Here is a 57,633-nt window from a genome sequence, read left to right as displayed (position 1 = left end):
TCTTTAATTTCTGATTTATCTGTTTCTTCATATTTAAAGTAGGTTTTATAGAAAAATATAATTGAATCATTCTTTTTATCAAATATGACAATCTTTGCTTTTTAATTGGAGGGTTTAATCTAACCAAAGGTTATGTAATCTCCCTAGGAAAGATCTACATCTAATAACTTATAAATGCAGGAGTATAAAGACTGGGCCCCTTTGACTCAATTCAAGACAACTCTGAGGGGACATGTCAGCTGCAAGGATCCCCATGAGATAGGATGAAGTCTCTATTGTGACTGAGTCACAGCTGAATGCTTTCTCTGCTACTTCTTCCTCCCTACTTCCTTCACTTCCTCTCAGATGTTGTTCCTGAGAGCATTTTCCAATAATCTTCCTTCATACAAACCTCTTGGGAATCTGACCAAACACAGGCAATTTTAAAATGATTAAGCACACACCAGCCCTTTTCCAGAAATTCTGCTTCTAAGTGTTTTTCTCAAAATAACAGAAGCCATAGGTCTACAGAAATATTTGTATAAGATGCTTATAGCAGGGTAATAACAGCCAAACATGAAAGCCATTGTCTGCTAACAGGTAAATGTCTTAAAAATTGTGATATATCCATACAATGGAATGCAACAATAAGAATGAATAAAATATTGATTCATGCAACACGATGAATGAATCTCAAAAACATTACGTTGAGGGAAAGAATCCTTACACAACAGACTGCATACTATATGATTCTAATTATATGCAAAATTAATTCATAATGATGGCAAACAGAATAGTGTGTGCCTTGGATGAAGAAAGATTGAATATAAAATGAAATGGGGAGTTTTCTGAGGTCATGGAAAAGTTCTACATCTTAATTTTGGTGAATACGTAAGTATTCACATTTGTCAAAACTCATATAACCATGGACTCAAAATCTATGTAAGTAACTATTGAAAATTAAACCTGACTAAAAAGTTTAAAACTCAAGTGACACTAAACAATATTGTTAATAAATGTATTGAAAGGTAGTACAACAAAAGGAAAAAAAATAAGATGATTATTACAAAACCCCCCTTTACTATGGAGGAAGTTGGCCATAATTTACATAAACAATTGCTCATAATGTTCTATATCTAGACTTGTGTGATGAATATATGGGTGTTGACTTCATAATCACTGCTAAACTGTATGTGTTTGCAGGTTTTGTTTGTGTGTTATATTTCGAAATTACAAAAATATTTTAAAAATATATTTAACAAAGGATTAGTTATAAACTAACAAGAAGATGACAAATAACCTGCTAGAAAAAAAATGAGCAAAATAAATAAACATGAGTTTAACCGAAAAGGAAGCACAAACGTACCACAGACATTTTTATCTTATTTATATTTTGTATAGAGATTGGGTCTCGCTATGTTTCCCAGATGGGGCCTCGAACTCCTGGGCTCAAGCAATTCTGTCTCAGCCTACCAAAGTGCTGGGATTACAGGCATAAGCTATCATGTTAGGCACTTTTAAACAGCTGTATTGAGATATAATTTACGTCTCATATAGGCCATCTATTTAAACTGTATGAGTCAATGGTTTTAGTCATGCATTTAATTACCTCTTACTATTAGTCGTCCATCACTGTACTCATTCTTCCTCTCCTCCTCCTCCTTCTTCTCTCTCTCTCTCTCTCTCTCTCTCTCTCTCTCTCTCTCTCTCTCACACACACACACACACACACACACACACACACCCCAGAATATAGAATCCTTGAGGGCAGGGACTTTATCTTCTTCACTTGCTGTATCCTAATATCTAGAATAGTGCCTCAGAATTTTAGGTCCTTAATGAACATTTGTTAGTTGACTGGAATGAAAGCAGTGGAGATGGAGAAAACTGAATCAATGTGAGGAATACGTAGGACCTGGAAATGGATAGGGTGTGGGGACAAATGGAGAGGAATGTGTCATAATCACTTCCAGATTTCTGGTTTGGGGCATTCAACAGTTGTTGATATCAATAACAGAGCCATAGAATGTGGGAGGAAGAACACACTGGGCGATATAAATGACTGGAAGTACAATGGCACCTTGTAGTGAAAAGAACATGCATACACAACGCAGAAAAAGTGAATCGTAGTCCTGAATTTTCTGTGTAACTCTGATCAGACTACTGCCCACTTCTGGACCTGTTTTTCTTTTGTGAGTTGATTGATTTGGACTGAAAAGCATTCTGGGTTTTTGCATGCAGATCTTGGTAAATATTTTAGGACATGTAGAATGTGCCCACAGAGGTATGTTTCTTTGAGTTCATATCCCTCAATTGGCGTCCAGCTAGTATTACAAATCTGTTCATGGCATCAAATCTTCACCCAGAGATCTCTGAGATTTCTAGAGAGTGATACACCTGAGACCTGAGCTCACAAACAAGTCACTCATCTATACTTAGCCTGAAATGCAAAGTATCCTTTGTCATTCCTGCTCCCACTGTTCCTTTCTGGGCCCAGGGAAGTCAGGTGAGTGGCAGGTCACTGCCACTGCCAGAAGTTCTCTGCACAGCAGTGATGAGTTCACCAAGGATGTTTTTCTTTGGAAGCTCCTGAAACTACAGGCCCAATCAATCAGAAGCCAGACTTTCAGATGCCAAAGGATTGCTCGGGAGCCTCATGTGACAGCATGATGACATATCGACTATAAAACGAGTGTGTTAAATATATTTGAATACATAAAACACAGAATTTTTAAAAACACAGTAAAATAAGAGAACCTTCTAGGAACTCCCCACTTGCCTTGGAATAAAGTCCAAACCCCTTTCCATGTCCCATAGGGTCCTGCATGCTGGGGCCTCCTGTCCAGTCTGAGCTCCCACCTCTCTCCCTGCTTAGCTAAAATCTGAGGCCCAGGGTTCCCTCACCCCCTCAAGCTAAACTCCTTTTTGCTGTGCTGGCGTCCCTGTGGATACTGCCTCTCTGCCATGAGTTTCTGTGGCCTTTGAGGCTCACCCTGTCCAGAGGCTCAAGCTTACCAAGTTCCCATGCCCTATGATGATTCTGTGGTGAGACTGTGGTGCTATTCCCTCTCTGGCTCTGCTTCCCCAGGTGGTTGGCTAAGAATCCACTATGTTTGCATGGGTCTCAGGCCAGCCTACAGGACGTGAGGAGCTGGAAAGACAGAAGGCTGGAAAGGCTGAGAGCTGAGAGCTATTGAAAGATCCCCCAGGGCCCTCAGTCCAGCATCTTGTAGCAGACATCTTTCTGCAATAGCCCAGAAAGCAGTGTGGGAGTAGGGGTCATTTGTCCCAAATACTAGCTCATTCATCCTCAGGTTGCAGAGCCAACCTGTTGCTTCCCTGACAGCCCACTGCTAGGATTCATGAGCAGCTTCTTTCTTGACAAGGCATTTTTCAAGCCACAAGGCTTCTGCTCCTTTCCTCACCTTTTTGCTTTTAATTGTGGTAAAATACACATTACATAAAAGGTACCATCTTAATGATTTTTAAGTGTACAGTTGAGTGGTGCATTAAGCACATTCACAGTGTTGTGCAACCATCACCACCATCCATCCACAAACTTGTCAAACAAAAACTCGGTCCCCATTAAACACTAACTCCCCATTCTCCCTGTCCCTACCCCCCGGCACCAACCATTCAACTGTCTGTCTCTATGGATGTGACCATTATAGGGACCTCATACCAGTGGAATCCTACACTAATTGTCCTTTTGTGACTGGCTTATTTCACTGAGCGTAATGCTCTCAAAGGTCATCAATGCTGTAGACTGTGTCAGAATGTCATTCCTTTTTAAGATAATAATAGTCCATTGTATGGATGGACCACATTTGGCTTATCCATTCATCCATCGATGGACATTTGTGTTGATCCACCTCTTGGCTACTATGAATAATGCTACTGTGAACATAGGTACACGAATATCTCTTCAATCTGCTTTCAGTTCTTTTTTATATATACCCAGAAATGAGATTGCTAGATCATATGGTAATTCTATGTTTAATATTTTAAGGAACATCCACTCTGTCTTCCACCATTTTACATTCCCACTATGGTGTGCAAGGGTGCACAAGGGTTCCAATTTCTCCACATCTTCATCAACATTTATTTTCTGTTTTATTGATACTAGACATCCCACTGGGTGTGAGGTGGTATCTCACAATAGTTTTGATTTGCATTTCCCTAACTGGTGATGTTGAACATCTTTTCATATGCTTATTGGTCATTCGTATATCTTCTTTGGAGAATCATCTGTTTATGTCTTTTGCCCCTTTTGTTTTTAAATCTTGTTTGTTTTCTGTTGTTGTTTGGTTGTAAATGTTCTTTATATATTCTTGATAATAACCCCTTATCAGATGTGTGAATTGCGAATATTTTCTCCTGTTCCATTGATTACCTTTTAACATTGTTGATTGTTCCTTTGATGTGCAGAAGTTTTTAATTTCGTTGTAGGCCAGTGTGATGGGTCATGCCTGTAATACCAGCACTTTGGGAGTCCGAGGCAAGGGAAACACTTCAGCCCAGGAGTTCAAGACCAGCCTGGGCAACATAGGGAGACCCTGTTTCTATTTTTAAAATAATTTTTAAAAAATTTTAGTCAGGTGTGTTGGCACACGCCGGTAGTCCCAGCTACCCAGGAGGCTGAGGCAGGAGTACCACTTGAGCCTAGGAGTTCGAGGCTGCAGTAAGCCATGATTGCACCACTGCACTCCAGCCTATGCAACAGAGTGAGACCCCGTTTCAAAAAAAATTCATGTCATCCCATTTGTTTGTTCTTTTGTTGCCTGTATTTTTGTCATTGTATCCAAGAAAGCATTACCACATCCAAAGTCATGAAGCTTCTCCCCTCTGTTTTCTTCAGATTACAGTTTCGGCACTCGTGTTGAGGTCGTTCATCCATTTGAGTTAATTTTGTATATGGTGTAAAGTGAGGGTCCAATTTCATTATTTTGCATGTGGATAACATGTTGTGCCAATTCGTTGAAATGCTCCTCAGGTCTTAAAGGAAGAGAGGACAAGGAGCATGGTGACTGAGGGTGGCAAGACTTCCCTTTCTCTTGCTGAGCCACTCACTCAATTGAGGACCCTGTGCATGAATTTATTTATTCATTCATGCACTGGGCAATGTCCAAACCCAGAGTTCATAACCTCCATAAAATTTAGGTAGTTTGTACAATTAGATCGTGGAAGAATACTTTTATTTATTTTCACTAACCTCTAGTTGAAATTACCTTCATGGATAATGAATGCCGGCAACCAACCACAGGAAGATTAACAGTACTTATAACTGTCACAGAGTAAAATCCTTGATATTTTCCTATTACATTACCTGTGGCAGGAGCTCTCCAAATATGCTTTACACTTGTTGCTACTTCCAAATTATAGCAGTTATTAGATCTTCCCTCAATTTTATTATTTAACACATTCGTGAAGATGCACATATATTTGAGGGCATCACAATCGTGATTTTAAAAAATATTTTGATAACTGTGTTTCCATAAAATTGCTTTCTTTGTATTTCCACTAATTTTATTTCATGCATTCAAAAACGTTATTCTGAGAAGGAACACACAGATTTTCCCAGACAACCAAGGACACAGCAGCCGATGACACAGACAGACCTTGGTCACTGGCTTTGGCAAGATCCCAGCCACTGAGGGTGGGAGGGCACACAGATATATAGATACAACACAGTCTGGGGATTTCGGTTCCTCAGGGCAGCAGGTACTGTGGGACCCCAACAGAGAACACAATTCCAAACTGACTAGCCAACCTCTCTTGGAGATTTTTGTGTGAGTAAGGACTGTCCACTCATCAGCCTGGAGGAGTGGTCTTGTCCCTGGCGACCTGTTTACCTCTCTTTGTGCAGGTAATGAGATTCAGGGAAACCAGCTCTGCCACCCTGGCAACAGAAGATCAGCTCCCTTCCCCCATCTTCTGCTGACACCAGCTATTTTCAGCTGTAAGAGCAGAGATGCTTGGTGTGCTCTCGGTAGCTATGGAAATCCCAGGGTTTCCCTAGCAACAGCTCCAGATGGGTCTTGTTGCTAGGGAATGCTAGGATTTCCCAGGCTGCCAGATGAGCAAGACAGCTCTAGTCCCAGAGCAGAGGTGCTAGCACAGATGTGGGTCTGAGCCCCAGGGGCTGGATGATCCCCTTTGACTCTGATCCTTTGGGGCACCCAGCCACGTAGCCAATGGATGCTGCACACTGGATGAGCAGATCCTGAGAGGGGATGAAGAGGCGGTGCTCTGGGTAAACAAACTGATTAGAAAAGTCCAAATAAGCCCAACAGATGTCAGGAAGAGGAAGACAGTAGACTTTGGGAAGCTAGCAACCTTCAAGTCCAGCACTTGGCTGTTTCTAAAGCACTTTTCACAGGATTATCACACTATAAACACCTTCTTAGTTTCAAGAGGTCCAAGATTAGAACCAAGGCCAGTCTCAGGAGTGTGCAGCCTAAGCAGTCACACAGGGTCCCACACTGAGAAGGGCTCTGCATGCTTCAATTGAGCTCCACTACCACTGACTTGAAATGCTTAATAAGTTTTAAACAAGGGGCCTGAATTTTTATTTTGCACTAAGCTCCGCAAATAATATAGCCCGTCCTAGCTAAAACCTTTATTTTACAAGAGAGAAACCTGACCCATAGGGAGCAGATGCATTTAGTCTAAGTTCACGTGACTGAAAGTACATCTCAGGGGACACCAGCAATGGGGCTGAAACAGGCCTTCAGTGCGGGAAGGCATTCCTGGGGTTCCCATGGCAGAAAGGTAATGGTAACCACAACCACAGCCCCCTCACTTGTTCTAAGGATCCAACTCAAAACTGAAGAAAACAAGGCTTTGGGGAGCTCTCAGGCTCGTAGGGAAGCAGACAGCAGTAAGAAAATACAATTAGAATAGGAGCTGAGGAGGTGACAGCGGGACAACACCTGTCAGAGACTATCTGTTGCCCCCCAAAATTCGTATGTTGAAGTCCTAACCCCTAGTACCTAAGAATGTGACGGTGTTTAGACGTGGGGCCTTTAAATAGGTAATTAAGATAGAACGAGGTTGTTAAGGTGGTTCCTAATTCTATATGACTGGTGTCCATATAAGAAAAGGAGATTCAGGCACAGACTCATGCAGAGGGAGGACCACGTGAGGCACAAAGAGAAGTGGGCCATCTACAAGTCAAGGACAGAGGCCTCATAATGAACCAATCCTGCCCATGCCTTGGTCTCAAACTTCCAGCCTCCAGAACTGAGAGACAATGCATTTCTATGGTTTAAGCCTCCCAGTCTGTGATGCTTTGTCATGGCAGCTGGAGCAGACTAGTATAATATCTTTCATTCCTTCCAGTCCTGTGAAAAAAAAGCCTATGACTATTTCACAAAGGAGGGGCCCAAGACTTTAAGGGAATAACTATCTTGCTCAGGGTCACGAACTAGTAGGCAGTCATGCCAGGACTTGAACGTAGCTTGATCTGCCCCAAAGCCAGTGTTTTCCACTCCTCCAGCCTAGTAGGAATTGCACCCAGCTCACCCAATTCAGAACATCTGAATCCCTTTCCTAGGCACACCAATCCCTCTGCTTCCCTGTGGGCTCAGGGAGTTCCTGGCACAGGTCTCCCAACCCCAGACTCATCACTAGTACATTTTGCTTTGGGTTCCAGTTTCTCAAAGCTTCCCTGTGGTTTTCACTCCTGCCGTAGGCTAAAAGGACTGCCATGGCTGGATCCTTTGATGGAAGGACTCTGGAGCCATATCAACCTTTACCCTAACCCTAAAGGCCAAATGAGAGTGACAAGCCTTTAAAAGTGTCGCACACTGAAGTACCAGGTACATGGGGCTCATGAACACTTCAGCACTAAGGGAACATCCTTCCTTTAGTATTAAAGTGGCAACATCAGGAAATCCCAGCTTCTTTTGCCTTTATGTGGAGGAGCAATTCATCTCTCTCTGTGACTCTGTCATTTCAACCCAGAGGTAGCCAGGTACCTTCCTAAGCAAACAGTTGTCTACCCAGAGACAGCCATGTGACTCGTCTGGAAAGCAAAACCAACTGCAGATAGTTAAGGAGATTTTTTTTCTTTCTTCTTTTTTAAAAACAATTTTAGATTAATGGTTCTTTATTGGGGTATAACATACATACAATAAACTACCCAGACATTAAGTGCCCAACTTAATGAAAAATTTAACAAGTGTACACTCCCATGGACCCATCATCCTGGTTGATATAGTAGCTGTATTTTTTAAATAGAAACCCCACTTTCTTTATACAGGCATGGTGGCATGTGACTGTAGTTTGGGCTACTCAAAAGGCTGAGGTGGGAGGATCTCTTGAGCCCAGGAGTTTGTAGTTGCAGCAACGTAAGGTCAGACCACTGCACTCCAGGCTGGGTGACAGAGCAAGACTCCCATCTTTATTTACAAAAAGATAAAGAAAATCCCATCTCTCTGCTGTGAGGCTTCTGTGCCATGAGGAAGAGAACAAGGGCTGGGAAGTCACAGAGAGAAGTAGAGATCCAGCAAGGACAGACAGTTAAGCTAGCTCTTGTAGAGTAGGGAGTCTGCTGAGAGGAGACAGGAAATAAAGGGACATTGTAGGCATAAGGATATGTAGAGGCTTAGGGATATCCACCACCTTAGGAGAAAGAGTTCAGAGTAAATACAGCAGAAGTTGGCTCACGGGGTGTCATCTGGGGTCAGGAACAAGACATGATTATATAAAAACGAAACCAAGCTTGTTGTCTGACTTAGAAGCTATTTCTGTGACCAGAGCAGTCAGTGCCTGTCTAATGTTCATGTCAGGTTTTATGGCTTGTGGTCAAAGGCTGTCGCACAGTACATGGAGCAAAGAGCAGGAACTGCATGATTTTTCAGAACAACGTCCAGAATAAATACGAATCTCTGCCTTAAATGGGACATTGCAGAGCAAGTTATATAAGGAATTATCTAGCTAATAGATCACAGCACTAATTGATCAAAGTGCTTAACATCAGCTTAGTACCAATGTTTAAAGCAGTCAGTATCAAAGAGATACTTAAAGTTGTAAAATCTAAATGCGTGTTTCCCCCTCATTGTCCCCACATGGCATTTTCTCCCTCTTTAAATGCTTGTCTTACTCTATTGCATAGAATTCATCTTTGTAAGCTGTTTTAAATATTTTCTGGAAAAAATATACAATATACACAGATTATCACATACATAGGTGCATGCCTGTCTGTCTCAGAAACAGTCTATCATTTCACGTCAATTTTTAATACCACCTCTGCCAGAAACCAGATTGCCATATACACTTGAGTCTGTTTCAAGACTATTTCTTCTCTTCCAATAGTCCATTTACTCATTCCTGGTGGTACATGACACTCTCGACTTACTGCATTTTCTTCCATTTAAACAATCAGACATCTCAAGTCTTTCCCATTAAAAAAAGAAAATTCTCCCACTGTCACTTGCACTTGGCCACTAGCTCCATGCTCACTCTCTTTCCAACCTTTTACAGTCATATTTTTCAAAAAGGCTGTACATGTGGCCTTCTGTTTCCTCAGCCACTTTTCAATCCTAAGCCACTGCAATCTTATTTTTGCTCCCACCATGCCACACAAGCTGTTCTTGCTAAGATCACCAATGAATGAACTCTATGTTGCTAAATCCAGAGGGCAAACTTCAGCCTTCACTAGCTTGACACAGGTGGCCACTTCTCCCTTTGCTTCTGTGCCCTTCCATCCGTCCTCTTGGGTTTCCTGCAGTCACTTTCCTTACTTTCCATCTTGCTTCTTTGCCTCTCCTCCTCTTCCCACTTCTTAAACATGGAAGCTTCTAGGATTTTAAGGCTGGGTTACATTCTGTTAACAGGCTCACCACACAGTTTACCTAGGAGCACTCCACCTCATCTATGGCTTCCAACATTACCTGCAACATGGACCATGCTACATGTTCACCAAGCACCATTTCCTTTTCCTCCTTTACATGCAGCTAGACCACATTTCCTGGAATCTCTTTTGATTACATGTAATTAGCTTCTGACCAATTGGATGTGAGGAGAAGAGATGTTTGACACTTGCAGATCTGGCCACTCAAGCGTCACATGTGGTCTTCCGTGTTCTCTCTTTTCATTCATCTGCCAGCCAGGTGAAAAAAAAAAAAAATGCTAGTAGAGATCTCTGAGTGCCTTGGGGCCCCTGGAACTCATAGCCTGAATAAAACGGAGCCCAACCTCCACCCAACCCACCTCCACTGACTTTGAACACGAGTGAAAAATAATCCTTTATTGAGTCAGCTCACTGAGACACAAAAATTGTTTGATGCGGCAATTAACCTGGCCCTGGCCCAACTAATACACTATTTCTATGCTAATGACAACCAAATATTTGCATTCTGGGCTTATTACTCTAATTATGCATCAAGTGATTGACAATGCAGCCCAAACTGATGGGATAGTCTTTTTAATAGATTACTAGGAAGTCACAAAGATTCATGAATGCATTCATTCATTCAACAAATGTTTATCGAGTACCTACAGGCACCAGACACTGTGCTAGAAACTAAAGTTGCAATAATGAGCAAAGATAAAACCAGTCCACTCACTCACAAAGTCTACTGTGAGCCAGATGACAGCTGATCCTCATGTCTCATTACATTCCAGCTGCGAGAAACTTCCATAGCATTTGCTCCTTGACGCAAGCCCACTACCCGTAAAACTGAGGCTTCCCCTCTCTAGGTCCTGGAATCCACGGTTCTCCCCTCTGTGAAAGGGTGCAAGTGGATGTAGTAGTATAACATCCCTTTCTCTTAAGAATTTTGTCAGTTTTTTTTAATTGTAGTAAAAGGTATGTAACATAATCTTTATCATTTTAACCATTTGTTGGTATATAATTTAGTAGCATTAAATATATTTACCATGTTGTGTAACTTTTACCACTATCTATACTCAAAAATTATCATTATCAACAAAAACTCTATACTCATTAAATAGTAACTCCTCTTTCCCCTTTACGCCAGCCTCTGGTAACCTCTGTTCTACTTTCTGTCTCTAGAATTTGCCTATTCTAGGTACCTCATCTAAGTGGAATCATGTAATGTTTGTCCTCTGTGTCTGCTTTTTATCATGAAGCATGGTTTTTAGTAGTACCTCCATGTTATAGCATGTATCAGAGTTTCATCCCTTTTCATGGCAGAATAATATTCCATTGTATGGCTAGACCATATCTTGTTTATCCACTCATCTGTTGACGCACTCGGGTTTCTACTTTTGGCTATACTGAATAATGTTGCTATGAACATTGGTGTACAAATACCTTTTCAAGTCCCTGTTTTCAATTCTTTTGAATCTATATCTTAAAGTGTGATTGCTGGATCATATACTTAACCTTCTGAGGAACTGCCACACTGTTTCCCAAGGTGGCTGCACCGTTTTACATTCCCATCAGCAATGAATCCAGGTTCCAATTATTCCACATACTTGCCAACGCTTGTTATTTTCCTTATTTTTTTACCATAGCCATCCTAGCATGTCCTAGCATGTGTGAAGCTGTATCTAAGAATATGTTTAAAATATAAGTTATACATGAATAAAATTTTGTTCTGACAAATTCAAACCCAGAACAGAATTTAAAAATCTGCTTCACTGCAGCCACGTCTAAACTCCTTCCCCTCCCCAGAGAAAATCAATGGTAAAAGTTTGGTATGCATCTGTCCTGACCTTGTTCTCTGCATTTGTATTCTTTTTTTTTTTTTTTTTTTTTTGCATATATGGATTTTTATTTGTGGCAGAAGTTTTATATATTTATAAATCACTTGAGAAAAGGTAAACTATTCAATAAATGACACTGGAACAAAATATTCTACACATGGGGTAAGAAGGAAAATTTTGCCACCCAACAAAAAATTAAGATGAAATTGCCACTAAACATTAAAAAAAAAAACTATAAAACTTACAGAAGAAAACGCAGGAAAATAACTTCATTATACCTGGGCAAAGACAAATTTCTTTTCTTCTTTTATCTTTCCATAAGTTATTGGGGTACAGGTGGTATTTGGTTACGTAAGTAAGTTCTTTGGTGGAGGTTTGTGAGAACCTAGTGCGCCCATCACCCAAGCAGTATACGCTGTACCATATCTGTAGTCTTGTATCCCTCGGCTCCCTCCCACTCATCCCTCTAAGTCCCCAGAGTCCACTGTATCATATTTTTTTTGCAATTGTATTCTTATGTGTGTGCAAATGTAAGATTATGCATAATGGAAACATAGCCATTCTGTCACTAATGTCAGTTTTCCTTTTTCTTTCCAACCGTTCCACTGTGTGTGTGTGTGTATTTTTTTTTTCTGTTAGAGAAGTTCCACTTATAAAATTTTGCCCTTTAGCTTATACCGCTGGTTATAACGCAGTCTTCGATTTCCAGGAAGAGTATGCTGTGTTGGGTGAAGTCACTAGCAGGAGTACCTTGGTGTCTGCCTCATGTAGAATGTGTTGCCTAGGTCGTCTCAGGTCTAATCTGAGCTGAACTTCTCCTATCACATATACCAACAACTCTTTATGCTTTTCTCTTTCTCCGGCATTACCTTCTTTTGTCTGGAAAAAAAAAAAGAAGGAATGAAAAGATTTTTCTACGCTTAGGAGAAAAGTATTCAACGGGAAGAACGTGCGAATCAGCCAGTGTTTGGTGAGAGATCGCCCCCTGCTGGCTGTGTTCGTCAGGGTTCTCCAGAGCAGCAGCTAATAGGAAAGATAGATACATTTGTAAGGAGTAATATAATACATATAAGTCTATGTCTATATTATATATAAATATATACAGCTTGGTTATAAGGAACTGGCTGACACTGTTACAGAGGCTTGCAAGTTCCGAGGTCTGCAGGGACAGCTGGCAAGCTGGAGACTCAGGAGAGCTGATGAGGTAGTTCCTGTCCAAAGCCCAGCAGGCTGAAGACTCAAGAAAAGCCGATGCTGCAGTTTGAGTCTAACGGCAGGAAAAAGCCAATGTCCCAGTTTGAAGGCCTTCAGGCAGGAGGGATTCTCTCTTACTTGGGGGAGGGTTGGCCTTTTTTTCCTATTCAGGCCTTTAACTGATTGGATGAGGCCCACCCACATAATAGAGGGCAATCTACCCAGTCTCCTAACTCAAATGCTAATCTCATTCCAAAACACCCTCAGAGACACGCTGGGGATGATGTCTGAGCAAATGTCTGGGCACTCCGTGGCCCAGTCCAGTTGACACATAAAATTAACCATCACACTGGCCATATGGGCCTTTTAGGGCACCTGAACCCATCGCAGGAAGCTCTGAGGCATTAAACAATTGTCCTGATGGGCATTATAGGCAGTTAAAATTCTAAGCCAGAAAGATTAAGAAAAAAAAAAGCATGTGAGCCAAACTGGAGAGAAAGAGAATGCAATGGCAATGCTAGTCGAGTTTCCTCCTGCTCAGAACCCCGTGATGGCTCCTCATCCCTGGTAGAACATACCCTTACCTTATGGGGTTTAGGAGGCCCACCTTGCTCCCTGCTTCTTGCTGCCACCACACCTACTTCTTCACTGTCCTTTCCTTGTTTCAAGCCTGGTGCTGTTTCCATCTGCCTGGGTGCTCTTTCCCAGATCCTCACAGGGCTTCATGGCAAGGCCTTCCCTGACCCCCCTGCCCAAAATAACACCCCCTCCATCCCTTTCCACCTCCTTACCTTCCTTTATTTTTTTCGAGCTGGTTTTCGGTCTCCTTCACTAGACTATAAATTCCATGAGGCCAGGGACTTTTTTTTTTTTCTCTGCAGGGCCTGGATTGGAATAGGTGCTAAGTATTTGTTAAGTGAGTGAATAAATGAATAAATGCAAAAGACACAAGGAAGTGACAGATCGAGCTATGGATAAAAAGCACATACAAAACGCTATGGATGCTAAAGAAGAATTAATTTGGGGAACGCTAAAGCTGAAAATGAATTGAGGCTTTCAAAAAATGCTGAAGACAGATAAGTAAAATGCCTTTTAGTCAGTGCAAGGAAGTGAGAGAGCAATTTCTTGGAAGAAAATAAATCCTCATTTGTTGGCATTTTTCCTTCTAGAAGATTGATCTTTAAGCTAAAAAAAAAGTTGGAGGAGCGGGAGGACAGAGTGGGAAATCCAGACAGCTGGTGAGGTTGCTAGATCCCAGAGGCTCCAAGGTGCGATTGATTGCAGGCAATGTCTAGATAGTGACAGAGAAAGCGTCATAGAGATTCCCCAGGCCCCAGAGCAGCAAGGAAGCAGCAGCCTCATGCCCTCAGGTATGGCATAAAAATCATGCTAAAGCTGCCTCACTAACAAAAATCCCAAAGGACCAGTAAGCAGGCTGATCTCAGGAAATGTCTGTGTGGACAGAGGATCTCTAAACTAGCCCCAACCCCCAAACACATACACACACACACACACACACACACACACACACACACACACACACACTACTATGACACAATGCTATGGGTTTGCATATTTTTCTCCATGCCCCTAAAGGTGATGTCCAAATCAAGGGCAGTGTGTCTGAATCTTTTTTGGTTCGTGGACTCTTTAAACAAATCTGATGCAAATTGCCACATGCACATTATTTCAGGGAATTTAAGGAAATTTCAGCAATCCTCCTCCAGGCAATTCATGGACACCTGAAGTCCAAGTGCCCCAGGTTAGAAACCCCTGTTCTAAGAGTATACTCCTCAATTGCAACACTTGGATTAATGATGTAACTCCTTAACCCTAGAGTTGAAGATAGCAGCCAAATTCTGAGTGTATTCATTCAACAAATGTGTATTGAATGACTGCCATGTAGCTTATATAATCCTCACAACTGCCCTTGAAGCAGATTATATTAATACCACTGTCACTCTTAACAGAGGAAACAAATGAGGTACTGAGGCTTTGGGTAACTTGCTAGAGGTCACTCATTTTGCACTAGTCACTAGTAGGGGCAAAGCCAGTGATGGAACCCCAGAAGTTCAGCTTTAGAAACATTTTACTGCTACCTCATGATGCCTCTTGCAAGGCTGGTGTCTATTCTTTCAGATAGCCCCATTCACCCTGAAAACGTTTCTATAAGACTACATATAGTAGGTTAGAAATGAAAATCCCACCACAAACGACATCGGGAGGTTCTGTCACCCTGCCTCTGCATATTCATCGTTCTCATGCTTTGCTGACTCAGTTTTTAATCATCAGCTCACCTTTTGGATCTATTTGTATGAGAGATTGCATAAATATTTTCCCACATCCAACATCTCACAAGGAGATGGCCTCACATGCATGTTCAAATTCATTCTCCAAGTGGAGAAGAAAGCTTTCTGGTAGCGGTGCTGCACACCCCCAGGGGCTCATGGATCTCTCAGCAGAGACCACATCCAGTGTCCATGAAGTCATGAGTTCTTTAGCTTAGATTCCAAATTCAGGTTTTGTTTCATCAACATTACTGTGTGCACTTCTGGTTGAGACACTTAGGGGAACAGAGAAAGTTTTTCAGTAAGAGAGAGGATGTATGAGCTTCCTGTGGCTGCTGTAACAAAGTACCCACAGACTGAAGTGTTAAGCAACAGAACTGCATGGTCTCACAGTTCTGGAGGCTGGAAGTCAAAGATCAAGGCATCAGCAGGGTGGGTTCCTTCTGAGGGCTGTGAAGAAAGGATGTGTTCCAGGCCTCTCTCCTTAGCACATAGATGACTGTCTTCTCCCTGTGTCCTTCACATCATCTTCCCTCTACACGTCTGTGTCTGTGTCCAAATTTCTCCTTTTGTAAGGAAATAAATACTGGAAATATTTATATATTTTGCACTATAATACTGGAAATATTTATATATTCCTAGTATTTATTTATATACTTACAGTATTCATTCATACATGTGTATATTTCCAATTTTTATTTATATATTTATTCAATATAAGGAAATACTGGTTGTATTGGATTAAGGCCTACTGCCGTAAACTCACTCTAACTTGATTCCCTCCATAAAGACCCTACCCCCAAATAAGTTCACCTTCTGGCACACCTAGCAGTTAAGACACCAACATATGAATTTTAGAGGTCACAAGTCAACTCATAACAAGGGATAATGGTCAGGAAGAAAAAGAACCACAGAATGCTAGAAATTTTTAATAAGTTAATAAGCCCTTGCTATAGCATCAACAAACTCAGTAAATGAGTAAGCCTCATAATGGATGGATGGAGCATTGTACCAGGCACAAAGCCCAGCTATGATGACATCAAAGGCACCTGCTGTAAGATATTTCTCACTAATGGTGATGGAGGAGCTCAAAAAAACAGTAGCTCCTGCACGATGCGGAAACTTGACACCATTGAGAAGTGTTCAATGCAGTTAGGGAGTCTCAATGAACCCATGTAGCAGGTAAGATCGCTCACACTCAAAAATGCAAACATATCATGTTGTTCACTTATAACTAGACTTAATAGGGCATCCATTCAAATGAGCTGTAATTCCATGAATGCCCACACGTGGTAGCCTTTTCCAAGGGGTCCAAACCCCACCAGGATTCTACCCACTGTGGCATCCTCTCCATCACACTCCAAGGCTAGATGAGACCACAGCCCTTTTGGGGCACTAGGAAGATCCAGCTTCAACCACTGCTGAACTCAAGGTGATTTAGTGGCAAGGCCTCCGAACCTCTCTGTCCTGACACCCCACCTAGTGGCAAGGAACATATCTGCAAGACTGCTCTCTTCCAGAATTCCAGCTGGGAAGCAGTCCTCTAGTCCAAAACAAGGTTTCTGAAAGGAGGGAGCTCTGAGGAGTTTCACAGGGAGTTCCCAAGTCCGGGAAAAAAGAAAAACAAGCTAATTAATTAACAGCCATCCTCAGTGGCAAAGAGGCATCAGGCTCTACGCTAGCCTTTGTTTGCTGTCTTTGACCTTACCTCACCCTTGTTTTCTACTTGAGCAAATTGAGGCTCGAGGGGTTTGAATCCTTTCCCCCAAGGCCACAGCTGCTGGGTCGAAGAGTCCGGGATTTGAACCAGGGGTGACTGACTCGAAAGGCTATGTCTCTTCCCTGAGCAAAATAATGGCTTGACAGACAGTACTGCAGATTGTCTTAGGAAAATGACAGGACAGGGAAATCAGCTAGGAGGACATTTCAGCAATCCGAATTAGGGTTGAGGTGGTGGCCTCAGAAATGAAAAAGGAAGGGGTGGATGAGTGTGAATACTGTAGGGAAAGTCTGGGTGACATATGAGGCAAAAACAAAAAAGGAAATGAAAATAGCATCAATCCTCTAAACCACTGAAATCAGAAAGATAAAGGCAAAAGGTGGTGGTTAAGGAGAGGCTTGGAGGACCAGAAGACAGGGAGGAAGCAGGGAAAAGCTGGAAATGAGGGTAACTCTAGTTCCAGATACATCAAATGCTGATGGTGATGTTCTTCGCAGTGGGTCCAGAAACCCACATAAGAGTTTGAGGGACAATGAACCAAGCAGGTCATGAGACATGGAATGGAGAAAGGAGCAACGTGCTGTAAGATACTGCTCACTCATGGTGATGGAGGATATCAAAAAACGGCAGCTCCTGCACTGTGCGGGAACTGGACATCTGGACAGCAAGCCACTCCAGTCCAACTAAAGGCTAAGCATATAGTGGGCTGACTACTGGCCATTTCCTACATCGTAGTGACTAAGTTGCAACTGCTGTTAAACTGTTGTTTTGAGTGTATTACTTCCTTCTAGCGTACTGCCAAAATTCTAGTATTCAAAGGTGTGACAAAAACATAAAAAGTTGAGCAGTCCTGGAATACAGTAATCCTTGACAGCAGGGTCCCACTAGAGGAGAGCTGCTCTAAAATCCAGTTTGAGGTTGCCCCAATGACAGCCGGAGATCCTGGCACCTGCCATTGCATTTGGAAAGTCAGCACTCTCAGAAGCCAGACTGAACTTTGAGGAAATTTCCCCCAGTGGATGGTGGGGCGCCACATGGTCCCTGAGAGACCTGGGTCTAACTCCTAGGCTTCCTAAAGAGGTAGTTAACCAAGAAAAACATGGTAAAACCTGTGTTCTTTCTTGTCTTTGCGGTCACCACGGAACTTAAAAAAATCTCAGTCCCAGCAGCTCTTTCATGTCTTACAGAGACAGAAAGTGAACCACGTCCTTTCTTAAATCATTTCATTATATCAAGCTTGAGCATGTTTACCAAGGAATTCCGCTGTTCACAGTAGTTCTAACACTTCGGAGCAAAGAAAAGATGAATGTACTGGACAGTTTTTTCAAGGAAATTTAGCACGACCCTAAGTTATTAAGGAGGCCCACAAGGCCCACCATGAACTGACTCTTCTCCCTCTCCATCCTCCTACCTCGCCTCCCCTCCCGCTCTCTGGTCCATCCTCCAGAAACTGACCTCTGTTCCCTCACCCTCTCCACCACCGCACTAGGTGTCTCTGGTCCAATTCCATGTCAACTGACCTCTGCTCTCTTTCCATTCCCATCCCTTATCCCCCATCCCCCTCCACCTCTCTGGTCCAGCCCTGCATGAACTAATTTGGGTTCAGTCTCCTTCCCAGGACCCAGTCCATCGTGAGATGGCCTCTTTTGCTCCCTATGCCTCTAAGCCCTTGCACCTCTGCTCCATCCTCGCATGAACTAATCTCTGCTTGCTCTACTTTTCAGTTCCCCTCAACTCCTCTGACATCTCTCTGGTCCAGCTCCACATGGAGGATCCTCTGCTCCCTCTTCCCCTCCTTCTTCTCCAACTCTGATTGAACTTTTTAGTTCAGCCTCACATGTAGCCATCTCTGCCCTCTTTAGTCCAAAATTCCACCCCCACCCTCCTGCAGCTCTCCAGTCCAGTCCTGCATGAACTGCTCTCTGCTTTCTCCTGTGCCTTATCCGCCCCCCTCCATCGCACTACTGCTCTCTGCCACAGCTGCGCATGAACAAACCTTTGCCTTCTCTCCAGCCCAATCCCCATATGCGACTGATATTTCTCTGGTCCAGCCCTGCATGAACTGCTCTCTGCTTTCTCTCCTGCCCCTTCCTTACCACCTCCCTACACTGTTCTGTCCCACCCTGCATGAACTGACCTCAGCCTCTTTACTTCTGATCTTCTCCCACTCCCCAATATCCTTCTGGTCCAGCCCCACATGAACTGCCCTCTGTTACCTCTCCATTCCAAACCCACCCCACTGTGCCTACATCTCTCTGATCCACCCACAAGGGCTGACCCCTGCCCATCCCCCCGCATCTCTGTACACGATCAGCATTTGAACTCACTTACCTTGCCTCTTCCTCCCTAACAGCAAAATGGGGAGCAGGGCCCTGTCTTTTCACTCCTTTCCAATACTATATGTCACCTCCGCACCCCTTACAACTTACCCAGTCACTCTCCCTACATCTCCCTGGTCCAGCCCTCCATCATGAACTCAGCTCCATTGCCTTTCCTTCCCCTTCCCCACCATACATCTCTGGCCCAGCCACACATGAACTAAGTTCCATTCCCTCTCCTTTCCCTTGCCCCACACTCCGGCGACCTCTGTAGATACAGCCACACATAAGCTGCCCTCAGTGGCTTTTCCTTTCCCTGACTCTCTACATCTCTCCAGTACAGCTTCATAGGAGCTGGCCTCAAATGCCTCTCCCATGCCAGCCCATTCAGCCTTCTGCATCTCTTGGCACATCCTAAATGAACTGACTTCTGCTCCCTCTAAGTGTCCATCCCCCTCCAGCTCCCTGGACCAGCCCCACATGAACTACCAACATTTCCCCTCACTCCCCAACAACTCCACTGTCCACATGAATAAGCCACTAACCCTACAAACCCACCCACTGCCACTCCCACAAAAACTCATCTGCATGCTCACAGGAACTGATCCCTGCTCCCTCTTACTCCCTTCCCCCCACCCCCACTCCGTGCACCTCTCTGGGATGCCCCATGCCCAGATCTCTTCTACTTCTCTGTCCCTATCCCCTGCAATTGCCCTACATCTCTTGGTTCAGCCCCACATGAACTGACCTCAGTTCCTTCTCCATCCACATCCTACCCCGCCTTCAGGACTCTTTTCTGCCTCCATATGAACTGAGCCCAGCTCCCTCTCCTTCCCCATGTTCCTGATTCCCTTACAACTCTCCACTCCAGTGCCACTGACTCATGCTCCCTCTCTGTCCCCATCCCTTCCACTGAACAACTGCACACCTATCTTAGAATGGCTGCCAGGCACAGATATGGTGAACACACTAAGCTTGTTTTTATACTCAGGGATAACCTATTACTTGCCACTCTCTGTCCTCCCTCAAGAGATTCCTGAGAGATTTCATTGATGAGAATATTAAGCAGGAGGAGATAACAATGTTTCCAGGATAGTCAATTAGCTTAATTTAGCCATTCAACAATGTATACATCTTTCAAAACATCATATTGTACACCATAAATATATACAGTATTGTCAATTTCAAAACTTTTTTAACTTTTTTTCCTTATCCCTGTAACTGTTTTCTTTTTTTAAATTTAATTTAATTTAAGTTCCGGCATACATGTGCAGGATGTGCTGGTTTGCTGCATAGGTAAATGTGTGCCATGGTGGTTTGCTGCACGTATCAACCCATCACCTAGATCTTAAGCCCTACATGCATTAGCTATTTATCCTGGTGCTCACCTTCCCCCCCACTTCTCCCCCCTCCTCGGCCACCACCACCACCACGGGCACTGGTATGTGTTTCCTTCCCTGTATCCATGTATTCTCATTGTTCACCTCCTACTTACGAGAACATGCAGTGTCTGGCTTTGTGTTCCTGGGTTAGTCTGCTGAGGATAATGACTTCCAGTTCCATCCATGTCTCTACAAAGGACATGATCTCATTTAATTAACTTTTTTTAAAAAGAGTGTTTCCAGGGTTACAGTTCACAGTAAAATGGGAGGCAGTCTTTTCACTCCTTTCCAATATTATGTCTTTTATCCAATCATATGCCTATTATAAAATCACAATACAACAAAGGTCAAATCATACTAGGAAATGCTATCAACTGACTTCAGGGAACAGTAATTATAAAAGCTTCATGGACACGTATTTAACAAGAAAGCTTATGTGATAACTGTGACAAAGGAATGGGAGTGAGGCCGAACACCTTCAAGCCAGGTCCTCTCTGTAAGTTTGTATTTCAACTCCAGTGATTCTGAGTTGGCACAACTCTTCTCCCCCACACAGACACACAACTCCGGGCACTTGGACAAGCAGCTGCCTAATCCTAGTGTTGGATTAGCCTGGCTCTCCCCATTTCATTCAAGCACAAATTACTAACAAGACTCTTTTCCAGTCTTGCACTTTGCCAAAACTATTTTTAGAGCATCATTTAGGTTTAGGTGATATAAAAATTCTGCTAGTTTTACAAACCAGCAGGTTCCCAAGGCAAAAAGCAATTCATGCCAGGAGAGTAGCAAAGGATTATTCATTTTCTGTCCATAGGCTGGTAAGGAGTTTTGTATATAACAGGCTGCCTTCAACACAGTAGTTGAGAAGATGAACTCATAGACAAAGCTAAAAAACTCATCCTTAGAGAACACAAGGTCAAACTGAGAAAGGTTTTATTTTTAAGATAAAACAGATAGCATTAACACACATCCAAATGCCAGTGCGAGAGTTCACTGGGTCATATAAAGAGAAAAGTGCACTCAAGTGTCAAATAAAAACTGGAACCACTGAAAAACGACTGCTGCTTGTGGTGGCACAGGTACAACATGTGCTTGTCTAAGAAGTCGTTCTGCGTTTGTGGATATGTGACAATGCGTGACAAGAGTGAAACAATGCAAGGCAAAATGGCAGGTGCTCAAAGCTTTAAGATCCTTTTCTTCGAGCTAATGTGCTCTTGTTTTGCTTTTGAGAATCAGAGTAATTAGCAGGTCATTTTACAAAGAACCGTAATATAAAAGAACACTTCCAAAAGGCTAAAATAGGTTCAAGGTCATTATTAAAGTGATACAGGGAGGTCAGTGAGGGAAACATTTGTGTCCTCAAAAGCCAGATTTCACACAATGGCAGGCACTAAATCTAGTTACATGTGCTTGCAGTAGAAAAGAAGACACTGATCTTAATAAAGGCTGGTCTTTTTCATGATGCGCAGGAACTCTTGCTCACTGACCTCTCCATCTCCATCTCGATCAGCTTCATCAATCATTTCCTATATGATAGTAAATATTCAGGTTAGGTTAATTTGTAAACTAATGCAAAAAAGGTGATTAAGGAATAGACTTTTTTTTAGAGACAGGGTCTCTATGCTGCCCACACTAGTGCCAAATTCCTGGCCTCAAGTGATGCTCCTGCCTCAGCCTTCCAAAGTACTGGGATTACAGGCATGAGCCACTGTACCTGGCAAGCAATAGACTTTCTTTTCTTTTTTTGAGACAGAGTCTCGCTCCGTTGCCAGGTGGCAGGCTGGAGTGCAGTGGCACGATCTCGGCTCACTGCAACCTCCGCCTCCCAGGTTCAAGCAATTCTCCTGCCTCAGCCTCCTGAGTAGCTGGAACTACAGGCGTGCGCCACCATGCCCAGCAAATTTTTGTATTTTTAGTAGAGACGGGGTTTCACCATGTTGGCCAGGATGGTCTCGATCTCTTGACCTCATGATCCGCCCGCCTCGGCCTCCCAAAGTGATGGGATTATAGGCGTGAGCCACCACGCCCGGCCGCAATGGACTTTTAATAATGCTATGTGAAAAAATCATTGTAGTCCACCCAATGCCAGTATGCTACTCCTGATAATAGCCTGGTTCCTGAAAAGTTATTTGAAAACCAAGTCATACTTTGTCAAACATATCACCTGGGAGGGAGCTTGAAGACTACCTTGACTAGAGGGATTCCTGGAACCCAAAATAGTAAGTAAAATTGTGCATATGTGCATTTTTCTAGAAGCAGGGTTCATAGGTTTGTCTGACTATTAAAGGAGAATTCAGCTGTCTGCAAAGGGACAAGAGTCCACTGGCTTTCCTTGCAAGAGACGCTCACACCAGGAAAAATGTAACAGAAAAGTCACAGATGGCTAAAAGTTGGGAATCCGAAGTTCAAGTGTGGCGTGTTACAAACCTGCAGCTCCTCGTCAGTCAAGTTCTCACCCAGCTCCTTGGCCACGCGCTTCAGATTTTTGAATGAAATCTTCCCAGTTTCATCATCATCAAAAAGCTTGAAAGCTTTCAGGATTTCTTCTTTGGTATCTTTCTCAGACTTAACAAGGAGAACATAAAACACATGAGTAAGGAGACACCATGGTTACTTGTGTCCCGTAGCCCTGCCACTGCCCAGTCAGGTCACCCTCTCCTTTTTAACAATAACTCGAGTCTAGACTTGCAGCCAGTGTCAGGAAGCCCATTTTGACCTCAGAGAAACACCAGGCAAGCCAGACACTCCATCCAAGGTGACATTTGCTCCCTATCCCTGTATCTATCCCTATCCCACATCTAATTCTTAACTGGTTTGGTATTCTGCAGGAAGAGGTGTCTGCTTGGAAGTCTTGAGAGAGAAGCACAAGGGCTTGTATTGGGAGCCCAAAGTAACATGACGGGAGGGCAGGCCTCCTGATGCAGCTGCTACCTGGACTGCTGTGTGGTCACATGACTGTTTTAACAGGCAAATGCCATGGGCCTCTGCAGATGACTGGGGCTCTGTACCACACTAATTGTCTTAACTACTTACCATTTTCTGGGTCATCACAGTTAAAAAGTCACCAAAGTTCATTTTTCCTGTCCCTTCCTTATCAATTTCACTTATCATTTTCTTAATTTCTTCTTTCTTGGGTTCAAAGCCCAGGGCCCTCATTGCCACCTATAATGAAAACAATATTGTCTCAATATACACATCTAAACAAGCAGAAGCAAAAATAACAGTGTTGAGAGCATTAAGCCCACATCTGATGTGATCATGTTAATATGATTGAGGAACACTATAACACTGATCTAATTGATATCTGCAATCAATTTGATAATACTCAAGGTAAGTAAAGACAGGAAAACAGAGCACAGTACAACCTCCCCTGTTACTTACTGCAGGGAGAAGAGGGCAAAAGGGGTAGAGAGGTGATAAGGAGATGACAAGGAAGAGGGAGAGGAAAGGCAGAGCAAACGGCAGGAATGCATAGAGCTTGCCTTAAGTTCCTTAACATCTATGCTGCCAGTTCCATCCGCATCGAAAAGATCAAATGCTTCCCGGATCTCCTGCTTCTGCTCTTCTGTAAGCTCAGGCTTAGGACTCATTCTTTTTCGCTGAGCACTTGATGCCATGTTTGCCTTCTTAAAGTTGGAGGCCTTTATATGTTATGCAAATACATAAGAACAATAATATATAATACAGTCCATATTTACATAACATAGTTACCGACACCTATATGTATTTTTAAAGTCATTTATAACCAATTCCAAAGTTTTGCTTAACAAGAAAGATGACAGGGTTTACTGGCAAGAACAATCAAGCTTTCCATGAACTTCTATTCCTCCCTTTTCTTTACTATTGTTTCTAGACGCAGGGAGATCATTTGTTCAGTAAGGATACCTCTTATTGAAAATCATCCCAAAAGAGAGCTAGTCAAGAAACTGACTGTGAATAACTAGAGATAATCAGCTCTTCCCAAATGTGGGGATCCTGGTTTTGGAAACAGCCTTAAAATGCCCCCTTCCAGTACTCCACTTCCCAGTAAGTACTCTGACTTCCCAATTACTTCTAGATTTGGCCAAATATCAGTAAGTTGTTAAGACGTATATTGTGTCAATATATACGTCAAAACTTATATTAGATAAGTTTTATCTAATAATAAAACTTAATCCATCTGGCACCTTCGTGCCTTCTCCAAGAAGCTAAAGCACCCCCTTAATGCCCCTCTATTTATATTGTAGAAAACATTTTCAAAGAAAACAATACACCTTCTCCCAGCTCTGTGGGGAAACTTTGGGAGAATGAGGCGGCCAGGAGGCCAAGGTCTGAGAGAGTCAGGCGTCTGTGAGGGATTCGAGTCTTTTTTGCCCAGGGAGGGTCACCGACGGGACCAGGGAAGGCCAGGAGAGCCCGAGGGGCGGGTGTGGGCCTGTTGTGGGTGAAGGGGAGGCAGCAGCAAAGCGCAGGCCCAGTAGGTTGGTTAGCGTCTGTACCCTACCCTTCCGGGAAAGAGCTCAAAGGAAGGACTGATACGCCAAAGCCGAGAAAGGCGCAGGAGAGGCGGCGTGGGCCACCAGGGGCTTGGGAAGGGCTCAACCTCTGGGCGTGGGGCGCGACGGAGCGGCCAACACTCACCATAGCCAAAGGACTCCGCTGCCGGTTGTTAGGCAACCGCCGTATACACTGACTCGGCGCCGTTCCCACCGCCCCCTGCGCGCAGCCCCGCTCTCCATTGGTCGTCCTCTCACCGTCGCCGCTCTCCATTGGTTCAGGGCCGAAGTGGGTGGAATTAACCTGGCAAAGCCCTGGACCAGCGCGGGGCGGGGCACGCTGGCTACACAGGCCAGTCATTATTGGGCAAGATCACGTCGCGAGCGCCAATTGGCTGAGCCGCCGCTGAGCTGGGCCAATCGTCTTGCTGGAGGAAGCTCGGCTGATTCTCGTCTCACGCGGGAGAGTAGTTAAGAGTGGCGGTCTGGGGCTCGAGTTCAGAGGGTGCAGCCTGCTTGCAAGCTGAGGCCAGCCAGGGGGGCGCTTACGGACGGGTAAGAGTCGTGGTCTTGCCCTTGGAGTTCACATTGTGTCAGCACCTGGGCAGGGCGGGAGAGTGAGGAGCTGCGGGGCGCCCGGGTCGGGTGCTTTCTGGGCTGACCTCAGGCTGAGTTAGGGACCGAGTGCATCAGACCCCCACAGACTGCTGACCTTGCGTGTTGGAGCAGGGGCTGTACTCACAGGGCAGCTGAGACCCAGAGAAGGGAAGGTGTGTGCTGAGCGTCGTTGCAGAGGTTGGACTGCTGAGACCTAGGAACTGAATCCAGCTGAGGCTTGCTCTTTGAGGGTGGCCCTTCGAGAGCACCTCTAGACTGCCCCAGAGGTATAGGCCCCAGATCAGATTCCAAGAGGGGATCACTTTAGGTCTCACGTGGCTAAAAGCAGCCCAGGACGGTAAACTGAGGGCTTTGGGAATGGACTTTGAAAGGAGTGAGGGGGATGTAAGCGAGCATGAGGGGCCAGGAGAGGTCATCACAATATACTCTTTTTGACACCCACTCAAGGCAGATAAGGAGGAGCATTCCAGGCCGAGACGCCCTCATATACAAAGTCACAGGAGTTTGGGAAGTTACTGGTATGCTTGGAGGATTAAAAGGGGGCGTGTGCAAGGGCTGTGGACTGAGATAGACCTGCAGAAGGAGAGCTGGAGGTCCAATTTGCCCTCTTTCGCTATTCCCGTGGCTTTCAGCCTTCACCTGCCTTTCCTCCAGGCATTGGGGCAGTAATCTAGAGAGGCAGAGGGCAGAGAGTAAGTTTCTCAGGCAGAGAAAGGCCCGAGGCTTATTAGAACCTTTTAAATGGAGCCTCTGCCCTTTGCCCTCTTCCTTCTTCAGCAGTGAACGGATTCATAACTTTTGGGTCATCATCAGCCTCCCAAGTAGTCCGAGCCAGAGTTCTCACCATGCTCTGCAAAGCTGGCACGACATGTTCCCTCTTATAACTCTTCTTCTCTCCTCAGGCTCACTCCAACCCCACAGTACTGGCTTTGTCGTTGAACCTCATGTGCCAGCCACACTCCTGCCTCTCATTTTTGTCCCAGTTGTTCCCTCTGTCTGCCTCCTCTTAAGCACCCTATTGAAGTACTGCAGCCTCCAGTACAAACAAGCCACTCACCTTGCTCTACTTTTTTTCCAGTAATACTTACCACCTTCTGACCTACTGTATATTTTGCTTATTTAGTTTGTTCTCTGTTCTCCCTCCACTAGAAAGCAGGCTGTCTGAGGGCAGGCATCTTTGTGGTATTCACTACTGGTACTCCAGGACCTGGAACAGAGAGGGGAGCATATTAGGTGCTCAGTAAATCTTGGTCAGACAACAGATGAGTAGTCCCCCTGTTTCCTGCCTCTCACCCATCTTGTCCCCCCTGCTCTGCCAGGCTGATCATAGTGAACAGCTCTGGTCAGGGCAGCTCCCAGCTCTTAAACCTTCAGAGCCTGTACTGTAAAGGGCTCCTTAGCCTGGCATGTGATCCCTCTGCCCAGTGTTGCCCCTGCTAACCCTTCTAGCTTAAATGTTCCTCCACAGCTTGCTTCCCCATCCGTCAGCCTGCAGATTGGAAGCCTGACAGAGCACAAGAGACAAACACAAGTTCTGCCCAGTTTGTGTGCAGGCTGTGTGACCTTAGACAAGTTGCTTAACCTCTCTGAGCCTGCTTCTTATTTGTCGAGTGTGACCAGTACTGTCTGCCTGATGGGATACTTTCGCATCTCAGTGGGATAAGGTACTTATATGTAAAGTGGCCTGATGTTGAGCGGGTCTTCAGGTAATATTACAGTTGACCCCTGAACAGCATGGATTTCAACCATGTGGGTCTGCCTACAGGCAGATTTTCTCTCATCTCTGCCACCCCTGAGCAGCAAGATGAACTCCTCATCTTCCTTCTCAGCCTACTCAGCATGAAGACCATTCATTCAATGAATAGTAAATATATTTCCTCTTCCTTATAATTTCCTAGTAACATTTTCTCTAGCTTAATTGATTGCTGGAACACAGTATGTAATACATATAACATACGAAATATTTGTTGTTGTTGTTCTTTTTTTTTTTTTTTTTTTTTTTGAGACAGAGTTTCGCTCTTGTTACCCAGGCTGGAGTGCAATGGCGCGATCTCGGCTCACCGCAACCTCCGCCTCCTGGGTTCAGGCAATTCTCCTGCCTCAGCCTCCTGAGTAGCTGGGATTACAGGCACGCGCCACCATGCCCAGCTAATTTTTGTATTTTTAGTAGAGACGGGGTTTCACTATGTTGACCGGGATGGTCTCGATCTCTTGACCTCGTGATCCACCCGCCTTGGCCTCCCAAAGTGCTGGGATTACAGGCTTGAGCCACCGCACCCGGCCACGAAATATTTGTTGATCGACTGTTTACATTATTGGTAAGGCTTGCAGCCAACAGTAAGCTCTATTAGTAAAGTTTTAGGTGAGTTAAAAGTTCTATGTGGATTTTTGACTGTGGGGCTCAGTGCTCCTGACCCCCACATTGTTCAAGGGTCAAATGTAATTCTTGTCTCTTTACTCTTGTCATTCCCCCTACGTGACATGCCTGGAGCCTTAGACTTGTCCAAAATCTCTTCCCCACACTGCGGCCAGGGTGATCTTTCCAACCACAACACTTACTCCTGCTTCCAACTTCCAGGAGTCCCAGCATCTTTCACCCCGGGGAACTCCTTAGCTTGGCACACAGCCCCTGTAGGTTCTCAACTTGGCTCCTGATCTTGCTTCACACTTGCTGTGACACAGCTTGTCACATTTATCAGAACATGCTGTCTCTGTGCCATCACTTTCTCCTTCCCAACCCTGGCCATGGAATGTCTTTCAGGACACCATGCCCTCTGTTTGACTCATTCTTCTGGGGCCTTTTGAAGTCAGCTTAGGAGTCACCTAGTTGTGGCAGGCTCCCCTGAGCCAGCAGCTGGCATTGGTGCTCTGGGCTCAACCTCATCAGAATGGAGACACACTTCCTCAACTGTTTGCTTGCTCTTGTCTCCCACCCTAGATGGGGGACGAGAGGGGAGGTAGGACAGGAACAGCATAAGCTAAGCTCACAGGCATGCTGATGGGTTTCTGATTCATATCTGTCTCTGGTTTGAAACAGACTGTTCTTTCCTTTGGCCCACAGGAATCAGTGGCCAGAACGTTCCCTATCAGGAAGGATGAGCTTGAGCTCACTCGCTTCTCTCTCCTCGCTTCACCTGAGGCGGCACACACTTTCATTATGGATATATCTCTTAGATAAAATGTGGCAAAGCAGGAGGCCTGTAGGAGCAAAAGGAAGGCCTGCCTTTCAGAATTCCAAGATGTGACACGGGAAGGTTGAGGCTGCATCTTTGTCAGCTTCTGCCTGATAGTGGCTGGCATTTAGTGACTTGTGAATGAAGGAATGAATGAATGAGGTGACACCTGGGGGTCCTTTTACAAGTTGCAGCTCCCACTTTAACCCTAGGGGTTTGTTTGAGCCTCAGCGGCTCTGAGGTAGGAGAGAAGGTTGCTGTTTTACAGATAAGTCCTCATGACCAGTGGCACACGGTAGTTCACTCAAACCTATCATCTTTCATTCCAGGCTGTCTTCTGGGCCTCCAGGGGCTCCTGGTGTCCTACAGGGTGCTAAGTGTTAGGACGAGAGCAGAAACACGTGCTGTGGAAGTAACTTGGCTTTCCTGGGGAGAGGGAGGAAGTTTCACAGAGGGGGCAGTTGAGCTAGGCCTTGAAGGAAGAGGAGGCACTCGCCGTGAACAGGAGAGGGGAGGTATTCCGTGCAGAGGAACAGCATAAGCTAAGCTCACAGGCATGCTGATGGGTTTCTGATTCATATCTGTCTCTGGTTTGAAACAGACTGTTCTTTCCTTTGGCCCACAGGAATCAGTGGCCAGAACGTTCCCTATCAGGAAGGATGAGCTTGAGCTCACTCGCTTCTCTCTCCTCGCTTCACCTGAGGCGGCACACACCTTCATTATGGATGTCTCTCAGATAAAATGCAGCAAAGCAGGAGGCCTGTAGGAGCAAAAGGAAGGCCTGCCTTTCAGAATTCCAAGATGTGACACGGGAAAGAAAATACCCAGATTAGGATTAGGGAGGCCAGTGGCTAGGAGGTCACATCTCTTTAGAGGGGTCCATTTGGCCTTGGTGTTGCTGGGGCAAGTCAGCTCAGCTTTGTGCTTCCGTGGCCCTGTGCTGTGGAGCAAGTTGCTGGGATTTTACCAGTACAAGATGGCTGTTTCCTTATTTTTAGCATAAGATTTTCGTCCCAGTGTACATAGTGGGTGCACATGCTATTTTTTAATGGATTAAATACCTAACATTTTAAAGGAAAAGACTTGAGGCTTCTGATGTGCGAACCATAACAATCCACCAGCCCCTAGAACACTGCTCTTTGGAGTCTTGTTTTCAAGAGTTCAGAGCTATTCTTCTGTGTATATGTGTGGTAAAGTAGACATAACGGAAAATGTACCATTTTCACTGTTTTTAGGTGTACAGGGCTTTTTTTTTTTTAAGATGGAGTTTTGCTCTTGTTGCCCAAGCTGGAGTACAATGGCGTGACCTTGGCTCACTGCAATCTCCACCTCCCAGGTTCAAGCGATTCTCCTGCCTCTGCGTCCTGAGTAGCTAGAATTACAGGCACGTGCCACCACGCCCAGCTAATTTTTGTATTTTTAGTAGAGACAGGGTTTCACGATGTTGGCCAGGCTGGTCTTGAACTCCTGACCACAAGTGATCCACCAGCCTCGGCCTCCCAAAGTGCTGGGATTTCAAGTGTGAGCCACCATGCCCAGACTGTTGAACATCTTTTTATGTGCATTTTGGCCGTCTTTAAAATAGATCTTCTTTGGAGAAATGTCTATTCAATCAGAGCCATTCTCAATGTACATTTTAACCCGAGCATACATAACATGGTGAATTTAGGTGAGTAGGCAGGGGATGGGGGTTGCCGGTAGGATCTGACTCATTTGCTAGGCTAGCTGTGGGCACTCCAACACATAGAGACAGCTAAGCTGTCACCAGAATTCTTATCTGACTCATAGTATTTACAAACTTTAAAATAATTGGTATGTAATTTGAGACAAAAGAGATTTTGTTTTGACAAGAGGCTGGTTTGCAAGGAATTGTGTGATTATTGTTTCAGCAGTACAGCTCTGTTGGGGCGAGACATGTTTCTTCTTTCACCTCCTACACCCTCCTCTAGCAAACGAGGAGAGGAATAGGCTCTCAGGCTTCTTGCTTTTGCTAGTCGTACAGGAGGATGTGTGGAATTGGCAGCTCTGGTGTTTGGATTTCCAGACTGCAGAGGATACTTGTATAGTTTGCTCGGTCTGCTGCAAACTGGGTGACTTCGAACAACAGAAATGTGCTTCTCACAGTTCTGGAGGCCAGAAGTCTTAAAATCAAGGTGTTGACAAGGCTGTGCTCCCTCTGAAGGATCCAGGGCAGACTCCTCCTTCGTTTGTCCCAGCTTCTGGTGGCTCCATCTTCACATGGCCTCCTCTTCTGCCTGCCTTTCCCCTCTGTATGTCTCTTAGAAGAACACTTGTCATGGGATTTTAGGCCCACCAGGCCCCCAGGGGCTTCTATTGGCCCATTCTTTTCCTACTTTTCATGCAGAACTTAAGGCTGCAGGAGCAGTGAAACATTCTTTGGTTCTGATTTTTAAGAACTGAATGAAGGGCCTGGTGTTAGTCGTTATGCTGTTCTTTGAATGAGGCCAAAGAGGAAATAATTCTTTCCACCCAAGTTTGCTTGCAAGTCCCAATCTGTCTTATTCTTTATTTGCACCCCTCCCTGCCCATGCTACCACGGTAAACATACTTTACAAGCCAAGTCCTTGGCTGTTTATTTGTTAGCCAGCATCTGGTTGTTGCAACAACCCCAGGAGTTAGCCTTTAAAGCAGGACCTGGGAGTCGTTTCCAGGGCAGATAGAATAGCCCCTGCCTGCCCAAGCTGACACCACATGGCAGCAGGTTAGACAGGGGAGGACTAGAGTGATGAAGAGACTCCAAAGAAGGCCCTAGAGGACTCATGGCCAGGGAGACTCCTGCACAGGAAGCTATGTTACAGTGATAATAAAATGAGCTGCCTTGAATGGCGTGTTGACAGGTATTTGACACAATCCTCATAAAGACCTTATGAAGCCATTTACTTTACAGATGAGGAAAGGCAGGCTCAGTTCTTTTAAATAACCCCCGCCCCCGCCCCAGGGCTGCCTGCTGGTAAAGAATAATAGCTGGGATTTAAACACAGGCAGCAGACTCTTGTTTCATTCATTTATTGCCAGCTGTACCGAGGAGTGGCGCGATTTGTGATTTTCTCAGGCATAGGGGGTGAGCAGAGGCTTACAGGAACAGAACTCCGCAGGGGTGGGCTTGCTTAGCCCCGCTGGCCTAGTCGGCCCATCATGTGGTCCTGTCATTGCCCCAGGCACACACCCCTCAGATCCCCTGCCACCAGAGGTGAATAAGGCCTTGGTGGGGTCAGAGGCCAGATGTGGGCGATCTCCTTGCCCCTGTAGATGCCATCTGCCTTTTCATTGACTCATGTTTCCCTGAGTATCTGGGGAAACTGGATAAGAAGCCAGCAGTGGGCATTCGTGATTGTATCGTTGTGAAATAGCAGTAATTTGCCCCACTGAAGCCCCTGCCCCTTAGATGGGATATGCATGTGCGCGATGGAGAGCAGCATGGGGGCTCTAGTGGGTGTGTCCACACAGCAGTCTCATGATCCCAGGGCGATGTGGGAGTGCCCACTTCATGCTGGGCACTATGCTTCATGCCCAGGTTGCAGCAGTGGGCAAGACTTCGGTGCAAGGTGCCAAAATCCTTTTTCTCTACCTGCTTTGGTCCAGATACACACAGAGTCCCAATGAGTTCAATATCAGCCGCGTATCTTTCGAATGAACAGATGACAGGGCCCCTGCCAATGTGAAGGGGATTATGGGATAAAGGGAGGGACAGGGCAGGTGCAGAGTTACAGATTGACTTTAGTGCATTCTGAAAATGGCCGTGACAAGTCAAGTTTTGAAATACAGTTTCTTGATAATTTTCAGTATGAGTTCAGAAAAATTATCTCCCCAAATGGCCCCTCCAGACAATGAGGGTCCTACATCCATTTCAAAGCCATTTTGGCTTTCTACATGCTCGTAAAATCAGTCCCCACTGGGCATGATCATCATGCCCATTCATTAAAAGTGGCGAGGAGTGTAAAATTTAAGGTATAGGGTTGGATTGGAGCAGTCACAGCAGGTGGAACCCCAGTGCCGCCTGCCTGCCACCTCCTCACTGAAGGATTCTGTGGATCTAGCCTTTCATGAGCAAAGTTAGACTGTTCTTGTGGGTGTTGCCATCTCCAGATGTGAAGGGATCCATTACTAAGTAAATTGTCAACTACAATTGTCAACTAAGAAAACATAGACGCAAGACCAATTCCATCATAGTCAAGTGACTTCTTTGTGTTTGCAGTTCAGTGTTGTGGGTGACGAAGGAGAGGAGCACCATAAGGGCTGTCATTTCTGGTAACATTTTTGGACTTCATTGCTACCATCTCCTTGCTGTGAAGTGTTGGGTCCCCACTGTACTCTGACCACTTGCCAAGGGTTTCTGATGGCCCTAGATTCTCTTGAGTTCCTCTACCCGTCATCATATTGGCTTTAACTTAGCCAAGCAGAAGCGCTCCATCTCCCATTGCACTCCACTCATCCCCCATCCCAGCATCCCATGTCCTGAGCTCCTAGACATGAGCCCTTGAGCCCATTTCATTGATCGGAAAACTGAGCTGCAGCAAAGGGAAGTGACTGGAGCAGATCCATGCAGTTCATGATAGGACCAGACCAGGACTCCCTAGGCATGGGCACTGCCACACCCTAATGAGCACCACGGGAGAAATCGAGGCTGACTGAAGAATGGGAGAACCATGGAAAAAGCTATAGTGCCAAAAACCATTTTTATGTTATAACTGATGAGTGAGCTTATTTAACTGGCCTCCCGTGCTGCCTCTAATCCAACCATATGGTAGGTCATGTGTCCAGTCATGCGTGCATTACAGAAACATTAGTGCAGTGTCTCCTCGAACGCCTGTAGCTATGGTTCAGCTGCTTGTGAAAACTAACAGGGGATGGCACCTGCACAGAATACTAACAGCTAAAGATGTTTTGACTTAGGCAACATTAATGTCTATCTCTATGTCTTTAAGAAAAGAAAATCTGATTGCAAACGGGACCATATTTTGCTTTGAAATGGAACCAGCAGTTAGTGAGCCAGTGAGAGACCAAGTTGCATGGACGCATTTGACGGAGGATATTCCCAGAGTGAGTACTGACATAGAAAAGGTTAACCAGAATCAGGTAAGGAGAAAGTTGACATGTACATACCAACAAGCTGTTAACTATTTACTTATGGGGTAAAAGTTGTGTATTTGTACATGGATTAATCAATGTTGGGTATTGTTATTTTGTTTTTGTTTTTGAGATGAAGTCTTGCCGTGTCACCCAGGCTGGAGTGCAGTGGCACGATCTTGGCTCACTGCAACCTCCTCCTCCCTGGTTCAAACCATTCTGCTGCCTCAGTCTACCAAGTAGCTGCAATTACAGGCGCGTGCCACCACACCCAGCTAATTTCTTTTTTTTTGAGACAGAGCTTTGCTCTTGTTGCCCAGGTTGGAGTGCAATGGCGCGATCTTGGCTCACTGCAACCTCTGCCTTTAATTGTGATTAGTCACAATTAAAATCGTGAAATGAAATCGGAGTAGCCATAACAGCAAGGTTATTTTTTTTTTCGAAAAGATTAGCATCCTTTGAAACACCTGTAACTAGAGATGCCAAATGATATAAGCAAGGCAGTCTGAAGTCCCTCATGATGCTCTCAAAACATGTCTAGTTCTAACTGTCTTCGGGTTCAGACTTTTAGTAAAAACTGCGGAAATCCAGGTTGGGAAACAGGCAGCTCAGAGTTCTTCTAAATAGCTACAGTTTGCCTGTACAGCTGACTTGGGAGGAGGGGAGAAGGGATTGCTAGAAAAGGGATTGATGGGAGTTTTGTATTTAATTTGGCCATGACCTGAGGAAATATATCATATGTAACCTGGTATGATTGCATGTGTATAGGAATATTCAGAATAAAGCCTAGAAAAGAACAGGTTGGGAAGTTTGTTTTGGGTGGCAGAAGAATGGTGAGGCCGAAGTACAGTGCCAGCTCCAGGCGGGCCTGGTGGAATCCAGTATGAGTGCCATTTCAGATGGGACACCGCAGCTGGGAAGGAGGCAGATGTGTAGAGGCTGTCTGGCCCTGGCATTCCTTCAGTCTCTTGCATAGTTCAATTGTGTTAATGTTTAAGGGATAAGTAGGGAGATTTGTTTATTTTTCTAATCAAGAATATAATTTATTTAAGATCTTTCATTTCCACACTCCCAACTTGGAGTTACTGTATGTGAGCTAAGGAAGGTGGAGGTTGTCATCTTAAGGAGGCCCAGATACAGTTTTAGAAATAACCTAGGGCGGAAGGCTATCACAGGTCCTTCTTACAGGCAATCATAGCCAGCTTGTCTGGTGTACAGCAGCCGCAGTTTGGCACTGACATCCTGGAGGGAGGATATTGAAGGGCCTGCATGTGCTCCTCTGTCCTTGCATTATGCCCAGTCACCAGAGCTGCAATTACCCGAAGAATCGTGCATGTTGTGGAGGCTGAGACATAAACGCCATGGCTCTCCCCATTTCTTCAACTTCCTTGCAGTTCGGAGGAGGCAAAGCAGAGCCCTGGGCTCACCCATCCTCACTGTAGCCCCACTAGGAGAGCCCATGAAGGTGGTCTTCGATTTCTAGGCTGAGGCAAGAATGGGTCAGGTGATGAGCCCAGAGCAACACAGCCCAGCCCTGCTGTGGTCAGGGAGGAAAAGGGACTGACTTTGTCCATTGAGTATGGACACTGCTTTCTTCTTTCTGATGTTTTCAGTGCAAGCTATCAGCTACCAAATGGCTGCCTTTTTTTTTTTTTTTTTTCCTTGTCCTTAGAGAAGTACCCAGGGATCAGGAACACAAAGGTAACACAGGTTTGTTTTCTTTTAAGATTGTCCAGTTTTGGTCATAGGTGGTTTGATTTCCTTTCACTAAATACAAAGCATGGATCTCGTCATCAAATCCAGCCAAAGTCAATCTCAGTGTCATTTGCTGTCTCTCTTCCCTCCTCACTGATCCCAGGAGAGAAGGTTACACTAGTGATGGAACACCAGAATGATACAAACCTTCCAACTTGGCTCAGAAACTGAGTTACAGACAAACAAGTATATCTGCCATTGCAGTGGCTCATGATACGGAGGTCTGGACTCTACAGCTCACAGTTCTCACTACACTGGTCTTCCCTACCGTTCCTCTCTTTCCACAGGCTAAGAAATGCACAGTGATCGGGGGCTCTGGATTCCTGGGGCAGCACATGGTGGAGCAGTTGCTGGCAAGAGGATATGCTGTCAATGTCTTTGACATCCGGCAAGGGTTTGATAATCCCCAGGTGCAGTTCTTTGTGGGTGACCTCTGCAGCCGACAGGTAATGGACCATGCAGCCTTGCTGATTTCCCACAACCCATGAGGGGGAACCACGATACTTCCCTTGCTCAGAGGCCAGCCAAATTGTTTGAAAAAAAAATGTGGCATTGTGAACATTTTCAAAGTTATAGGAAAGAATACCACATTCTTACTACTTAGAATGAATAACCATCATCTCTGTCGCAGCCACTCAGCTCTGTCCTGGTAGTACAAAAGCAGCCATGATCAGCACTTAAATGAACAAATGGATGTAGCTGTGTGCCAGGGAAACTGTACTTCAAAAGCAGTCCATGGGCTGTTTGGGCCAGCTGCAAAAAGTATGGGTGCTGGGCCACCGGGTCGTGATTTTTTTTGATTATGATATAATTCATTAAAAAAAAGATACAATTCATGTACCGCCAATTTCACATTTTTAACATATGCAATTCAGTGGTTTTCTGTGTATCCACAAAGCTGTGCAGCCGTCTCCCATGATCTAACTCCAGATATGAAATCTCATAGCCGTCCCCTCTCCTCCCCTCCCAGCCTCTGGTAGCCACTCATCTGCTTCCCATCTCTATGGATGGGCCTCTTCTGGACATTTCATATAAACAGAATTATGTCATATTCATACTTCTGCATCATATTTGTATTTTTTTCACTTAGCATGATGTTCTCAGCTTCCTCCATGTTGTTCAGGTATGAATAGCTTGAATTTTATTACATGTTGCCAGATGGCTTGACAAAGCTGCTATGTCAGTTTCACCTCACACCACAGTGTGGCAGAAGCCCTATTGCTCCACATCCTTGCCACCGTGGAGCATAACTAGACTTTTTGGTGTTGCCATTCTGAGGAGTATGAAATGGTGCCTCGCTGATGTTCAGAGTCACATGTCCTCCCTGATCAAGTAACCAGCCACTCTGTCATTGGGTGATCGGCTTTCAGGCTTCCTCCTGTATGAAATGTTAGTGTCCTTTGTCCCTTTGTCTTTGGGGTTGCCATTTCTTCCTTGTTACTCTAGTTGGAATGCCGATCCTGTGCTTGTGTCCTTGTGCATGGCTTCCCTCAGCCTGTCACTGGGCTCTTATTCTTGGCTTTGGTGTCATTTGCCGTATGGTTTTTGTTTATGAAATATTAAGACCATTGCTTCTGCTGCAAAGTTATGGCTGTTTTCTCTCCCACACTGCTCACACCTCCGGGCCAGGAGATGGGGTAGACATCTTCTGTACTCATCATGGCTGCCTCCGATCCATTCTCCCTCATGCTGCTCTAAGCCCCTCCAGCTTTGAAGAGGATACCCTCAGACCATACAAACCCCAACACCCTTCCTTCCTTGTGATGGCCACCCACAGGCATCTGCTCCCCTTCCCAGGTGACTCCACTTTATTCCTTAGAATTTCAGCTCCTTTCTGGCATGATTTGTGAATTCAGTGTTCACGTAGATGACCCTACCAACGGCCTCACCTCTCTCATCCTTGGCCTCCTCTCACCCAGTGATGCTGCCCTCCTGTCATCACCAGTAAGCACGTCCTCTCCTTCATCCCAGTTGCAGGCATTCTACTCTGAGTACCAGCTCCTCTCTGTCCAGCTCATACCCTCTAGTGCCTCAGCTGTCCCGATTCCTTGACCCTACCCAGACATCCAGCCATACCCGCTATGGCCCACCCCATTCGTGCCTGACTGCCTTTAGTTCCATGGTCCACTCATTCACTTGCATAGTCTTCAACCCCTTCCCCTTTCTCTTTTGGTTGTATGTATCCATAAAGTTTCTCCACAGAAACACCCAGCAGAGGGCAGGGAGAGAGATGGGGTGGGTGAGAGGGAAAAGAGATTGAGATTTTTTTTTTTTTTTTTTTTTTTGAGACGAAGTCTTGCTCTTATTACCCAGGCTGGAATGCAGTGGAGCAATCTCAGCTCCCCACAGCCCCTGTCTCCCGGGTTCTAGAGATTCCCCTGCCTCAGCCTCCTGGGTAGCTGGGATTACAGGCACAAGCCACCACGCTTGACTAATTTTTGTATTTTCAGTAGAGACAGGGTTTCACCATGTTGGCCAGGCTGGTCTGGAACTCCTTACCTCGGGTGATTCGCCTGCCTCAGCCTCCCAAACTGCTAGGATTACAGGTGTGAGCCACCGCACCTGGCCAAGAGATTGAGATTTAACTCACAGAATTGGTTTACATGATTGTGGGGGCTGGCTAGGCAAGTCTGAAATTTGTAGGGCAGGAATTGATGCTGTGATCCCACGTTAGAATTTATTCTTACAGAAACCTCAGTTTCTCTTTTAAGGTCTTTGAACTGATTATATACTGCCTGTCCAGAGTATCAAGGGTAATCTCCTTACTTAAAGTCAGCTGATTATAGATGTCAACCACAGCTACAAAATACCTCTACAGCAGGCGTCCCCAAACTTTTTACACAGGGGGCCAGTTCACTGTCCCTCAGACCGTTGGAGGGCTGCCACATACTGTGCTCCTCTCACTGACCACCAATGAAAGAGGTGCCCCTTCCTGAAGTGCGGCGGGGGCCGGATAAATGGCCTCAGGGGGCTGCATGCGGCCCACGGGCCGTAGTTTGGGGACCCCTGGTCTAGAAGCTAGTGGGCTCCCTGCTTGGTATCTCCACCCCCTAGCTCTCTTCGGCCGTGTGTGTGTGTGTGTGTGTGTGTGTGTGTGTGTGTGTGTGTATCTCAAAATGCCTGCTGGGCATCCCTGTTTGGATACCTTATGGTCACTTCAAGCTCGCTACATCCAAAATTAAGCTCCTGGTTCCCTGATGCCAGCCCCTCCCCCACCACAGCAAACCTACTTCTGCTAAGTCTTCTGCAACTCCGTAAATGGCCCACTCTGCTTTTCCAGTTGCATTAACCAAAAACCTTTGATTTATCCCTGCCAGATTCCTTTCTCTCTCATGCCCTTTATCTCATCCATCAGGAAATCTTGTTGACTCCACTCAGAACAGATCCCCAACCCAGCAACTTCTCACCCCATCGATGGCTGCCACCCTGGTCCAAGCCACCATCACTCTCACCTAGATGTTAGAGGGACACTTAGTGGATAAATCAGATCATACCACACTCTGTACAGAAGCCTCCAGTGGTGTCCAGTCCCATGTATAGCAAACAGAGGCCTGTGTAATCACCTGTGAGGCCCTGCACAGCACGTCCCCACTACCTGTCCGGCCCCCTTCCTCCCACACCTGCCTCATGGCTCTGCCCTAGGCGCACTGGCCACAAACCAAGTTTCTGCCTCAGAACCTTTGCACTTGGTATTCTTTTTTATTATTATTATTGCATTTACAAAGCACTTGGTGTTCTTTCTGTCAGGAACGCTCTTCCTGAACCACAGAGCTTGCTCCCTAACCTCCTGTAAATCTCCAACCACACTGTGCTAAGGAACCAGCCCCTGCCTGTCTCCCTTACTCTGCTCTAGTTTCTGCATAACACCTGCCAGCCAGTACGGACGTTCTCTAGGTTTACTTGTTTCTTTGCTTATTTGTCTGAAACATGATTGATCATGAGTGGATACAGAGCAAAGGAAATCTATGAAATTTGTCCTCTCTACCTAAGCTCCACGAAAGCAGGGATTTTTGTCTTTCAATCACTGCTTTGTTCCCCCCAAGGAGATGACAGTCCTTAGCAGGCTTTAACTTCTCTCCAAAAGGCTCCACAGCTGCCATGTGCTGTTGCTAACATATTATTTCCAGCTTTCCTTGAGTACAAATTTAAAGGGAGACCCTCAAACATGGCATGTTGCTCTCCAGCTACACTCAGCTACTCGGCTGCAGGCATGGAGAAGAGGCGAGTTGCATTTAACCAGGGTTGGAATTCACTAGACAAATTTAATAAAGGGAGAAGGGAACAAGGCAGAGGTGGTGCTGATGGATCATGAAATCTAAGCTAAGTCCAAGGTGGATGTGATGTGGGTGAAAGGCATGGCAGGAAAGGACTTTTATTTTTATGTGTTTTTTATTTTTTGCGACGGAGTCTTGCTCTGTTGGCCAGGCTGTGGCGCAATCTCAGCTCACTGCAACCTCTGCCTTCCAGGTTTAAGTGATTCTCCTGCCTCAACCTCCCTAATCAGGTGCCCACCACCACACCCGGCTAATTTTTGTGGTTTCAGTAGAGACAGGGTTTTGCCATGATGGCCAGGCTGGTCTTGAACTCCTGACCTCAGGTGATCTGCCTGCCTCGGCCTCCCAAATTGCTGGGATTACAGGCATGAACCACTGCACCTGGCCGGGAAGGACTTTTAAAATGTGCTTTCAGCTGGGTGTCGTGGTGTGCATTGCAGTCCTCCAGCTATTTGGAATGCCAAGGTGGGAGGATCACTTGAGGCCAGGAGTTCAAGACTAGCCTGAACAACATAATGAGACCTCCATTTCTTTTTTTAAAAATGTGTTTTTATAGTCACTAGAGAGAGAGGGGAGAAAGACAGATATACATATATACATATAGATAAAGTTTATATATATGTAGTTATATAGTTTTATATACATAATATATATTACATAACACTTTGTTTGTTTGTTTGTTTTTTGGACACAGAGTTTTGCTCTGTCGCCTAGGCTGGAGTGCAGTGGCACGATCTCGGCTCACTGCAACCTCTGCCTCCCAGCCTCCCGAGTTGCTGGGATTGCAGGTATGTGCCACCATGCCTGGATAATTTTCATATTTTTAGAGACAGGGGTTCACCACATTGGCCAGGCTGGTCTTGAACTCCTGACCTCAAGTGATCTGCCCTCCTTTGCCTCCCAAAGTGCTAGGATTCCAAGTGTGAGCCACCATTGCCACCACGCCCAGCCCATAACACTTTTTAAAATCACCCCAGTCTCGTGGCATCTTTTGCTGCTAGCAAGAAGTGTGCTCCCAAGCTGGTTGCTGTTTCTTTGTAGGTTGTCTGGCTTTTCTCTCACAGCTTTTAGGATTTATTTTTTATCATTTATAGTCTCTATAGAGAATATATCTGAGCCTCAGTTCTAGTTTTGATTTTAAATCTGACTCAACACCTGCTAGGCCTTTGCAGTCTGAAGCTGAATGTCTTTCCTCATTTCTGGAAAATTCTTCAATTGGACTCTACTCTTGTCTCTTTTCTCTCTTTCTGGAAGCCTTGCTGGACGGATGGTGGTCTTTCATTGTGTTATCTGTCTGTTACCCTCTCTTTCTTGCATTCCTTCTCTTTCTCTTGTTCTATTTCATAGCAGATTTCGTCTTCCCTGCATCTGCCCATGGCCAATCATGTTTCACCTATATTCCCCTCAGATTATGTTGAAGCCATTCCTAGACATCATATCATTTTATCTGTAAATATTTCATTATTGGTCTCTAAAAGGTAAGGATTCGTTTTAAAAACATTGACAGTAGTTCTTTAATATCTACCCAGTGTTCAGATATCCCTGAATGTCTTATAAATGTTTTTGTATTATTGTTTTTCCACATAAGGAACCAAACAAGGTCAAGACTATGCATTTGGTTAAAATATTTAGGTCTCTTTTCATTTACAGTTCCCTTCATCTTTTGAAACTTCAGTCTATCTATTGAATAACTGATGTTTACTAGGAGCCATGTTTGTGGTGCTGTAGTATTTCCCACAGTCTGGGTTTTGCTGATTACGTCCCCATGATGTTTAACATGCCCTGCTGTCCTCCAGTATTTTCTGTATACTGGTAGATCTGGGATGGTACTGTCCATTAAGGCAGCTATTAGCCACATGTAGCCATTAGACACTTAAAATGTGGCAAGTCAGAATTGAGAAGCACTGTACATGTGAAGTCTACACCAGATTTCAAAACTAAGTACAGAAAAAAGGAATGTAACTATCTCATTCAAGTTAATTTCACCTTTCTCTTTTTACTTTTTAATGTTATTACTACAAACTTTAAAGTCACCGTGGCTTGTAGTATGTTTCTACTGAACTACAGACTTGATCAGAGTCATTCACGTTTTTCCTCTGGGATATTATTACTTTTGATACTCCCATAGTAATAAGCATGCCTAATGCTCACATTTGGGTTTCTGTATACCATTTCGCACAAAAGGAACTAGGGCTTCTTGGTAAAATTGCTCATTCTAGAACCCTAGGGCAGGGGCAGTACAAAATTAGTTTGGAACATTTTCTTAGCACAAAATAAATGAGGACATGTAAAGAAGACACAAGAGCCAAATTGAAGGGCCTCCACTGGCCAAATATGGGACATTTTGAGTCTTGAAAAACATAATAGTAGTGGATTATAATGCATTGATTTAAAAAAGAATCCATAGGTCTGTAGAAATACTGAAAATAGGCCGGGCGTGGTGGCTCATGCCTGTAATCCCAGCACTTTGGGAGGCTGAGGCGGGTGGATCACCTGAGGTCAGGAGTTGAAGACCAGTCTGGCCAATATGGAGAAACCCCGTCTCTACTAAAAATGCAAAAATTAGTTGGGCATGGTGGCTGGTGCCTGTAATACCAGCTGCTTGGGAGGAGGCGGCAGAAGAATCACTTAAACCCAGGAGGCAGAGGTTGCAGTGAGCCGAGATCATGCCATTGTACTCCAGCCTGGGCAACAAGAGCGAAACTCCATCTCAAAAAGAAAAAAAAAAATACTGAAAAGAACAATTGGGATCAGGGAGAATGGGAAGCTCTACAGAGGAATTCCAACTAATAAATGTAAAGAGCATGAATTAAAAGGCTAGACTTAGATTGCTACCATTTTATACCCAGTACGTTGATTACTGTTCTAGGCAAGGACTATCAATAAATGCTGAAGTCAATCGGTGGAACTAACGTGCTGGAGATTACTTAGGAATTGCAAGGGAAAAGGTACCTTTTTCTTGGCCAGAATCTGGCAGCCATCATCATCACCAACTTAATATTACCAACAGTGAGACAAAGTTGCACCTCCTGAGGTAATTCCCTGAGAAGGGCACACCACCACTAATGTGGTATTCTTGCCAAAACCATTAACCCCGAATCTAATCTTGAGGAAACAGACTAATCCAAACTGAAGGACAGTCTATAAAGTAACCAACCAGAACCTTGAAAAATGACAGCATTAAAATAAGACAAAAAAGAAAAGATGGGAAATTGTTTCAGATTAAAAGAGATGGAAGAGACGTGAGGAGTAAATAGTACACGTCATGGACCCCAAAACAAAAGGCTGTAAAGGACATTATTGGGACAATTGGGGGAATTTGAATATAGACTAATTATTGGATAAGAGTATCATATCTGTTAGGTTTCTTGAGTGCGATCATTGTTTTATGGTTATTTAAGAGAATGCTTTTATTCTTAAGAGATACCTGGTGAAGTTCAGAGGCAGCATGAGGTCTGCAACTTACTTGAGTGGTTTCAAAAATATCATTGATTGTATGTATGTAGAGAGAGGAAACTGTGGCAAAATATTAATTGCTGAGTCTAGGCACATAATTGTCTTTTCTTTTGGTGACAAGCATGAATCATACTTAGATCCTGTTAATTAAGGTTTGGCAAAATGGTGACATGCTGTTACTTCTTCATTTAGAGGCTGTAGTGTTTATACCTTTTGCAGAATAAAGGTTTGGTTTTTTTTCCCTTTATTTACCAGTTTCAGAAAGAATTTTTATTCTTACTTGTGGTCAAGCTGTCCTTTCTTTGCCCAGTGGGAATGTCTTCAGGCCGGCACCTGAGTGCTTTTAACATGACCCCAGTAGTCTTAGCTAGCTAGCACCCTCACTTTCTAGTACAAGGTGTGCCTGGTTCTTCTTGTGTATTTCCTGTCCCAGATCTGCAATCAGCCGTTTCTGTCAGGAGCTCTTGTTCCTTTTAGCAGTAAATCAAACAGACCTGTTTTAAAAATCCCTTTCAGGTTGCTGTATTGTATCTAGTTTCACAGGAAGGAATATGCCTGTGTATCGGCTATTTATACTGTCTTTAATGGTGTGAAACTTTTTCATATGATTCGTAATTTCTATCTGAGTTCACCTTCTGGGGGAGTCTTACCCCCTAGGTGCCTGCACTGAACCACCCGAAAGGGTGTTGCCTCTGTGTGGATCGCACAGGCTTCTCATGCCCCTAACCCCTTTTTATTGGGGACTAGTTACTGGGGAGAAGGTGATTAAACGGACAACTTGGTTTCCATCCCATGTACTTCAGTATTATTGAATCTCTTATGAGAATATGTTTCCATATTGATTGTAGAATTATAAGATAAGGAACCTACAAGCCACAGATTGGAGAATGAAAATGTGGGAATGCTACTGACCTGTCAAAGCAGGAATGATTATTTTCTCTTCGTTTGCTTTTCCAGGATCTGTACCCAGCTCTGAAAGGTGTAAACACAGTTTTCCACTGTGCATCACCCCCGCCATCCAGTAACAACAAGGAACTCTTTTATAGAGTGAATTACAGTGGCACCAAGAATGTCATTGAAACTTGCAAAGAGGCTGGGGTTCAGGTAAGGGTAAAGCTGGAGTGAGTGCTGTCAGGAACGTGCGGTGGCCCTTTCTGAGGGTGTCTTGCAGTCTCCCCAGGCCTAGGTAGGGTTGCTTCTTAAATTGTTAGGAAGATGTTAAAAATGAAGGTCTGGGAGTCACTGAGGATTATGAAGGTCTGCTTGCCAAGGCTGATTCGAGTTGTAGTATTCTAACTGCATACAAATAGGACATCTGAGGACCTCAAGGCTATTAGCCTTCAGTTAAAGAGCTGCAGAACTTAGACATTGCTTGTATTTTTATTATGATAAAATATATATCACATACAATTCACCATCATAGCCGTTTTGAAGTGCAGAGTTCAGTGACATTAAGTACACTCACAGCATTGTACAACCATCACCACCATCCATCTCTGAACCGTTTCTTCTTCCCTAACTCCATCCCCATTAAACAGCAACTCCCAGTCTCCCTTCCCCACTCAGCCCTCGGCAACCACCCTTCTTTCTGTTTCTATGGGTTTGACAACTGTAGGAACCTCACAGAAGTGGAATCATGTGGTATCTGTCCTTTTGTGTCTGGCTTATTTCACCGAGCATGATGTCCTCAGGAGTCATCCATGTTGTAGCATGTGTCCAAATGTCCTTCCTTTTTAAGGCAGAACAATATTTCACTGTATGGATGGACCACATTTTGTCTATTCATTAAGCCGTTGATGGACATTTGTGTTGTGTTCACATTTTGGCAATTGTAGACAATAGTGCTGTGAACACAGGTGTACAAATACCTGTTCAATCCCTGTTATCACTTCTTTTGGGCATATACCTAGCAGCAGGGTTGGTGGATCATATACTAGTTCTATGGTTAACCTTTTGAGGAACCACCGCATCGTTTTCCAGACCTTGCTTATATTTTAAAAGAAAAGCAAATAGTGTTTACTCTTAGCCAGTAGAAACCTGTTATAACTCAGGCCTGAGGGGATACGAATTTCTGCCACATTGTGGCCTGCTGCATTGCTACCAGTCCTGGTTCTTAGGGTTTTCTTTATAGGACTCCAGCCACTGGCTGAAACAGCTCTCTGTCAGTTCAGCATCCTGACCCTCACAGGGCCGCATGCCACAGGTACTACATAAATTAAGAGAAAGCTTGAAACAAGCCAGGGGTTCCTCTCCCAACAACCTCTCCTGGCACTGTCTGGTCCCCAGTGTCCCCAGCATCCTCAGCTGGCCCAGCAGGGCTGGAGCTCTTCTGGGCTTGGACCCTGGAAAGGATCAGTTATAACTGACCCCTGGCAGTTGACAAGATGCTTTGTCCTGATGCAGTTTTTACCTAATTGGCTCTTCATTAGGTAACCAGGAGCTAAACAATATCTCTTAGCTAGTAACTGCAAGAGGTGGGGTCAAAGTGGATTCTCCAAATCCCAGACTTTGCACTCTGCTATGCTGATGTAACTGGAGCCCTGGGAAGGGCCCTGCTGCTCTTTGTTAAGTGGAAGGTTCCAGGCATACAAAAAAGATTTGCACCTCAGGTGTGGTGGCTCACATGTGTAATCCCAGCGCCTTGGGAGGCCAAAGCAGGAAGATCTGTTGAGCCCAGGAGTTCAAGACCAGGCTGAGCAACATAGCAATACCCCACCTCTACAAAACTTTTAAAAGCCAAGTGTGGTGGTAGGCACCTATAGCCTCAACTGTTTCAGGAGGCTGAGGCATGAGGATCGCTTGAGCCCAGGATTTTCAGGATGCATTGAGCTATGATCCCAACACTACACCCCAGCTTAGGCAACAGAGCAAGACCTTGTCTCTTAAAAAAAAACAACACACAAAAAAAGCAAAATAAGATTTGAGAATAAAACAGCAGCCTTACACTCACCACGGCATTTAAGAAACAGCATGACTGGCATGTGTGATGTGTGCCATCCTCGATGCCATTGCTGTCGTCTTTTAGCCGTGGGTGACAATTCTGAACTTGGGTTTCTCATTTCCATTTGCTCTGTGTGCAGCCAATATAAGGTGTTGGATTGCGTGTTAGAAGATTTTATAAAATGATATCTGATTGAACGGATCCTCCTGCAACTTGCTTTTTTCCCTAGTGTTGTTTTTCTTTCCTCATCTTGGCATATGTAACTGGTTCATTTACTGAGGGGGCAGAGTAGCTTAGTGGGTAAGGATGCAGAAAGTGATTTCTGTGTTGTATTGAAGGAAGGTTTTCCAACACTAAGATCAACAGATTATTTCATGTACTGTTTTTTCTCAAAGGTTTTAAGTGTTGTTTTCCACACTGAAGTCTTTAATCCTTCACGGATTCCTGTTTGCATATGGCGTGAGATAGAGATCTCACTTTTTGCTATGTGTATAACCAGTTCAGCACCATTTCTTGCATAATCCCTCCTTTCTGCGTTGCTCCACACCATCTGCGGCCTGTCTTTGGTGTTTGTGTCTTACATGGGCCTGTTCCAAGGCTCTCCCCTCGGCCCCATTGACCTCTTTGTCTGCCCATGCAGAGAGGCTCTGCCTTTTTAGGAGAAGTATTGGTGTACGGTAGGATAAATCACCCCCTAACGGATTTCTTCGAAATTCACTTGGCTCTTCTGAACCGTTCGTTCTTCCACATATATTTGGCTTAACCAGTTCCTTGCTAAAGCCAGCTGGGACTGCTACTGTAATTGCATTGAACTTGTAGGGAATTTTGGAGATAATTGACATCTTTCCAATATCGACTGTTCCTGTCCATATTTTTCTGCTTATCTCTCTAATGTCTTAAATAGAGTTTTATACTTTATTTCATAAAGATTTTGCATATCTTGTTAAATTTATTTGAATGTACTTCATTTTTTGTTATTTAATAATTTTATATTACATCTTCAATTACTGCTAATGTATAAGACTACTTTTTGTATATTGATTTTTAATTCAGCAATTTTGCTGAATTCTAGTATTTTCTACATATTTAATGCCTGTGTTTTCTGTGTAGATTTTTCGATCACCTATAAGTGATGGAAGTTCAGTTTCTTTTCAGATCATTATAAATTCTTGTTTATCTTACCCTACCACTTTGGCTAGGGCTTCCCATACAATGTTGAATATGAATTGGAAAGATATGATTCATGCTAATGGTGTCCAGTGTTGGATGAGCTGCTCTTAACCCACAGGCTGGATGCTGGGGACCCTCATAAGAGAGCGTCTTCCTTTAGAATAGCATTTACTAAGAGGTCTTGTGGTGTGTGTCTTCATATGTGTGTTCACATGGCCAGGTCACTACCAGAATAGACAGTGATCTTCTTCAAACAGACATCCTCCTAGAAGTTTGTGGGCTGCCCTTCTCCCACAGAGAATCACTGTCATAGTGAGATATCATGAATGAAAGTCTGTTCTATCCCTCGGGTGTGATCGGATAGAAAAAATGTGTTATCCCTTGTTTTGGAACCAGGATCGCTTGATTCTTGGTTAGAATGTAATACCATAGTGTGCCTGGAATCCACATAGCTGCAAAGATGGCGATCTTTGGATTAGTTTAAGAAGGCATGAGAAGCAAAGGCATTGCAGCAAATCATTTGTGCAGTGCCTTGAGTGTGAGGGCAGCAGAAGGATGCCCCTTGATTCTCTTTCATACAGGATCATCGCACTCTTTGAATCGTGATAATTTGTGAATTTTATTCTTTCTAACGTTCGTCTGTCAGAAACTCATTTTAACCAGTACTGCCAGTGTCATCTTTGAGGGCGTCGATATCAAGAATGGAACTGAAGACCTCCCCTATGCCATGAAACCCATTGACTACTACACAGAGACTAAGATCTTACAGGAGAGGGTATGTGCCTTGGAACTCGTTGAGTGTGCAGACTGAAGGGTTTAGAATCCTAAGAAAAATGTTTAAAAATTTATGAAGTTCGTATTGTGAGGCCTAAGTACCTGACTTGGGATGTAAAATTTGTGGGTGACATCGAATTTAAAAATACTGTGAGAGGCCAGTCACAGTGGCTCACGCAAGTAATCCCAACACTTTGGGAGGCCGAAGTAGGCGGATCACCTGAGGTCAGGAGTTCGAGAGCAGACTGGCCAACATGGTGAAACCCCATCTCTACTAAAAATACAAAAATTAGCCAGGCGTAGTGGCAGGCACCTGTAATCTCAGCTATTCAGGAGGCTGAGGTACGAGAATTACTTGAACCCAGGAGGTAGAGGTTTCAGTGAGCCGAGATTGTGCCATTGTGCTCCAGCCTGGGGGATAGAGAGACTCTGTCTCCACAAAAAAAAAAAAAAAAAAAAAAAAAAAAAAAAAAAAAAAAAAAAAAAAAAAAAAAAAAAATATATATATATATATATATATATATATATATATATATGAATGATGAGAACAGGTTTACATGACCAGACACTGTTTTGAGTGTTTTCCAGTATTTTTGTTGTTTAAAGGTCATAGTTATCCCATCGTCACCAGATGACAGATGTGGACTGTGGTGCACAGAGAGACTCAGAAGCTTTCTTAAGCGTGCAGCTGGGAGGCGGCTGACCCCAGGCCGGCTGTCTCCAGAGCCTGCATTCACACCCTCGATGCCTTGCAAGCTTCCTCGCTTGCTATGGGAATTTACAACGGGGGTCGCAAGTGTGCGGACAGGAATCAGGCTGGAGGCACCTTCCTAGTGGCACTCTTGCCCGCTCCCTTACTTAGAAAAACAAACAATGGAAGGATCTTGCTTTATTTTAAGGAAAAGTACTTTTCCATTTGGCGAAGCAGCTTCATCAAAGGACCCCTGATTTTAGTGTGATTGGATTTGGCCGCAGTCGCTACCAAGCCTTCAAGCTGCCAGGGCTGCTGTGGGGCCCCTGACAACTGCTAGCTGCAGATGGGGATTGTCACCCTGAGGCTATCCTAAGCTGCAGGCCAGGAGTGCTCCTGAGCCTGAGATAGCTCGCCTTAGCTGGGTAGCTGTGAGTATACCGCTCCCAGGTGTGTGCAGCATATCACACCCACCGAGGTTTTCTTTCAAAGCCAGTGCATACTGAACTGGAGCCGAACACTGACCTGTCTACCTGAGAGCCCGCTACCTCCTGGCTGTTTGCTGCTGCTTCAGCTCAGAAAGTCCTGGCAGAACTGGTCCACAGAGAGACAAAAGGGCTGCCCAGACCAGGGGTGCTGTCTCACTCCTTGAAGCACCCATGTGCTCAGACTTGGCCCCAGGAGCACTAAAGCCTCCCTGTGCTTTGCAGGCAGTTCAGTCACCATGGAGACCTGCGCATCCTCAAGCCAGCATGCCTGGGACTGGGACTGTCTGCCACCAGTGCTGAGCCCATCTAGGCTCAGGAGCTTCAAATGATGGCCTTGACCCAGCCCATCAGTGGCTTGCTTATATCAGCTTTTGAGTTTCAACTGGAAATAAGCACAACCTGCAGATGACTCCAGTAGTAACTCACCTGAAGCCTCCTTCCAACCAAGGTCAACACCCACTGTTGCCTTTATAACCTTCCTGCTGATCATAAACCAGATGTGATGGGGACCTAGGACTCCTTCACCGCTCTTCCCTTCAGTAATAGAGATGAGCCTTGGTGGAGGCCATTTGAGGGTTTATTTAGTCATTCCCTCCATCGCTGTGGGGACCAGAGGCCTGACGGGAAGAGGAGGGGAATCTGTTGAAAGAGGCAGCCTAACTGACACAAGAGCAGAAAATCAAACACCGTATATTCTCACTCATAGGCGGGTGTTGAACAATGAGAACACATGGACACCGGGAGGGGAGCACTACACACTGGGGTCCGTTGGGGGGAAATGGGGGAGGGGCGGGGGGTGGGGAAGTGGGAAGAGAGAGCATGGGGAGAAATGACAGATACCGGTGAGGGGACGGAAGGCAGCAAAGCACACTGCCATGTGTGTACCTATGCAACAATCTTGCATGTTCATCACATGTACCCCGAAACCTAAAATGCAATAAAATAAAATTAAATTAAATTAAAAAAAAAAAAAAGAAAGAAAGAGGCAGCCTTTCCATTGTTGAGTGGCTTAAGATCACTGGGGCCAAAACATGGACCAGCACTTTGCCACCATAGAGTAGAAACCCAAGGTGACATGACAGCAGTAACCGTGCCTACCAAGCCTACAGAGGCACACGGAAACAACTGACACGGGCCATCTCGTGTGTTTCGCATGCAGCCCCATCAGGGCAGGTGCCTTCGTGAGCACTACTTTCACCCACGATAAACCCTTTCAGAAGTTTTGTTACTTTTGATGCAAAACCCATTTCTCTGTGCTTTAGGCTCTTGAGTTCTCATTTGTCCATGAAGTCACACAGAAGACACCTTTTCTGTCTTCCTCGTAGTGGTAGCAGAAGCACTGGCTCCAGACCAGGCACTGCTCTGAGGACTTTACATGGCTCAGCCTCCACTCCCCAGCTGCTGGCCTGTTTCTCCCCGGGCATGGTCTTCAGACCCTTCACCTTCTCTGACCTCTGGGCCCACTTGGGTTTCTGAGAGCCCTCCCCTCGGAGGTGGTACTCAGAATTGCCTGGAACAGCCTGGTGGAAACGTGGGCGGCACATGCAGTTCAAGTTCCTGGCAGCTCACAGCTGACTCGTTTGCCGGAACCTTCGGATCTTTTCCACAAACCGCTGCTGAGGCGTGTCTTCTGGCAGTGTTGGTGGATTTCAGCCTTTGAACCCAAACCTGGGTCTTCTGATTTGATCACGCTGGTTTTTGCCCAGCTGTCTCTCAAGCAGTTTCAGATTTTGGTGTGAGGGTGGGTGGGGTAGCCACTGATACAGGTTGTCAGCTCAAGGCAAACCACTGCTTGGGGGCCACATGCCAGCAGAGTGTGTCATCTCTCTGTCCCCCACGGGTAGTTCTACTCACCCAGTGAGGCACTGTCTTGGCTTGGGCCAAGGAGTTTGCAATGGACATGCTCCTTCTGCTCTCCTCCAGGTAGTCCTGGGTGCCAACGATCCTGAGAAGAATTTCTTAACCACAGCCATCCGCCCTCACGGCATTTTCGGCCCAAGGGACCCCCAGCTGGTACCCATCCTCATCGAGGCAGCCAGGAATGGCAAGATGAAGTTTGTGATAGGGTAAGTCAGCCCACAGTGGCTCTTCCCATTCCCTCCTGGTCCATGACCTCGTCGTGTTCAGAGAGCCCTGGGCAGGAGCCAAGCAGCATTGTAGCTCTTTTCTTATGTGACTGTCTTGGTCCATGCAGGCTGCTGTAACAAAATAACTGAGACTGGGTAACAAACAACAGACAGGTTGGAGGCTGGGAAGTCCAAGATCAAGGTGTTCCCAGATTGGGTGTCCAGTGAGGCCCCGTTCCTCAGGAGTGGCACCTTTTCACCATGGCATCACGTGGTAGAAGTGGCAGACAGGCTCCCTTGGGCCTCTTTTATAAGGACACTAAGCCCATTCCTGAGGACAGAGCCCCTACGACCTGATCACCTCCTAAAGGCCCTCTTCATAGGACCATTGCATTGGAGATGAAGTTTCAACCTGTGAATGTTGCAGGGATACAAAGACTCAGGCCATAGCAGTGACCTTGTCTTCTGTCCTCTGTATTCATTTCCTGTAGTTGCTGTATCAACTTGCCACACAGTAAGTGCTTAAAACAACAAACTGATCCTGTCACAGTTTGGGAGGCCAGAAGTCCGAAGTTAAGATGTTGGCAGGGCTCGTGCTTTCTGGAGGCTGAGAGGGAGCATCTGTTCCAGGCCTCTGCCCTAACCTCTGCTGGCTGCTGGCCATCCTTAGCATTCTGTGCTGGGAGAGGCATCACTCCTGCCTCTGCCTCCCTTTTCACGTGGCTGTTTCCCTTGGTTTCTGTGTCCAACTTTCCTTCTTATAAGGACATGATTCACTGGATTTCAAGCCCACCCTACTCCAATATGAGCTCAGCTTAACTGATTACATCTGCAGAGCCCCTGTTTCCAAATAAGGTCATATTCACAAGGTCCAAGCAGACAGGAGCTTTGGGAGGATCTATTCAATCCAGTGTACCCTCTCAGGTACACTTTGTGACCCTGTTTGGAAATTGAGGAACCTGAGGCTCAGAGGGAAACAGTGGGCCAGGGTCAAGGGCCAGGGCTCGATTCTCCTTGCTTCTAGGAAGGCAGGTGGGGAAAGTGCAGGCAGAGGGAGGAGCCTCTGCAGGGGCCAGCAGTGTGACTGTCTCCCAAATAGGTCTTCTCTTCCTTCATTTCCTTCTCTCCTCTCTCTCTTTTCTCCTTTTTCCCTGTGCCTTGCCTTCTTGTTTCTCACTCAGCTTCACTGCCACCCTGACTTGTTACCTTGAAGTATTACAAGGAGACCGGTCAATAAATGGGAGACCAGAGCGAGGCGCTGGCCCCGTGTCTCCTGGGAAGGGGCTGAAAAACTGCTACCCAAATCGGGACAGGAGAGACGGACCAGTGTTGGCCATGCTGGAATGGGGTAGGCAGGCCACCCAGGTTTCAGATTCCACTCACCCTGAGGACCCAGAAGCCCTGGCCCAGTGTGCGTCTTTAACCAGTACAGGCATCCATGAGTGTCTGGGCTGGCCTTGCCAAGGCAGGTAGCAGTCATTCTGCAGGTCACAGTCTCTCAAATGCCAAGACTTGGGAGTGGCGCTGGCTTTGGTACAGAGACTCCCAGCACACATTCCATCATCCCTTGTGCACCTGCAGGAACGGGAAGAACCTGGTGGACTTTACCTTTGTGGATAACGTGGTCCATGGACACATCCTAGCTGCAGAGCAGCTCTCCCGAGACACAACCCTAGGTGGGAAGGTAAGGCCCGCTGCCCCGTCTGCATTTGTGCCTTTCTGCAGGTTTCTTATCCCTGCCATTGGACTTGTTGGCAAATTGCTCCTGTGATCCCGCATCATGGAGGCTCTGCCTTAGGGGACCCCCTGTGCCAAGGTCAAGCCCCTCTGACCCTGTGCCAAGGTGGAGCCCCTCTGATAGAACATCACTTGGGGCAGCCAAAATTAGGGAGCCGATGACCTAGGATGGAACAGACATTTAGGACGTGGTCATCCATGGCCCCTGACCTGACTGCGCACCTGTTGGCATGGCTCCTCAAGGCAGGAGCCCACGTAGATTGGGCAGGGTGCTTGATCCCCACCCTTTCTCCCGCCCATTCCTCAGGTCTTTCCCTCCCTTGCTGTTTCGTCCTCTTTTATTCTCCTGAAACTCTGCCATTTTCCCACTGATAACTTTCAAAGAAGTTGGGAGTAGGGTGCATGTCGCTTTTTTTTTTTTTTTTTTGGAGGCAGAGTCTTATTCTCACCCAGGCTGGAGTGCAGTGTCACAATCTCGGCTCACTGCAACCTCCACCTCCTGGGTTCAAGCGGTGCCACCACACTCAGCTAATTTTTGTATTTTTAGTAGAGATGGGGTTTCACCCCGTTGGCCAGGATGGTCTTGAGCTCCTGACTTCAGTTGATCCACCCGCCTCCACCTCCCAACGTGCTGGGATTACAGGCGTGAGCCACTGAGCCCAGCCTGTGTGTGGCTTTTGATTTAAAAACAAGCGTAACACCATCGAGAATATGTAATATGACCAATTCATTACATTCAAAGATATGTGGATGAGTTTTACGATGATTAATAATTATCGAATTAGCAAATGTACTTTTCCAGGTGCAATCTAAGCTTCACTTAAAATCCTGACTGACAGATAAAGCTTTCATCATCTGCCCTCTCTATGCCTTGGCCATTGTGCGGTTGAGGGCAGGCCACGTGGGCCGCTGCAGCAGTTAGGCAGTGAGGCTGCAATCCACAAGGGCTTCATAGATGCGCCAGCTTTGGGCAGGCGGGGGCGCTGTTTCTAACTTTTCGTTCTTGTTCTCCTGCCAGGCATTTCACATCACCAATGACGAGCCCATCCCTTTCTGGACATTCCTGTCTCGCATCCTGACAGGCCTCAACTATGAGGCCCCCAAGTACTACATCCCCTACTGGGTGGCCTATTACCTGGCCCTCCTGCTGTCACTGCTGGTGATGGTGGTGAGCCCTGTCATCCAGCTGCAGCCCACCTTCACACCCATACGGGTCGCGCTGGCTGGCACATTCCACTACTACAGCTGTGAGAGAGCCAAAAAGGCCATGGGTTACCAGCCACTAGTGACCATGGATGACGCTGTGGAGAGGACCGTGCAGAGCTTTCGCCACCTGCAGAGGGTCAAGTGAGGGACCTTGGAGGCTGGGCTCTCTCGACACATTACCCAGCCAGTAACTCTCTCTCCTGTTGACCGATGATATAACATCCTTCGAATGATTTCTCTGATTCTGTGACTCCTCTTGCTAGATAGAGAGCACACCCTACCCTTTCCGTAATGACAGACACAGCAAAAGCGGACATTTTTTCCTTCATGGAATTGGATTTGGGTTTCTTAAAGCAGGCAGCTTCACATTATACTGATTTGTGCATTGTCTTTTTGTGTCTTTCTGTATACCCGCTCCCTTGCCTCTTTTTCTGGGTTACACATTTCATTCCAGTGTCCTTACACATAATCAAGGAAGCTGTAGGAAGCTACAACCCATTTATTAGTTGCAGTGGAGAACCATTTCCATGCAGACCAATACTAGAGGGATAGCTCTAGACTTAGTTCAGATACTGCATCTTCAAAATATCCCAGAAAACAAGCAGAAGTTAACACACAGATGAGATTTTACATGTACATTTCGTACTGACAGCTTAGAGGACAAAGTGAAAGCCAAAATGCCTGTAATTCCTCCCCAGACTCTGTTGCTTGTTCAGCTCCCTGTATGCTTCCACAATCTCTTTCAGGTACTTTGCTGTGCCTGCCTGCATTTTTGTTGTTGTCATTGTAGAGACAGGGTCTGAGTGTGTCACTGTTGCCCAGGCCAGAGGGCACTGGCTGATCACAAGCCCAGTCATACAGCACTGTAGCCTTGAACTCTTGGGCTCAAGCAGTCCTCCCACCTCAGCCTCCTGAGAGCAAATATGCACTGCCATGCCAGGCTTGCACTGTTTTCACAAAACATTTCTCTTATCAACAGACTTCCGTTGTTTTCAGAGGCAAGGCAGTGATCCAGCCCAGTGGCACGCTGTTTCAGCTGTTCAGCTCCTCTCCTAATGTGGGACACTGGGCTGGGTGACAGTAAGCTAGAGAGCAGAAAGGACTGCTTCCCTGCAGCTCATCCTCAGAGCCCTTCAGGCCAGTTTCCAAAGGGCATAGCACAGAGAATTCCTCTGAGTGAGGAGAGACTGTGCTGCACTCTGCTCCTGGGGAGGGGGATATAAACATAAATAAGACAGCCTTTGCCTCTAAGGCACTTCGAATCATGGACTTCAGATATGTTCCAAAGCCCATGTAATGCCAGGCAGGACGTGATATACACACTGAAGACACAGTGGGTACACATTCACCTTCTGTCAGGGAGGGAATGCCTTGAGTCGGACCTTGAAGAATGGATAAGCAGTCAGACTTACTGTCAGAGTTGGCATTTCAGGCTAAAGATGTCAGAGTGTCACAGTCAATGGCATCTTGTAGTCTAATTAGCAGCACGTTGTGTTTCTTAGTGGTCCATGAGATAATGGCGTCTTACACACTCACTGATGTGTCTTAGATCCAGTGAGAGACAGACATGGCAGCCTGGTTTGTGGGTGAAGCCAGCCAGACTGATGGTGCAAAGCTGAAGGGGATGAACTTTTATCTCCTAGGCAGCGGGGGCCAAGAATCAAGAAAACCATCCTGGCTCTTACGTGGAGCCTGGGAGATCAGATAGGAAGCAACAAAGGGCCGCGCAATGATGGCTTCATTTCTAACCCACCCTGCCTTGCAAGAAATGACCTGGAAGGGGTCAGCGCTCAGCGCCCGATTTCCTGTGGGGAGGGAGGGAGGGAGGAGGCCATGCACAGCAAGGGAGGACTCCACTCATGCTGGGATGAAGCCGCAGAGCAGCTGTGAGCTGGTGGGAGGATGGTATCGGGCCCAGCGTCAGGCCAGCAGAACTTGCTGATGAGAGGAAGGGCTCGGCTTCTACCTAACCACTCACTCAGAAAAATGCTAGCTGCCGTCTAGACCAAAGATGTCCCTAATGGAACCTCTTCTCTGCCCTCTGTTCACTCATGCAGACCACACATATTCACTGGGCCCGCCCTGCCCTGCCCTGAGCTTCAGTGCTGAATAAAACACACAGCCCACAGACCAAAAAGGAAAGTGCTATGAGAGGGACAGGGCTGCAAGCAAGCCTAGCCCAGATGGCCATCATGGCAGAACAGTTGCAGAAGCAGCGTCTGCTCAGATCTGAAAAATGAGGCTATGCACAGACACCTCCTCTCCACTGCTTGTGTTTCCGTGCGTTCCTGACCCAGACCTATCTGGACCCAGCTATCTGGAGCATGTCTAACCACGGGAAACCACAACCTCATTACCCTCTGAGAGCTTACTAGAAGCCATCAGGCCCCGTCCCAGACCTACTGAACCGAGACCCTAGGCCTGGGCCAGTGCTCGTCACAAACCCTGTGGATGGTTTCTGGCCTGTGAAAGAGCCTTCCTGTAGGTCACTGAGTCCAGCTGGAAACTCCCGCTGCAAGACTGAACTTGCCTATTCACAGGCCCAGGGCCTGGGGGCCAATTTCTTTCCTGACAACTGATGGCTTTGCAGCACACCGTCCTAAGATGGCATCCTGGAGTGTGGACCCAGGCCTGTGCCTGTCCCTCTTGTCACATCCCATCTGGAGAATTGGGGCCAAGGGAAGGCAGTTCTCTCCCAGATTGGGGACAGCTAAAAGCTGTGTGTCCTTTGGGATGATCTCATTCAATCCCTCTTCCTTCCTGTCCATATCGGCACTGACCTAGTTCAGCACCTGACCCCATCTGCACCCAGGTCAGGTGTCCTGGGACAGCTGACCTGATCTGTCTGCTTATTCTTGCCCCTCCTCCCATCCAGCAGCTATGTGTACACCCAGGGTGTCCTGCATCTCCTCTGCTAAAAACAGTTCAGTGGGACCCAGTTTTGTCCCAGCCCACATTTCCAGCTTCTTCCACTGGGCTTCACACCTGCTGTGTTGTAGCCAAACGGAACCATGGTTTCCTGTGCATGCCCCGTCATGCATGCCCTGCTCAGGCTGTCATGAATGCATGCAATGTCCTCTCCCTCATGTGTCCCAGGCCCAGAATGGCCCACTCCCTTCCCTTAAAAAGCCGGACCTAATCCTTGCGGTTGGAAACCACCCGTT

General features: G+C 45.6%; 2 protein-coding genes across 5 annotated transcripts; one reads left to right on the top strand and one right to left on the bottom strand.

The window, feature by feature from the left end:
- Nucleotides 1-21,473: 21,473 nt before the first annotated feature.
- Nucleotides 21,474-25,264, bottom strand: CETN2 (centrin 2). The gene is made up of 5 exons (XM_003943404.3): nucleotides 25,178-25,264; nucleotides 24,040-24,198; nucleotides 23,591-23,719; nucleotides 22,985-23,122; nucleotides 21,474-22,083 (listed from the first exon to the last, which is right to left on the bottom strand). The coding sequence occupies exons 1-5, from the start codon at nucleotides 25,178-25,180 to the stop codon at nucleotides 21,994-21,996; spliced, it is 519 nt and encodes a 172-aa protein (XP_003943453.1). The 5' UTR covers nucleotides 25,181-25,264; the 3' UTR covers nucleotides 21,474-21,993.
- A 207-nt stretch (nucleotides 25,265-25,471) lies between these two features.
- Nucleotides 25,472-54,859, top strand: NSDHL (NAD(P) dependent 3-beta-hydroxysteroid dehydrogenase NSDHL). 4 transcript variants are annotated; one of them, XM_074392328.1, is made up of 8 exons: nucleotides 25,472-25,587; nucleotides 33,770-33,884; nucleotides 35,954-36,112; nucleotides 44,354-44,500; nucleotides 48,154-48,282; nucleotides 51,384-51,526; nucleotides 53,108-53,210; nucleotides 54,282-54,859. In XM_074392328.1, exons 2-8 carry the CDS (start codon nucleotides 33,813-33,815, stop codon nucleotides 54,612-54,614), a joined length of 1,086 nt encoding a protein of 361 aa, XP_074248429.1. In that variant the 5' UTR covers nucleotides 25,472-25,587; nucleotides 33,770-33,812; the 3' UTR covers nucleotides 54,615-54,859. The 4 variants fall into 4 exon arrangements, with proteins under 4 accessions (XP_074248429.1, XP_003943451.1, XP_074248430.1 ...); XM_003943402.4 differs by having other exon boundaries at nucleotides 33,770-33,920; XM_074392327.1 differs by lacking the exon at nucleotides 25,472-25,587 and adding an exon at nucleotides 33,021-33,092 and having other exon boundaries at nucleotides 33,770-33,920.
- The last annotated feature ends 2,774 nt before the right edge of the window (nucleotides 54,860-57,633 follow it).

This window comes from Saimiri boliviensis, chromosome X, assembly GCF_048565385.1.
Source record: "Saimiri boliviensis isolate mSaiBol1 chromosome X, mSaiBol1.pri, whole genome shotgun sequence".
NCBI classification, from domain to species: domain Eukaryota; kingdom Metazoa; phylum Chordata; class Mammalia; order Primates; family Cebidae; genus Saimiri; species Saimiri boliviensis.
The sequence above is the reverse complement of the archived record's forward strand: the minus strand, read 5'-3'. Positions and strand labels throughout refer to the sequence as shown.

Bases quoted from the DNA above. Each gene is read 5' to 3' on its own strand.
- NSDHL (XM_003943402.4), top strand. From the start codon at position 33,813: ATGGAACCAGCAGTTAGTGAGCCAGTGAGAGACCAAGTTGCATGGACG. The intron at 48,283-51,383 runs GTATGTGCCTTG...GCTCTCCTCCAG, and splicing joins CTAAGATCTTACAGGAGAGG to GTAGTCCTGGGTGCCAACGA. The intron at 53,211-54,281 runs GTAAGGCCCGCT...TTCTCCTGCCAG, and splicing joins ACACAACCCTAGGTGGGAAG to GCATTTCACATCACCAATGA.
- CETN2 (XM_003943404.3), bottom strand. The intron at 23,720-24,039 runs GCAAGCTCTATG...TTTTCATTATAG, and splicing joins TAGATGTTAAGGAACTTAAG to GTGGCAATGAGGGCCCTGGG. The intron at 23,123-23,590 runs GTAAGTAGTTAA...CTCCTTGTTAAG, and splicing joins CTGTGATGACCCAGAAAATG to TCTGAGAAAGATACCAAAGA.